The sequence below is a fragment of the Sturnira hondurensis genome, unplaced genomic scaffold (assembly GCF_014824575.4).
Source record: "Sturnira hondurensis isolate 20B ecotype Veracruz unplaced genomic scaffold, ASM1482457v3 Scaffold0008640, whole genome shotgun sequence".
In the NCBI taxonomy this organism is placed as follows: domain Eukaryota; kingdom Metazoa; phylum Chordata; class Mammalia; order Chiroptera; family Phyllostomidae; genus Sturnira; species Sturnira hondurensis.
In genome coordinates this window covers 16,238,890-16,310,698 of record NW_028081271.1, presented here as the reverse complement: position 1 = coordinate 16,310,698, position 71,809 = coordinate 16,238,890, and the positions used below count along the sequence as shown (strand labels likewise).

The 71,809-nt window shown below is 45.3% G+C and overlaps 1 protein-coding gene and 3 long non-coding RNA genes across 4 annotated transcripts; 1 reads left to right on the top strand and 3 right to left on the bottom strand.

Moving 5' to 3' along the window:
- Positions 1-45,593: 45,593 nt before the first annotated feature.
- On the bottom strand, positions 45,594-60,335 carry LOC118993157 (uncharacterized). The gene is made up of 3 exons (XR_005067784.1): positions 60,277-60,335; positions 46,484-46,487; positions 45,594-45,606 (listed from the first exon to the last, which is right to left on the bottom strand). It is a non-coding gene; the product is annotated as an uncharacterized LOC118993157 (long non-coding RNA).
- LOC118993159 (uncharacterized) lies at positions 49,427-50,322 on the bottom strand. The gene is made up of 3 exons (XR_005067786.1): positions 50,261-50,322; positions 49,561-49,710; positions 49,427-49,471 (listed from the first exon to the last, which is right to left on the bottom strand). It is a non-coding gene; the product is annotated as an uncharacterized LOC118993159 (long non-coding RNA).
- Positions 58,037-63,770, top strand: DUSP26 (dual specificity phosphatase 26). Its single transcript, XM_037055347.1, has 4 exons — positions 58,037-58,411; positions 60,273-60,567; positions 61,967-62,181; positions 62,903-63,770. The coding sequence occupies exons 1-4, from the start codon at positions 58,276-58,278 to the stop codon at positions 63,100-63,102; spliced, it is 846 nt and encodes a 281-aa protein (XP_036911242.1). The 5' UTR covers positions 58,037-58,275; the 3' UTR covers positions 63,103-63,770.
- LOC118993158 (uncharacterized) lies at positions 63,572-64,309 on the bottom strand. The gene is made up of 2 exons (XR_005067785.1): positions 64,055-64,309; positions 63,572-63,935 (listed from the first exon to the last, which is right to left on the bottom strand). It is a non-coding gene; the product is annotated as an uncharacterized LOC118993158 (long non-coding RNA).
- Positions 64,310-71,809: the final 7,500 nt, after the last annotated feature.

The window sequence follows — 71,809 nt, the reverse complement described above, 5'->3', positions numbered from 1 at the left end:
GATGTTATAACAATGGATAAATGTCATTAATATACTCTTCCAAACCCTACAATGCACAGCACCAGCAGTGACCCCTTATGTATCTATGGACTTTGTGGGACGATGATGTGCCACGTGGCCACTGTGGTCTGGGGTAGTTGTGTGTAGCAGGGGACAGGGAGTATACGGGAACACTCTGAACTTGTCACTCAATTTTGCTGTGAACCTTAAATTGCTCTAAAAGAATAAAGTTTATTAATTTTATTATTACACTTGGCCTGGAAAGATAGAGACTTGTTCTATCATACTGGCCATGCAAACTGGCCAGTTCTATCAAACTGGCCATACTGGGCAAGTTATTTGGCTTTCCTGGGCCTCATTGATACCTTCACCAAATGAGAATGACAATATCTGCCAGGCAGGAATGCTGCAATGGTTAAAACAACGTGCACGGGCACACAGCCAATGTTTGTTTAGCTAATGCTCATAGGAAAATAATATTCAGATTTGGGGACAGAGACTGGGGATGAGGATTCTAGACAGGGTTAGCTACCTGTATTACTGCCTGGATTTGAAATAGAAGTTTCTTTCTGGACCATTGAAAAACATCTGCCCCACTGGCTTGCTAGAAACCTGAAAGCCAAACAGTGCAACTCCTGGGAATAGTAGCACATTTGGTTTTTAGAACCAAATTATATTGTACTATAAACACCTCAAAGGGAAAAAGTGAGTAATAGCATCTTAGCATAGATTAATGGGTTGCATTATCTACTTAAAAGCCAAGTCCGAAGAGAACAGAACTTTGTGAGTTTTGATAAAGGAGGCTGGTAGAAAATCTGAAAACATCTAGAAGCTTGAGGCACTACCTAGGATGGTAGATTTAGTTTAGAAGGTCAGAATAAGCAGTCAGAGGAGAGTTTTTAAGGCAAGGGCACCAAACTAAAAGAGGAAATCAATCAAAGCACAAGCAACAAATACACTGAGGACCACGCTCTGCCAGGCATTGTTCTAGGGATTTGGAATACCTCAGCAACCAAAATGGAAATCGATGGAACTCACATTCTGGTGAATGGGACAAACAAAACATAGGTAAATAAATAAACATAATAATCAAGCATAGAGAGAGCAAAGAACCAGGGTGGGAGCATTCTGGGCTGTTCTAGGAATAATGAGACCAGTATGGCTGGAACTGAGTGGACAGGAGAAAAATAGAAGAGAGGAAGTGAGAAAAGCAAAGGGGTTCAAGCATTTAGGGCCTTCGTGCCACAAAGACAACTCTGGTGTTAGTCTTGAAATAGGGAGCTATTGACAGGTTGTGAGCCAAAGGAATGGCATGATCTGGCTTATGTCTTAGACAAATCACGCTGGTTGCTGTTCTAGGAACAGATTCAAGTTTATGGGACAAAGGTAGAAAACAGTGAGCATCTAGGTAGCCCTTATATAAAGTTGAACTTGTCAGGCAAGTGCTGACATAGTTGAACAAAGATAAGAGCAGTGGAGGTGCGAAGAGTCTACATCCTGTCCATGTGCTTAGGTAGCACCACCAGGACCGTCTCAAGGATTCAGCCCTACTTCTGGTCAAGATGGCAGTGTGGGCAAACAGGGGCCATTGCTTTCCAGGGGTGTCAAACTCATTTTTACTGGGGGCTACATCAGCCTTATGGTTGCCTTCAGAGGGCCAAATGTAATTTTAGAACTGTATAAATGTTAACTACTCCTTAACTAAGGGCAAGGAGCTTGGCGCTGCTACTGGGTAGAAACAAGATGCCGGGCTGGATAAAACAAGGTGGAGGGCCCGATTCAGCCCATGGGCCTTGTGTTTGCCAACTGTGATTATGCTGTGTGACATTGGACAAAACACAATCAGTGGCTGACCTTGGACATGCCAACAAGGCTCAATTAAAACAGAAGCGTGTACACAATCCACATGGTGGGTGTATCTTGAGTCCCCAGCTTGGGTCATAGGGGAGGCCATGCCACTTTACAGGATCCCTACTACATTAGACCACTCTACCAAGCCTGAAAGGCATAGCATCTCTGCCTAATACATAGAAACAAACACAGGGAGGCTGCCCCAATGAGAAGGCTAAGAAACAGGGCCCACATGGAAGAACAGAACAAAACTCTGGGAAAAGAGCTAAACAACATGGAGGCTGGCAATCTACTAGAGGCAGAGTTCAAAACACTGATTATAAAGATGATCAAGAAACTTAGTGAGGACTTCAACCGCATAAAAAAATCTAGTCAGAAAAGAAGGATACACTAATTGAAATAGAGAACAATTTACAGGGACTCAACAGTACAGTGGAGGAAGCCGAGAACCAAATCCGATTATAGGGAAGCAAAAAACAACAATCAGAACAACAAGAAGAAAAAAATCCACAAAAATGAAGATAGTGTAAGGAGCCTCTGGGACAGTTTCAAGCCTACCAAAATTCTCATCATGGGAGTGCCAGAAAGAGAATAGAGAGAGCAAGTAATTGGAAACCTATTTGAAAAAATAATATTAAAGTTCCCTAACTTGGGGAAGGGAATACACATAAAAGTCAAGGAAGTGCAGATAATCCCAAACAAGATAAATCTAAGGACGCCTACACCAAGAGACATCCTAATTGAAATGCCAAAGATTAAAGGCAAAGAGAAAATCTTAAAAGTAGCAAGAGAAAAGCAGTTAGTTGCCTGCAAGGGAGCTCCCTTAAGACTGTCAGCTGGTTTCTCCAAAGAAACTCTGCAGGCTAGAAGAGATTAGCAAAAAATATTCCAAGTCATGAAAAGCAAGGACCTACAATCAAGGTTATTCTACCCAGCAAAGCTTTCATTTAGAATCAAAGAGCAAATAAAGGGTTTCCCAGATAAGATGAAGCTAACCGTGTTCATCACCACCAAGGCAATATACGTGAAAAGTTAAAAGAGCTTTCTTTAAGAAGAAGACCAAAAATATGAACAGCCCTGGCTGGTGTAGCTCAGTGGATTGAGTGCAGGCCTGTGAACCAGAGGATCGCAGTTCAATTCCTAGTCAGGGCACATGCCTGGGTTGCAGGCCAGTGCCAGCAGGGGACTCATGAGAGGCAACCAACCATACACTGATATTTCTCTCCCTCTCTCCTTCCCTTCCCCTCTAAAGATAAATAAATAAAATCTTTAAAAAATGAACAAGAAAATGACAATAAATACATATCTATCAGCAACTGATTCTAGAAAACAAAATAAACAAACAACCAGAACAGAAACAGAATCACAGACATGGAGAACATTTTTATGGTTGCCAGATGGGAGGAGGTGTTGTGGGGACAATCAAAAGAAGTGAGGGCATTAAGAAGAACAGACAGGCAGTTACAGAATAGTCATGGGGCTGTAAAGTACAGCATAAGGAACAGAGTAGCCAAAGAACATATAGGCATGACCCATGGACATGGACGGTAGGTGTGGATTTCCAGAGGGAGTCGGGAGGACTGGGTAGAGGAGAGCAAAGTGGGGAAAGCTGAGACAACTGTAGTAGCATAAACAATAGTATTGAATTTAAGGAAGATATGGCCTTGAGCTGCAGGAAGGATGAAGTTGCTATCTGCTGAGGTCGGGACGGCTGCCACCCGAGCAGGTTTAGAGGGAGACCAGGAGTTTGGAGGAAAGTCGCCAGAGAAGAAATGGGCATAGCAAGGGCGCTGAAACCAGAAACCCACGTCTCCCTGAACCTTCCCCTCGATTGTGCTGTGAACCTAAAACTGCTCCAAAAAATAAACTTTGTTATTTTTTTTTAATTCTATCTCCCACTTTTTCCCGTAGCTTGGCCTGGGTGTAAGACGCAGCAAACCATTTACCAACGCCGTTGGCCTTTGGGCCATGTTCAGCACCAATCTTCCGAAGCATCTCCTAAGCCCTCACATTCCCCGATGCGATGAAAACAAACAAATGAAAAGAAACAAAGGGTGAAGGAAGCGTGAGGGCACTGGGTCCCCCTCTATATGAGTGTCCCCCCAGCCCACGCCCACTGCGACCACCTCTACCACAGCTCCAAGGTGTCAGAGTCCCCAGGGGTCATATTCCATTAGATTGTGAATTACCTCATCAGTCCCCCTATAGACCAATGTGAGTTACCTTCTAAAAATATTTGCTCCCACCCTCATCCCCTCAAAACATGTTCGCAGATCTAATCCACCAGCTCACAATTAGGTGTCAGTGAGTAAAAACAAACAAAAGACAACCTGAAACAACTCCCTCCCCTAAGAATATTTTAATTATAAAGTAGCCAACACCCCAGACCGAGAGACAAAATAATGAAATATCAGTCATCAAGTTGAGGGAATATAAGGGCTAGTGGCTTTGGCCTCATCTTCTTGTAGCCACATCTGCAGAAAGTATTAGGGCCACAGACACAGTTCAAAGTGGCTTCCTTGACTGCTCTGGTCCCACCCATCTCAAAAGGAAGAAACAAAGTAAACACACTTCTCACTTGCCCACCTGGTATTCCTCTCTTGTGGAACCCCCCCTCCCTCTCTGCCTGCCTGTCCCTACAGGCAACGACTTGTTCTGTGACTCTACTCAGATACACAAATAGACAGTTCACAATGGCCTCATTCCCCTTGCTCTCACACAGTGAGACCCCAGCAGATGTGGTCTGTGTGTTGCCTGCACATTCACCTCCAGAGTTCTCAATCTTTCTGGTGGCTGTGGGGTCTGCTAAGCCACAGCAGTGCCAGCGAATCGAGAAGGGAGACCTCTTGCCCTGAGCCAGCAGGGGCCCCCCCAGGAGTCTCTCGGGCACCAGTCACTCACTCAGCATGAAGCTGACAGATACCTCCAGCAACAATTACAGCTCCTTCACATTTTTCACAGGCTGTAATGTTGAATCGATCAATCAGGTGTGCCACTCACAGAAGCTCAGCTGCGGACTCAGGACGTGCGAGCAAAGCAATCACCCCAGAAGCGGCTGGCTTTGCCGTTTTATTTGAGTCCAGTTCACTTGGTGAAGCCATTATCTCTCGGTGCTTAGGGAAGTTTAGCCTCCCGGTGTGGCTTTGCACGGCACTTGGTAAATCAGTAACTCCGGACAAGCCACAAACACTCTGAAGTGCTCCGGGCAGAAGGAGAACGTCCTCCCCAGACCCACAGAACGATGCACACGCCCAGGCAACTGGACCGGCCAGGTCACCCAGCTCAGACCCCGCCAGGGAACCTGAGGAAATGCCGTGTCAGAAGTCAGGATGGATCGCCAATGTCCCTTCTTGTAAGCATGCTGGCCATGGTAGAGAAAAGGACTATGGTTTTGTTTGGTTTGGTTTTTATTTTGTTTAAAAAAAAACAACAGTCCAGTGCCCCCCTCTTGCATGGTTATCCACTGGGTGACTTGAATTCTTCATTTTAGCCTAATCATTTCTAATATCTTTATACCGGTAACTAATCTTTAATCTTAGGTTTCCCCCCAACAAGGCTACTTTAATTTCCTCTTCTCTCTGACCCAACCATCCACTCCACCCACCCAAAGCACATTGGAACAAAGGTCACCATCCTTCTAGCAGAAAACAGACACTACTAGATCTTGTAAACATTCTCTTGACTAATTCCATTGAGGCAATGGGGGTATATAATAAAAATTAGTGAGAAATACAAAGAAGGGGAAACACACACCCAGACAGAAGTCACACGCAAACACCTATCTATGGGAACTCCATGTTGTGCACCCCCGTGGACGCCTCCCTCCGCGCAATGCATGCCACTCCGCGCCTGAAAACAGGTAAGTGGCGTATGCGGGATTCCACCTTCCATATTTAATTTGTTACTGCACAAAATATCAGAGGCATCGCTTTGAACTGTAGGCATCAATATGATTTAAACGGCTGCCAGTTAATGTGGTGAGGAAGAATCAATTGTGCCCTGAAAACAGGAGACAAGGAGGAGCGTCATCCTGTCGGTTTCCGGGGAAATAATGAGCCCTATTAATAGTTGTTAACATGAATCCACGAATCACTCCTCTGGCAGCAGCTGTCGGGCTGGGCCGAGTCAATCAGTGAAGAGGCAGAAAGCTGATGATTCAGGAAAAGTCCCAGCAAGGGAGGGGCAGTGACCCCTCTCCTAACCTGGGCCAGGTAGAGCTTCTAAGGAAGGAGAGGCGAGGTCAGCATAACCAGGAGTCCCCAGAGAAGATGCTCACCGGTCAGACACATGAGTGTCAACCAGAAAGCCTCCACGTGTCCCGCAGCCAAAAGAAGGGCCTTCAAGTTCTAGGGCTCCTCTTTCCCTAAGAATTTAGAGCTGCTGATGCCACGTTCATGAAAGTGGGAGGGGGGTGAGCAGGACTAATAGGTGTCGTTTGGGGTACAGCTTAAGTGATGATGCCGTGGCCCCGCCACCAGGTATGTGACTGCACAGGTGTGTTTTTTCTCTCCATTTCTACCCACTTAAAATACACTCCCACAAAACATTTCACAACATGCGTGTCAAAGGACAAAGAGCCTTAATAATTAAAGAGCTTATAAGCTCTTGCAAATCCAAAAGAATAAAAAAATAGTATTAATAATAACTAATGTTTACCATGTGGAAGGCATGGTTGAAGAGCTTTCTTCAAATGATCAGCTTTAACTCGCCCGAAACTTTAGGAGGTAAGTAATGTTATACCAGTTTGGCAGGTGGCAAAACTGAGGCTTAGACGATTTGAGTCACTTTTTCAAGATCCCACAATTAGCAGACAATGAAACAGTGATTCGGGGCAGTGTCCTCAGTGGCCCCCGCGATCTTGTCTTTGCTTCGACAGTGTTTGGATGGAACAGACGCAGGGACGCCCCTTCTTCCAGCCTCTGACCACCCTGCAGCCTCTTTTCCAGTCACTGCCCTCAGAACCACCTCAGTCATCCTCCGCCCCCAAGGCCAGCCAACATCAGCTTTTGGCCTTAACTCCTGATTGCTGAGCAACCACGAGCTGCAAAATGTGTCAGGATTATTCCACCAAGACGGAAGCTGTAGTCAACCGCCTGGTGAACATGCACCTGAGGCCCCCTACACCTGCCTGTCCCTGGTCTTCTACATCAGCCACAATCACGTGGCTCTGGAAGGTGTGAGCCCCTTCTTCCGAAAGTTGGCGGAGGAGAAGCATGCAGGTATTGAGCGTTTCTTGAAGGTGCAAAACCAGCAGGGTGGCCACATTCTCTCCCAGGACACGCTGAGGCCTTCCCCCTATGAGTGGGGTAAAACTCGGGATGCCTGAAAGCCACCATGGTCATGGAGAAGAACCCGAACCAGGCCCTTGTGGATCTGCATGCCCTGGGGTCCACCTGCACAGACCCTAGCTCTGCGCCCTCCTGGAGAAGCACTTCTAGATAAGAAGCTGAGACCCAGCAGGAAGTTGAGGACACCTGACCAGCCTCTAACAGGCTGGCCATCCCCCAGGCTGGGCTAGCCCGGGCAAGCATCTCTTTGAAAGGCCCACCCTCAAGGGTAATTAGGAGCCCTTTGGAAAAGCCCTAAGGCCTGTGAGCGGCCCTCACCTCTCCCAGGTGTTTAGCTTCTGCCTGGGCCTTTTCCTACAACCATTAAGCATCCTTTTAACCACCGTGGAGGCCTCTCCCATGCCTTGGAGCAAATGGAAACAATAAAGCTTTCGTAGCAAAAAGAACTAGCAATTCAGAACCATTGAAAGTCTACACCTTTACACCATGCTGTATCCATCGCTTATAGGCAGCCCACAAAGGGGCAAATACAAGTAACCAGTAAACATTCAAACAAGTGTGATCGTACCGAACAGTTAAAACCAAAAGAACAATAACTTATTCACTTGGGGTTTATCAGGTAGACAAAGATTTAGAAAATTTACTAAGCCTAGTGTTCATGAGTGTATAAAACACTGACTTGCTTCTGCAGTATTGTTGAGAATCGAAGTTATAAAACAATTCTGGAGGGCAGTTTTTCAAAATAGACAAAAATGTAATTTATGCATACTCTTTGGAACTCTCCACTCCCAAGAATTACCTGTATGGGATATTTATTTAAATGAATAAGGTAAGACAAATGAGAGGTTTTCTTAGGCTCCTCTGAGAAAGAAATGCCAATCAGCCATAAAACAGGCAATAAAGAGCTTTACTGGGGTTTGTGCACCCAGGTGAGATTCCATGCTCTGCAGGATGAGGCCGTGGAAGTCACAGCCGAGCAGGGAATGTCGTGGGGTTTTATTTTCGTTGGATCCCCGTGGGAGCTGGGGATTGGTGCCCTCTGAACAAAGCAGCAGTACAGCATTGGTGGTCTCTTCCTGGGACTCAGGTTACTGTGAAGATGTCCGTCTTGGCAAAGTCCAGCCAGAGCTTCCTCCTATCCCCGCCCACCCTAACAATAAAGAGACATTAATTGCAGTATTGATTTTAAGAGCTAAATATTATAAAGAGTTAAAGTGTCCACTTACAGGAATTGCTTAAGTAAATTATGAAACATCACGCAATAGAATATTATTCAACCACCTGAAATAATGATGTTGATCTATATTTACTGACACAAAGATGTCTATGAAAATTATCCATTTGAAAAAGCAATATTAGAAACATATAAAAATATAAAAATTGATCATATATGCATGCAAAGCACATTGTATGGAACTCTGTTTGTGAAAATGATAATCGTGCTGATTTTCGAGATTATACTTTCTTTTGTGTATTTTTACGTATTCTTTGACTCTCATTGAATAAGACCTATTGTTCTTACAATACACTTACTTCCAAAGGAAAACAAGTACACCTTTTCTAGTTTCCAATTTAACTTTGTGGAGAATAGTGCTGGACTTGGGAACATTTGAAAACAGTATGACCTGAGGTACGATTCTGGCTTTTGCTAGCCTTGGACTGTACCAGCTTTCTCTTGCTGCCATAACAAATTACCACAGATCAGCAGTTTAAACACATGTTTATTATCGTACAGTTCTGCAGACCAGACCTACAGACTCCCTCAATTTAAGTCAAGGTGTCGTCGAGACCGAGTTCCTTTCCAGAAGAGTCAGGGGTGGATCCCTTTCTTTCTCCTTCCAGAGTTCAGCTCCTGTGGTTGTAGGACCAAGATCCCCATTTCCCTGTTGGCTGTAGCTAAGGGCTGTTCACAGCTTCCGGAGGCAGCTACGCTTCTTAACTCATGGTTGCCTTTCTCCAGCTTCAAAACCAGCAATACAGAGTTGAGAGCTCACTCCCGACCCACTCTTGCTCCCCTCACCCACTTTTAAGGATCCCTGTGATTCGGTGGGACCCACCCACATAATCTATTATTATCCTCCATGTAAGCATGTCTTCAAATTCCCTGGTGCCACGTGAATACACATTTACAACCTCCAGGGATTAAGACGTGGACAACTCTGGAGAGCCCATTATTACTACAGCTTTGGAGAAAGACTTCGGCAAATTACCTGACTAATCCTCAACTCTAAAAGAAGTGTGGCAGGATGTGTTACAGAATTACTACTTTTATGTTTTCTTCTTTTATTATTGCATTATAACCTTCTCATTCCCAGAAGGTAACCCAGCCTCCATCATTCCAAGGGGATTTATGATGACGAAAGATAGCTTTTCTTCTTAGCTCTTGTTTGCAAAAACCTAAGCTGAAAGGATTCCTAAGAGAATGTGGTACATAAGAAGGAATGAATGGTTGGATGCTTCATGGAAAGGCAGGACCCTACGCACCTTCATACTTATGATGCCTTTAAAAACCCATGTGGGCCTGAGCAGTGAGCAAATGGGCTGGGATCAACATGGACGGAAACCAAAGGGCTTTCTGCAAAGCTTCTGTTTGAGGCAAGACCCTTCAGACCTTCGTGTTGTCCTACGGGAGGGGATGGTAAAATAATCCCAATAATGGCAGGTTGAGATAGAGGTACATGAATTCAGACCGATGTGAGTAAGGGAAAATAAGATGACATCGGTGACACCCTTGTCTGTGACATAACAAACATACCTATCCACTACATGAGAATAATAATAACTACCATGTGGGAATTCCTTTCGGGCTGAAAAGAATATTCAGCTTTTCATATTCATGTGAAAAGCTCTGGGCACATAGTAAATAGGCTCATAAGAATTGACATTGACATGTGATGGTGTGACAGTGAAGATGGGTCAAAAACACACAAACATTATCCTCTAAAGCACTAACACTTGATAGATAAGTGCTACATGTACTTTGGCCTTTAGAGACACATCCAGATATCTGGTAAAATACTCGTCACATAGCGCTCAGTATACAATACTCTCAAAAAATTGAAGAAATGAGAGGAATTACTCCCTGTAGAAATATTGGAGTCATCTACGTCACTTTCTTCTTTCTCCTCCTCTAGATACAACTGGCCACTAGCTACACCTTGTCATTCCAACGCCAGAAGTACCAGGAGAGCCGCTCCCTGTGCCCCTCATCCCCACTGTCAGTGGTGTGACTCCCTCTCCTCCCTCCCAGACGATGTACAGGACAAGACCCTGCCAATGCGTCTCCTCACCTCCTACATCAGCCCCATCCAACCAGTCCTTCCCTTCCCTGCTTAGAATTATTAAATGAGTTCCTTCTGGCTCACATTCTTTCCCAATATCCCTTTACCCCAAGGTGCTTGTTCTCACCTCCCTCCATGACTTTGCACAGCCTAGGACTTCCTTCTAGGATCGCACTCCTTTCCTTCTGTCCCTATTCTTCCATCAAGAGATGAGTCAAACGTTAACTCCTCTATTGGACTCCCCAGCTCCCCTCCTCGATCAGTTCCACCTTCCTTGATCTTGTCGTAGTATAGTATACAACGCCCTTTCCACACTGTTTTGTTGCTCTATATTTCCCCCAATAAGTGAAGAACTTCTCAAATGCAGACACTGTGTCTTGTTCAGTTCCGGATCCTTAGAACCCACCCATTGTCTATCATACAAAAGGTGCTCTCAAGCATTTCATTAAAAAAAAAAAGGCAGGGAAGGTGCTGTTACGTTGTGAGGCTCTCGGTAGTCATGATAAAGGGGCCAGGCCAAACTATGTCCAGCAAGGGTCATCATTCCAGACGGACCCCTCAGGGGACAAACACGCTTTTTATCCTCGTCTCTCCCTCACCTGCCAAAGCAGCAAAAGGGCACTTTTGAAAAATTGATGGTAGTGAGTAAATCAAAGTGAGAAGGTAATGAGCAGTCAGAATCCAACGCAGCAAGCAGTTTTTGAGCACCTACGCTCTGCTGGGGACTGGGGATACATATGGTCCCTATTTTCAGACACCTCACAGTCTGGCACAGGCTTCAGGCGCTTACACTACACAAGACGGTACAAGAGGTGGAGCGGGCAATAGAGGCATGTTTACTAGACCTCTAACAGGCAACTAGGGTACCACTTCGCACCCATTAGAATGGCTGTTGCGGAAAACACCCATCGGCAAGGAAAAATCGAAACTCTTGTGCATTGTCGGTGAATACACACATATAAAATGACATAAAATGACAATGGAGCACAGTTTAGTGGTTCCTCAAAAACTTGGTCAGAGATTTTTCACATGATCCAGCAATTCCACTTCCAGGATCTAGCAATTTCACATCCAAAACGTTGAAAGTAGGGACTCAAATGTTTGTACACCATGGCAGCATCATTCGTAACAGCCAAAAGGTGGAAACGACCCCAAGCTCCACCAACAGGTGAGTGGGTAAAACAAACACACACACTAAACTACTGTTTAGCCTTAAAAAGAAAGGAAATTCTGATACAGGAATGAACCTTGAAGACATTCTGCTAAGTGAAATGAGCCAGACACAAAGAAGACAAATACAGGTTTGCAGTTGTGAGTAGGCAAAACACAGAGTTGATTCCTGTATTATTATTATTTATGAATTGTTGCCTCATTTTCCATACAAACAACCGTGAGCCTACTGTTGCCCAACCCTGTATGGTAGACTCCACTTACATGAGGCAACTGGGATGGGCAAATCCATACGGACAGAAAGAATACGGGAGGTTACCCGGGGCTGAGGGAATGGAGAAAGAGGGATGTGGGGTGTCCGTTTGGGGTGATGGGAAAGTTCTGGAGAGGGTTGGTGGCGATGGTTACACAGCAGGGTGAATGTACTTAGTGCCAAAAATGGTGGAGATGGCCCACTTTACGTTATGTGTATTTCACCACAATAAAGAAAAGCAAGAGAGCAGAATTTTCACTCCGTGAGAAGGGGAGAGAGGAGGGCACGGGTAACAGAAGTTGCCGAGATGTCATGATGTGAGAACTGGGTCCCGAGCGGGGAGTAGGAGCCCACTGGACGGTGAGTAGGGCGTCGGACTTGAAGTCCTGCAGCAGCCATTTAATTCTATGCTGTTCTTTTCCCTCATCTATAGAAGCGAGAAAAGATCTAACACACGCGTGGTAAGGATCTGCTGAGAGAACGTGTCTGGAATGGCTCTGCTCCCTCCAGGAAGCTGCTCTGATATAAATTCACCCACAACAAATAATATACAGTGTAATTATGGCGGGCAAGACCCTTCTGTTTACATGACACCGGGAGCAGCCACCCTTGGATGTCTTCTAAAGTCGAACGTGACAGGCAATCCTTTGGTCCCCTGCAGGATCAAGCTGAGAAAGATGCATGGGCAGAGGAGGAATGAAGGTCAAAGAGCGGAGTTTTGAAAGTAGGTTCTCATTTTAATATATGAATATTACCCAGCCATTAAAATTGAGAAAAGGAAGATAGGGAGAAGAAATATGAGGATGCATTAAGTATTCTGCTTCCCTCATCTAATATATTATAGATTTCAAGTCTGGTTTATGAGGGTAAACATACAGATACAAGAAAAAGAACTAAGTGGAAAGAGTTGCTGTGCAGAGATGGGTGGGTGGGCTGTGGGTGCCATTTTCACTTTTTATTTCACTTTTATGTTGTTTCATTCTTTTTCCAGGAACAAATGAAAACAAGATAAAAAGAATTTTAGACCCATTTTTACAGTTGGCATATAATATTATGTGAGTTTCAGGTGTGCAACATCATGATTCGACATTTATGTATCTTACAATGTGATTACCACACTGTCTGAAACATCTGTCCCTCTTTAAACATTTATCAGCTGGTTTCTTTACTACTTACCCACAATCCCTGTCTCCACCAGCTTCCAAGATGCTTGGAGGCCCTGTCCCTTTAAGCTCTGGGGACCTAGAGGGTAGCATTTGCTTCTAGCAATGACAGAAGCTTGCAGAGAACAACTGGAGGCTGCTCCGAGGCCCCTTTAGGGTAAAGAGCTGCCGCCTTCTAGACATTAGTTTCTCAGGGCTCCAGGGGACACTAAGGGCAGGGGAAGAGGCATCAAATTGTGTTTGCCCTTGAGCTCTGATTCAAAGACCGCAGCCTTGCTATTCCCAAAGAAATGGTACCAATTTGGGATGCTTGCAGCCTTCATTTTGATTTGCTCAGAGGCCCGCTGAATTCGTGCAAGGGCATTATTTTTCAGAGCAGGGACCCCTCCACAGCCTCTCCAGGCAGGCGCAGGCCGTAAACTATTTCAGCGGCTAAGCTCATAACTAGATCAAGCAGAGAAACTAGGAACAACAGGTTGATTTTCTGCCCTCGCGCTCTCTCTCCAGTCTATCACCCTGTACAGCCAACAAGTTTCAGCACCCCTGACATACATCAGAAGCCTCGCCTGTAACCAGGAGAAACAGTATCAGAGAGACATCTCAATTTTGCTCTGCAGATAGAAGGCCACTCTCCCAGAGAGAGAAAACTTAACGCTACAGCTACCGAGCCTGCTCCCTCAGTGCTGACGTTTGATTCTTCCAGCCTCAGGGTCTCTATTCTCAAGGAGGAAGCGCTGAGTTCGGGTTGTTTATCGACAAGGGGGCCTGGCTGAACAGGAGAGTGGGGCTGACCTCCAGTGCCCTTACACACTCCCCCAGGCAACTCAGGGCGCAGGGACAACCACCTAGAGCAGGGATTTCCAACCTTCTTCATCTCATGACACACATAAACTAATTACTAAAGTTCTGTGGCACACCAGAAAATATATTTTCTGCCTATGTGACAGAAAAAAATAGATATAATTTTGATTCGTTCGCACCAAATGGCTATTGTTGTGTTGGCTGTTGTCATTGTTTTAAATTTGACAAGCTAAGGGGAAAGAGGTCAGTGCCCTTGACTAAACAGCCAGGTACTGCATGCTTTAGAAATTCTTGCAGCATACAGGTTAAAAATCATCAGCCTGGAAGGAGGATCATCTTTCTCACAAACACACTGCTCCCAGTCACACTGTTAAGTGGTTGTGCCTGCCCCTCAGGTGCCTTTTGTTAATTCACACAAAGCACTGTATGCAACAGCGGTGGTCCTACCTGAGAAAGCCATCCCGCAACGTGTCTGTGTCCTGTATCTGAATGCCTCCGAAATCTGCCCCCAAACTGTACCTCACCGGTCCAGCATTTCGCTGTATTTAATTTTATTTTACTTTCCTTTATTATGAAAGTCCTTTCACTGCTGACAAACTACCCTGGACTTCATTTAACTTTCAGACCAGATTTCCCTGCTAGGACCCACAGTCAATGATTCTTTGTCTTGCAAGATATCCAGTAGTTTGCCCTGGAAATTACCACTGTTTGACCCCTGAGCAGATGCCAGGTCCGGCTGCTTTCTCCCTGACCTTCCCTTCTAGACCCTACTTCAAGGCCACCCTCTCTGACCCTCACCTTCCTTGTCTCGCACCTTCTTCCACCTGACTGACCCTTTGAGAATAATGTCGTCGTGGGTCCTAACCGGGCTGTCTGTTGGAATTCACGATTTTAGAACTATGTTACAGAGACCCGAAGCTCCATGATAATTCAGGAATGTGTCTAAAATGATTAATTCTGTAGAATTAAAAATTCAGTTTCTGGAAGGGGTCATAGCTATATTATGATGCAATTTTATCTTTTTTAAATTTTTATTTATTTATTTTTAGAAGGGAAGGGAAGGAAAGAGGGAGAGAAATATCAATGTATGGTTGCTTCTCGTGAGTCCCCTGCTGGGAACTGGCCTGCAACCCAGGCATGTGCCCTGACTGGGAATCAAACCACAATCTTCTGGTTGGTAGGCCCGTGCTCAAGCCACTGAGCTACACCAGCCAGGGTGCAATCTTATCTTTTACAAAGAAAATGAAGCAAAGGAGGCTAGAAATGTTAAGTGACTTACACAAAAATCACACAAGTGTTTGTTGCAAAAATAGGAATAGAAAAATTAGACCTAGAACCTGCTTTTATCCATGTACCAAAAAGAGATCAACCTTCTATATAGAGAAATCGTCTCTGATATTCTCAAGAAAGGCAAGGCTTCAACACACCAATAATGACGGTGTTGTGCTTTCATGCGTGACTGTTAGTGCAGAGCCCTCAGGGGGCCTTGATGTAGAACCGGTAAATAAAGAGGCATTAAAGGTAAACTTGTCCACTGGCAGGTTTCAGACCCTCCTCTGCCATTCCCTGGCTCTGTGGCCTTGGGCAAGTGCTTTATGTCTGTACAATGGGTGCAATAACAGTCTGATCTCAGAATGTTGAGGTGAGAATTAAATGAAACAATTTATGAAAAAAAATGTTTAACCCAGCACTGACTTTTAACTTAAAAGGAGTCCCTTTGCCTTCAACTAATAACCTCCCTAGACATATCTATTGCACACACAGACCATGCCCAGGTGGGTCATGCTAATATGAGAGTCTGGAATTTTGCCTGAGTCTCTCAGTTGCTGGCATCACACAGATCACGCACAAATGTTCTGGGAGGAGAACGTGCACTGGGCACAGCCAATAAATGCAAAAATTGCTAAGTTGAGTTCATTTAAAAACCACATGGTAATTTCCTAGTAATTCTAGGTTAATTGCATATTAATTACCATCTTGTTATAGCATCAATGAGCCGTACATTTGATATGGGAACCTCAGCAGAGATGGAATGCTAAAATGATTTTTTTTCAACTGCGGCAGGAAATGATCACTGATCACTTCATAGCAACAGAGCTTTTCATAAAAACCTATGTTACTGCTTCTTTAAAGAACTCAGTAATTACCTGAAGTATCCTCTAACTAGTTTCTTCTAGTGTAGGTGTGTGAGGAGTAGCCAGTAGCATCTACCGCCAGTGACCGACTGTTCTTCCAAATCCACTGGATCAAAGTCTTTCAAGATGACAAGCCCCAGCCTACTGACCTCTTCCGGAGCCGTGGCTTGATTGGCTGAAAGTATCTCAGGATGTTCCCAAGGTCTTTGCTGCCACCTATTTCCTGGGCTTCTAGAAGTTGACTTTTTTACATTTCCTGCATTGAAATATGATCTCCAAAAATAAGTCATAGGAGCCCAGCTGAATTTCTTGGTAGAGAAATTATGTATAACAAGACGATTGGCAAGGTTATATCACCCCATGAAAGCTGTAATTTCCTTGCAATTGATTTCCTAAAGATAACTCACTGTTTGCGTGCAGTGAAAGCTAATTTAACAAGAAGGATGAGCCTCTTCAGAACACCTTGATTGGCAATTGTGATAAATTCCTATAATTACTATTGACTCAGAGGAGGATTTTCATTTGTTAAGATGTTGCTGAAATGACAGCCCAGTGATGGTTTAAAAAGAGAAAATGGAAATACTACATGTTGCTCCCATCTCCAAAAAAGAAACTTGGGGGGGTGGGGGTCAACACAATTACAGATATTTCAGAAAGTCCATAAAGACCCTGTCCAATCTCAGAGAGACCCGCCCATTCTACTTGGCATTTCCATGTTGACTGAAAACTCTCACAGGAACCGTAGTTCTTAGACCCAGAAAGGCAGACTTGTTCTCCTAACAATAGGACAAACCAGGGTCTGGATCAGTAGCTCCATAGTGGAGGCAACAAGATCTTAAAAACTGAATAATATTAAAGAGTCAACATTAAGCAATTGGTAAAAGCAATTAGTATAATTTCAAATGATATATTCTACTGTCATTGATGAAATTTTATGGCGAGATAAAAACATAAGAAAATCCTGGCTGGTGTAGCTCAGTGGATTGAGCGCGGGCCTGCGAACCAGAGGCTCGCGGTTCGATTCCCAGTCAGGGCNGATGTTTCTGAAATGACAGCCCAGTGATGGTTTAAAAAGAGAAAATGGAAATACTACATGTTGCTCCCATCTCCAAAAAAGAAACTTGGGGGGGTGGGGGTCAACACAAATACAGATATTTCGGAAAGTCCATAAAGACCCTGTCCAATCTCAGAGAGACCCGCCCATTCTACTTGGCATTTCCATGTTGACTGAAAACTCTCACAGGAACCGTAGTTCCTAGACCCAGAAAGGCAGACTTGTTCTCCTAACAATAGGACAAACCAGGGTCTGGATCAGTAGCTCCATAGTGGAGACAATAAGATCTTAAAAACTGAATAATATTAAAGAGTCAACATTAAGCAATTGGTAAAAGCAATTAGTATAATTTCAAATGATATATTCTACTGTCATTGATGAAATTTTATGGAGAGATAAAAACATAAGAAAATGACTAGAATATGTTTTAAAGTATAAAAAGTAGGCTGCTGCTAGACCAGGAGGACAGCTGGGGGTGGGCTAGTGGTGGAGGGGTCAAGCAAAAAGGAAAAAGGACTCATGGGCATGGACAACAGTGTGGTGATTGCTGGAGGATGGGAGTATAAGGGGACTAAATGGTCATGGAAAAATACAATAGAGATTAATTCAAAATATTTTTTAAAATCATAAGTAATTTTTCAAAAGAAAAAATTGTTTATGAAGATGTGAAATTATATGCACAGCTTGAGCTCACCTACGTAAACATGTATGTGTGTATTTACATAAAAAGAACAGGAAGGAAATGTGTACCAGAATGTTAACTGGTAGGTGCTAGATTTCTAGGTGGTAGGATGAGAAAACAATAACAAAAAGGTAAAAAGAAAAAAAATTGCTTTTTTAAAATCCGCACACTAGGGCATTTCTTTCATTATTTTTAGAGAGAGAGGAAGGGAGAGAGAAAAACATTGATGTAAGAAAAAAACATAAATTGATTGCCTCCCATGCACTTCAAACCAGAGATCGACTGTGACTGCACCCGCAGTCTAGGTCTGGACCCTGAGCAAAATCAAACCCACAGACCTTTGGTTACAGGACAGTGTTCCAACTAACTGAGCCACGCTGGCCAGGATGGAATTTCTACTTCTTAAAAAGTCTACACTATAAGAAAGCTTTATCCTTGACATTCACTTGGGTTGGCTTACTTAAGAAAGTCTAACTACAGATACATCTATTTCCTTAGTAAAACCTGCCGTTCGCTGTTTGGGAACTTTATCTATGATAATCTCAGCTAGCTATCATTGTTAGCACCACCAAAACGCTTGTCCATAAATTTGTTGCTTATGTTTCTACATGACATAAACAAAAAAATAAATAAGAACTTTCCTTCCATGGTTTTACAAGATGAGATAGTCTACTTTGACATAAACATAGACTTTCTATAATTTGCCATGTAAGTGTAAGGCATTGCTAGTATTAATCATAATTTTATAGTTATAATCATTAATACTTCAAGGGCTCTCTTGCTGTTAACTCATTCAATCCATTCAATAATTCTAGGAGACTCAAAGGATTATTATCTTAATTAAAGATGAAAAGCTGTAACTCAGAGATGTAGAGTAATTTGCATAAGGTCATAGAGCAAAGTAATTATTTAACGCCAAGCCTTCAGTTTCGAAGTCTAGGACTCTTCCTACTGTACCATATTTATGGTAAAATTTTACAAACTAGAGGTGCTCAACAATTTAGCATCTTGTGCCTGTGTTGACACTTTTCTTCTCCATTTAAAAACTGTTAACCAAATATCCATACTATACAAAGCAATCTACAGATTCAATGCAATGCTTATCGAAATCCTAATGACTTTTTGTTCTTCAGAAATAGAGCCATTCCACAATTCACAAGAAATCTCAAGGGACTTCAAATAGCCAAAACAATCTTGAAAAAAAAAGAACAAAATTCTAGGCCTCACACTTTCTGATTTTAAAATATGCGAAAAGTATATATAAGTAATTAAAATCTTGTGGAGCTGGCATGAGGATGGACAAATAGACTTACAGAACAGAACAGAGAGCTCAGAAATAAACCCTTGCATACATGGCCAAACGACTTTCAGCAAAGGTGCCAAGACTACACAATGGCCGAGGACAGTGTCTTCAACAAGTGATGCTCAGAAAACTGGATATTCACATGCAAATGAATGAAGTTGGATCCTTACCTTACACCATATACAAACATGAACTCAAAACGGATTAAAGACCTAAGCGTAAGGCTTAAAAATATAAAATCATTAAAAGCAACATTGGACATTGTATTTGGTGATGATTTCTTAAGTCTGACACCAAAAGCACAGGCAACAAAAGGTAAAAGAGACAAATGAAAACACACTTGTCTTAAACTTGATCTAAACTTTAAACTTTTGCACATCAAAGAAAACAATCACTAGTAAAAGGGCCATTTTAATGGGCAAAGGACTTAACAGACAATTCTTCAAAGAAGATGCGTAAATGGCCAACAAGCACAGGAACAGATGTTCAACCTCACCACTCATGAGAGACATACAATTCAACCCCACAATGAAATGACCTCATATTCATTAGGATGATCACTATCAGAAGAACAAAAACCAACAAATGTTGACAAGGATGTGGAGAAACTGGAACTTCTGTGCACTGTTGGCGGAAATATACAAGATAGTGCAGCCATTATGGAAAACCGTATAAATGTCCCTCAAGAAATTAAAAATAGAACTACCATATGATCCGGCAATTCCACTTCTGGGTATATATTTTAAAAAATTCAAAGCAAGATCTTGAAGAGATATGTACACACCCATATTCATCTCAGTATTATCCACAATTTCCAAAATGTGGAAGCAACCCAAATGTCAACGAACAGATGAATGAATAAAGAAAATACGGTATACACATATACATACAGTGGACTATAATGCAGCCTTTAAAACAACGGAAATCTTGTCACATGCCACCCAATGAATGAACTTTAATGACATTTGCTAAGCAAAATAGGCCAGTCACAGCAGAACAAATACTGTGTGATTCCATCCATTGGAACTACCTAAGGTAGTCAAAATCACAGAAAGAGAAAGCAATATGGCGGCTGCCAAAGGCTTGTAGGGTAGGAGAAGTAGAATTACAGTTTGGGGTGGAGAATTTCAGTATTGCAAGATGAAAAGTTCTGGGAATTTGTTGTGCTGCAATGTAAATATACTCAACAGTACCTAAAAGCACACTTGAAAGTGATTAAAATGGTAAATTTAATGTCATTTGTTTTTACCAATGTTTTTAAAAGTATGCTTATCAGTAACTCCTTATCATGGGCTTTTGGCATCTCAAAAGCATGTATATATTTAGAATTCATTGTTAGGAATATCAAAAAATATAAGCAAATATGCTACTTTGCTTACTCATCTAACAAATACGCTTTTAATGTGCTAAAAGCCTCAAGTGAAATTTTAATTAACTACAAACTCAATTCGTTACATAATGAGAAATTATGATTTTTTTTGTTTTTCTTGGACAAGTTTCTTTTTAAATGTTTTAACTGTAGTTAAAAAAAAAAATGTGCCACCTTAACCTTCTTTTGATGTACAGTTTAGTAATGTTAAGTATATTCACGTTGATATACAACAGATCTCCAAAAATATTTTACCTTGGAAAACTAAAATTCCATTAAACAACTCCTCATTCCTTTCTGCCCCAGCCGCTGCCCGCCACCACTCTGCTTTCTATTTCTATGAATTTAACTACTCTAGATAATGTATATAAATGGGGTCGAAACATCTGTATAAATGACAAAAAAAGTTTATTAAAATAGGTGAAATGTTTCTGTGCCTCAGCTTTTAAGGAAGTTGCATATTTAGCTTTCTAAGAGATACCAAACTAAAAGCCCACTCAGAGGTCAGAAAGTAACCAAGCTTACTGTATCATGAAAATTTTCTGGGGGTTAGTTCATTTCTCTGTGTCTCAACTTCCTCATTTATAAAAAGGGGGTAATAATAATACATTCTCCAGTGCACTGTGGTGAGAATAACATGTGTACATACCTGTAAGGCATCTGAAACAGTGGCTGGCACCCGGTAAGCCCTCGGTGAGGATTCAATGTCATTATTTTTACATGTATTCATCTGGCTCCTGGCAGTCCAGGGAGGAGGAGTTACACGTATTCTATCAGCATTGTGAACACATCACAGTAAAGACAACGGCCACTTTCAAGGAGGTCATAATCTAAGAACTTATATGCTCTGCATAAAACTCAGAACCTGGTAGAAACTTGCCAATTATTATTGTTTAATAAGGCATCATTCGATAGATAAACAGTCAAGAAAACAAAATATATAAAAGAATCACTTCCACAACCTAACACAATAAGTATTCCCAGACTGTAATCTCACCAAGATGTAGCCACTAATATTATCTTGTAAACATTATTAAAAGCAGTGGTTCCATTGTCACTAAGTGCATGAATTTCACAAACCCTTACCTATGATTTTGAAACAGGTACCGAGGAACTTATAACACCGAGACCAGATGTTCCTGCTCTAGAGACATTTTGAAGATGTAACATGATTGTAATAGCAATAAGTGTGGTCTTTCTCTTCTTAATGAAATTCTAAAGAGCTACAGTCTCCTGTAATGCAAACAAGCGTTTCTGCCTTGGCAGATTCATCACGCAAACTCAGCCAACCGAAGCCAAACTGAGCAGGGATTGCGACCAGCAAGGCTGCCACCTGCTGTACGAAAGTAAAATTGCTCTTCGCGGAGGGAAAGAATTTTTTAAAAAACCGATGACATGACAAATGGGTGCTGCTAGATTTGGGTAAATAGCTCTATCATGCCAGTGGCGTGGCGCATTATTGAAGCAGATTACTGTTCTACTTATCTAACCTCACCTGGGTGTCGGCTAACTTACCCCTTTACTCACTTACTTGCCCCATCATACAACAAATCCGCCTTCTATTCTCTTTCATTTCGTTTACTCAAGATGGATTACTTAATGTCGAAACACTGTCCGGAGTGTCAGCATTTATAAGGATGAGCCCCATGGCTTCGGGTCGAAAGATCGCCTGTGTACAGGGCAGCGAGTTAACAAGAACGGAGCAAGTCTCCTTTCCTCCTGGGAATGTGAATATCTGCACACACCCGGGCAAACTGGTTGGAAGATTTATTTTTTAATGCAGACACGCAAAAAGACATTCAGTTAAATATAAACATGTCCAGGCTCTCTCTCGCACCCAAAGGGTGCACATAATGGCCTAGTGCAATTAACCAAAACAGAGATGAAGCCAGACTTCAGAAAATGTATGGCATAAGCAAAGCTGGTCTTTGGCATCCTGTTAACCTCCTAAAGATGTATTTTTCCCTTTTCTCTGGTTTTCCATGCCCATCCAAATGAGCCTTAGATGTCCCAGGTATCCTTTATGAGATGCCTAAGAAAGGGTATTGCAAAACCTGGGGCCTCCCAGACCCCAAAACATTCCTGAACCCTCTTTGCCACCACCCACCACCACCCCATCAAAACTTAGCCATTCCAGGTTTCCTCTATTGAGTAATGGGGTTAATTATTTCTGGTAAATCACATCAACTGAGCGCCAAGTTACTGTGACTAATTATTTAATATATTAACTACTTTCAAATGTTTGAGTGCCGACGTAGGCTTCTGCCAACCCATAACCTAATTAAAATCATGAATAACTGGCAGGATTTTAGGCACCGTGAATAATGACTGAGCCAGCAGAGGGAATATTAAATGGGTCAGAGGAGGAAAAACTTTCTGTGACAGCCTTTAAATAATAGCACATAGATAGCGGCCAGGTGTTCTACACATATTTAGGAGTTCCTAAGTATGCACACACATGCACCCCTCTTTCTGCTGTATGCCCATGTATAGTTACACACCTGCACCTCTATGCATGCAACTATCTCCCCCACCCAAGGAGAGAAAACACCATCTACCTGCAAACACAAACACCCTAAGTGTCTCTTGACACCATTCACCCCCAAAAAATGAAGAGTTCTGGGTCCAGAGTTCACATGCTCTTTCCAGGACACCACAGCCACCTTACACCTACACAGTGACTCAGGGAGTAAAATGGGCGGGCTTTAGGGGACACATAAATCATTCTTAGCATAATGCTTCATGTGAGTATCTTCATCATTTTGGGTTAATGTCCCATAACTTTTTTCTCTGAGGTTCCATGCTGAAAGCCGGGGGTCATCCCATTACATCAGCATGCCACTTTTAAAGAACTCACCCCATCCAGCTGGAACAACCCCTATGAGAAAGGAAACCCACACTTTAATAGGAAACCCATGCAGAAGGGCTCCTGGTCAAACGATTTTTTCTTTCAGCTATGAAGAAGTCAATTAAACAGTATCTCTTATCAACCTCATATTACAGTGCCTAATTTTAGAATTTGCCTTCCTAAACTAAGAGACTGACATTGTTGGCATATTAGTGTTTAATAGTTTCCTCTGGTCAGTAACTATTTGATTAGCAACTTGGGATAGATAAGGATTCCTATAGGATCGGCAATACAGTTATAATAAAGTCGTGCCCTCTGAGATTTAATCATGGAATACCTGGAAGAAAGCATCACTCTGCAGACAGATATACTTCAGACAACAGCAGCAGGAACAAGAACAATGTAAAATCCAAATGGTGGAGTGGGACACTAACCTGCTAACATTATTTACTTGCTGTTCACATCCTCTTTGGTTTTGTCACTGACTTCAATAGGAGTAGAGAATCTGCACCAACGGTGTAGGACAGTTATTACACATCAGCATTTCATGTAGGGAGCGCAGAAAGGAAGGAACAAAACCCTTGACTTCAAAACACTTAGATTTGGTGTGATAACCTGTTTCTCCATTCCCTGTCAGGCTAAAATGTAAAATTCCAGAATCAAGCCTCCTAGTCAGGGTAACTGTGTTACTCATGGCACCCACCAGAGAAATCACAACCCACTGATAACATCTCTCCTTCAGGGGTGCCCCATATTTCTAAATTCACTCTTGACTACAAAATATAAGTGAAGCCAAAGGCTATAAAACATAATTAGCAGTATAATGAGAAACCTTGGAAAGACCTGGAAGACTGTTGAATGGGAGATTTGAGAAGACGGAGCACTCAAGTAGACATCCCAGCTTGTTTGAGTTAAGGAAAAGCTCAGTGAACATTTATATACAACATATAAAATTTAAGTTAAATGTAGATTAGTCTGTATCTTGTCAGCACACAGTTGAATTTCTGTCTAAAAGTGTTTACTAAGAATGGCAAAGGACTTTCCTGTCATATGGAGAAATTTTACTGGCTTACAATTCTGATCCCATGAATATTTTGTTAAAGGAAACCACATTTGTTCGAATGCTTGCTGGGATAAACTGTTAGGCCACTAAGGTTGTAAACTATTTTTGTCGCAGAGGCTTGCTTTAAACCATCCACTATGTGACAACTCACTCAGTTTCTCTGATCTGACTGTTTTCCTACTTCATTAATGTAATAAAAGTTGGCATGACTTGTTTCTCAAAAAAATTTGTCTTATTTTTCAGGCTTTTCACCCTGCAGTCCTTGTTGAAAAGAAAAATATTTTGTATTCTAAAAGTTTTATCTCTAAAATAGAACTAAAAATATTTCTATTTTTAATTTTTATTTTTATTATTTTTTTATCATGGTCTGAATTAGTGCTGCGGTAATATTCCCTTTAGTCCCCAAATTAATGAAAAAAAATACCACTCAACCTAAAAGACTGGGTAAATCAAGAAGTACTCGTTGAGCACTGAGAATATAGGGTCTGAACATTTGTAATGCTAAAAATTAATAATTCTTAAAGTTGACACTCCATGTGTCAAGAATCGATTCAATCACACTCTTCAGTTCATGGCACTCTATCATAATTATCTATAAAAAGTCCCCTTTCTTTGTTATATTTATTTTTATTCCCATTCCCCATATAGCAAATATTCTAAAGGACTTGATATATATGGAATGCAACCTAGTAAAATGTGTGGATATTTATAGAGACAGCCCTGTGCTTCAGGTCTCGATGTGCTTCTTCCTTTCTTCACTCAATACCTGATTTTAAATTCTATCCACGTTGCTATATATCCCTCACAGATACCAGGTATTTAAAACAAAGAAAAGGTTAGAGTGAGTGTTTAGCCTTCTGCCCATCTGGCTGAAAAATCCCAGGGTGAAGCCAGATGTTGTTAATGTCATCAGAAATTAGTTTCTCTCCACCTCTTAGCTTTAGAGCCTGTTCCATCAGCAGGTTTCAGGTGGTAATTTCTGGTAACTGAAGAATAATATCTACCTAAGTTGATGTTCAACGGCATGTAGAGAGTAGATTATTTCTTTTCTATAGTTCCTGCATAAATCCTGGGATTAACTACAGACTAATTTGAGATCGTTGAACCAATCAGTGTGGCCAGGGAGTCAAGTTTGCCAATTGGCCAAACCTGGGTCATGTGTTTCACAGACCAATCACTGGATCAGGGACTGTTGGGACCATGCCTGACAGCCAAGCTTGGCTATGTATTCTACTCCCATGATGGGGTGACTCCAACTCAAACCATGTGGCCTGAGAATAAAGGTTTGTATTCCTGAGAATAGAAAAAAAATATTAAGATATCACTGTCATTTTTAAAGGCTGGGAGGGGGGAATAAAGGCACCCAAACCAAACCAAATCATCATCCACAAAAAGTAGGTACTGAGTAGAACGATGAGATTTCTCTGAAGTTGAATAATGCCACCCAGAGCCACGGTGAGACAGCCACCAGGAGGTCTCTGGGGCTAATGCTCTGTTTTAAAATTCCAACAATTATCATAATCAGCATTTTAGTGATTATCATAGGGATATAGAATGGATTATGTTATGACACATTGTATCATAATGAGTTTTCATAGTCTTGAAAATTCATTTTTCCTTTAAACTTTGTCATACCCTCATTTTTGATCCTTCCCAAAAGCTGACATTCCTATACTTCTCTCCTTTAAAATATTCATTTTGGGGCTGAGAGTTCAAAGACAAATATCTGAATCACTTCTAACATCATAGTCAAAGGCGTACTGGATGTATATAAAACCTAACTATGAAAGTAAAACTATACGTCAATTGAAAATATGTGGCAGAATATTTTGAGGTAAGAAAAACATCCCAATAAAACTTTTTTACTACACAAAAAAGAGGATTCGTTTTCAAAAAAGTACATCACGGGCAAAATGTTCAGGTAGAGAAAAGATTGAGAAAGGCCCTTGCAATGTCTAAAATGAATAAGAGAGCATTTTGTAGGATACGAAAAGAACTACAGCTGAACAAGAACATATCATAAATCCTGATAAATACCTGGGCAAAGAGGAAAAGGCAGTTCACAAAAGAAGAAACCCTGAAAGGCCGACGAGTCTGGGAAGAGACATTAATAATCAGAGACACGGAATTCAGAAAGGTAAGGTCCCCCTTTGCCATCGTGACACCAGCAGAAACCTGACAGCTGGGGTGTCCCATGGTGGCGGTCACCAGCAGGCCCTCCTAGAGGAGGTGGAGACAGGAGGAGCTGTTGGAAAGAGTGGTCAGCAGGTACTTACTTAAATATTCATCCTATGATGAAGCAAGTCTCTTTGGGGGAATATAGACCCAGGTAAAATTTCAAGTCCATACAGGGACAGGCCTAGGGACGTTTTTGCACTGTTGCTGGGAAGGGGGCGTATCCATCAGGACCCAATAAGGAGAGAGACACCCCACGATCATTTGAGCAGGCGAATGGAATATGAAGAAGGATCGGTTATGACAGGGCATTGGAGCAAGGTGGTGTTGGTTAGGGACAAGGCCAGGGAGCTCTGAAGTCTTCAGGAAGAGCAGGTATAAAGAGTGGCAAAGGCCCTGGCCCTGGGACAGATTGCCCAGAGGGCCATAGTCTTGCCCTCCTCCAGAGTTAGGATCCAGACCTTGTTGGAGGGGGCAGGGCTGTGGCTCACTGGATGGCAGAGAAGTCAATCTGGGACCGTGCCTGTGTGACTTGCTGGAAACCCACCCGGGAGAGTTTGCCAGAAATTCTCCCTCTCAGTGTGCTGGGAAGAGCTGTTCATGGGAGGTGTCTCATTGGACACCCTTCGCTACCAAACTGCATGAGGGAGGGTGCTGCTGGGTGCTGGGTACCACAGGAGCAAACGTGTGATGTGTAAAACTACCTGGTTGTAGCAGGGGTGGTCCTGGGGAAGCTGGAACCCCACACCTGAGAAGCCTCCTGTGCTCAGAGGCTGATGAAAAATCACACCCGAGCCAGGAAAGAAACCCCTCCACACGGAAAAGTTTCTCCACCTTCCTCTACTAACAAAGCTTGACATTGTGTCAGCTGGAAAAGAAACTCCTTAAGAGGGCTCATGCTCATTATTTTGGAGCAGGCAACGAACTGATAACAGCCACAGATTGTGAGTGACAGGTAATCTGATTGTCACTGTGGAAGTTGGTACAAACTCCCACAGGAAGCCTGCTGATGGGATGAATATAATGCTAAGAGATGGAGAAGAACTGTATTCTTTGGCACCCAAAGATAAGCTTTTTACTGGTTTTAGAAAGAGAAAGGGGGAGAGAGAGAAAGACAGAGAGATCTATGTGACAGAGAAGCTCGGATCAGTTGCCTCCTGCAGACCCCCCCTACTGGGGGTCAAACCCACATAGTAGGCATGTGCCCTGACTAGGAATCAAACCTGCAACCTTCTGGTGTACAGAACGACATTCCAACCCACTCTGCCACCCAGCCAGGGCAAGAAGAACTGATTTCTGATGACATTACCCAACAATGGCTTTACCCTGGGAGTTTTTCAGCCAGATGAGCTCATAACGTTTTTCTTTAATTCAGTTTGAGTTGGATTTTGAGTTACCTACAACCTGATTTACCACTTAGAAGCGAATTAGAGGCGTGATTTAGCAATCTTCCCAAATGAGATATTTTCCACAAGAAGGAGGGTCTGAGCCCTCTCCTACTGTGTGTTCTGACCTGTCCCATAACCCTACCCCACCGCCACCTCACCAAGCTCCAGGCTAGGGCAGAGTTTTCCCAGACTTGGATTCAGGACCATGTAAGCCCATCACCTTGTAGAAAAGCTAAACATTCCTTTTAAAGTTTTCTTCTTGGTCTTTAAACTCCTCTTCCTGTTCTCCCCTCCCTTTTTGGAAAATAAAGAGTGAAAGCCTCTGCCAAGAAGGACATTAAATAAAAGGAAACCGAGAAAGGCAAAAGAAAAAAGGAAATCAAAGGGAGAAATTTCGTGCAACCAGCGAAGGCCTCATTAGGCTCTCAACAAAGACAAGCTCAATTTCTTTCTTACTGACATTAGCGAGTTTGATGTCGGTCCAACCTAAAAGCCAGGCAAATCTGCTCGCTCTAACTGGGGTCCCAGGATCTCTGCAGCTGCTTGCAAATTGCTTAATTCCACGAAAGGTCATCTTTCTTGATTGGTTTTTATTCCCTTCTATGTCCAACCAATCAAGAGCTGGCCAAGCAGATGGCTACAAGTCATTCCTGAGAGGCCAGGTCAGCAGCTGCAGCCTCACCCAGGAACTCGTCCTCACTTCCCATCACAAAATATCCTCCCAACAGCCACTCTCTCTCACTGGAAACCATAGTGGCCCAATTGATGTTGCTTGAATAAATACATGTTACTGAATAAATTCTGTGCATAGCACTATGGCAGAAGCTGGGAGGGAAACAAAAAATGTAACTCACAAAGTAGAGTGAAAACAGCTTACACAGTATTAAAGAAATAATAATAATCAGCAGTCAGTAGCAGAACTGAGATTCAGCTTCCCATCTTTACAGGCAGAGTTCTATGTTCCATTAACATGATATCTGTCAGGGGTGGGAAAGAGACAAAAAAAGAGGAACCAAGCAAAAGATAGAAAGAAAGGTGGGGTGGGAAGGAAGAATTAAGGATGAGATACTTTGTCCATTTTCTTCCACACGGCAAACATTAAACCAGACCTCTCATGTTGTATTGTATCTTACTCCTTACAACAATCTAAAAGGTAGCTATTATTGAGTCTATTTTTACTGATACAGATTCCAAAATTCAAAGACGTTAAATTTTCCAAAGAAATAAGACTTGGAAGTGGCAACACTAGAATTAAAACATTTCCACCTAATTTCAAAATCCATACCCCATCAGGACCAGGTAAGAGCATCTCTCTGCCCACCCAAGCTCTATAATAAAGAAATGACATTGTGCCCATTCTCTACTGCATCTTTTTAAATCTTAGAAAAGTTGACGCAAGTACGATTGAATCATTAAGAAATAGATATTTATTTAGGATCTACTTTATTTTGGATGCGCCTTCAGCAATTCAACAAACACTTCCTAAGGGCCAGGAACTCTGTGAGGTCCTACAGCTGCAAAGACAATTAAAACATGGTTCATTCCCTCAGGGAGCTTGGAGGCTGGCTACTGCAGAAAACAGACAGAGAAATAGACAGCTACAAAATAGTGTGCTTACTGCCCTTTGGTTTAGGAGTCCATAAGGCAGGGGTGACAAATTCATTTTCACCAGGGGCCACGTCAGCCTCGTGGTTGCCCTCAAAGGGCCGAATGTCATTTTAGGACTGTACAAATGTAACTACCCCTGACCAAGGAACAAGGAGCTGGTGCTGCTGCTGGGTAGAAATAAGGTACCAGGCTAGATAAAACGAGGTGGAGGGCCGGGTTCTTGTGTGGGCCTTGTATTTGCCACCTGTGCCGTATAGGCTGCCAAGGGCGCTCAGAGAGGGAAATTAGCCTAAACTGGGTGAAGCAGAAAATCAGAAAGTATTTCATGGAAGAAATACTACATACACTGAGTCTGGATGGCGGGGCAGGGGGACTGAGAATGTGTTCCGTGCAGGAGGGACAGTGAGTGCTGAAGCTCAGAGACCGCACCGAGCGTGCCAACAAAACGCCTGCGTGCAGTCTAGTGTAGGCACAGCGACGTTTAGAGAACTGCCAAGGGATGAAGCTTTGGAGCACGTGAGAGCTCAGAGCATTCGCTGTTACTGTGAGCGAGCGACACAAGACCCCACTGAAGGCGTTAATCAGGAACGGAGCAGAGTCACGTTTGCGTCTGAGAGACCATCACTCACTGTGCAGAAGGGCCGGAAGGGAGCTGTACCCGAACATGAACATGGCTCAGGGATTGGATTCATTTCCCAGCTCCACCACTACCAGCCCTGGGAGTTTAAGAAATTTCCTTAATCTCTCTGGGTCTATTTCCTCTACGTGGGGGATAGAAATACAGGAGTTGTGGGGGCCCTACCCGTATGAAATACAGCACCCAGAAATTCCTAGTGCAGGGTCGGCCACAAAAACGAAACCTGCTATTGTTCACTTGGGCATTGGTCAGATTTTGTCATTTGTTTCTAGATCATTTGTTTCTCAGTCTTGTTGCTTTGCTCAGTTCTCCTGGGCTAGGCTGGGCTCCAGTGTGCGTTCATTTTGGAACCCAAGTCAATGGAGAAGCTTGGGAGACGCCCTATACTCTCAGGGCAGAGAGGAGAGAACAAGACACAAAGTGATCACATTTTTAAAATTTTTGTTGTATTTTTTTCCATTACCATATAGTCCCCTTATACTCCCTCCCCCCTGCAATTGCCACACTATTGTCTATGTCCACGAGCCCTTTTTATTTTTGCTTGATCTCTCTACCTTCTAACCTCCCTCGCCTTAGCTGCCACCCTGCTCTCTATCTATGAGTCTATCTGTTTTGCTCGTTCAGTTTGTTCATCAGATTCCACACATGAGTGAAAGCTTCTGTTCAGTGTGTGTTTCACCCACCCACACTCCCCTGGCCAACTCAAGTCAGAAAGTCAAAACCAAAAGCCAGTCAAGTGGGCATGTGAGTTCTTCTCAGGGAAACATGAACAGGGTGGGAAAGGATAACTAATCTGAACAAACAATACATTCTATTATCTCTCATAAAGACTCTGCACTGTTCGGCATAAAGCTCAAATTGAAGGCAGAAGTCGGGGAACACTCAAAAGGCAATATGGCCCTCACCAAGATGGTAAAGATTTTTTCAGATCTGGAGACGTTTTGCAGCGTCTGCAGGTTTGTTATCTCTGATTGGCTCCTCCAATAATCAATGCATTGGTTTGCTATGGCTGCGCTACGCAAGTCCTGCACGAGGGGTGGCTTAGACACAGATGCATCGTCTCACAGTTCCAGAGGCCAGAAGTCCAAAAGCAGGGTGGCAGCGGGCGTTGGTTGCTTCTGAAGCCTGAGGGGAGGACCTCCTCTAGGCCTGTCTCTTTGGCTTATAGATGGCCAGCCACCTCAATTTCACATGGCATTCTCCCTGTGTGCATGTCTGTGTCCAAATTTCCTTTTTATTAAGGGCTAAATAAACAGTCACCACTCTACTCCAGTATGACAGCATCTTAACTAATTACATCTGCAATGACCCCATTTTCAAGTAAGGTCACATTCTGAGGTACTGGAGGTGGGGCTTCAATATACAAATTTAGGGGAACATAGTTCAACTCATAAGAGGAAACAATAAAACCCTTTAAAGACTTGGCTTGTGCCGTGGCTGATGTGGCTCAGTGGACTGAGTGCCGGCCTGTGAACAAAAAGGCCGCTGGTTCAATTCCCAGTCGGGGCACATGCCTAGGTTGTAGGTCAGGTCCCCGCCTGGGGACGCATGAGAAGCAACTGATCAATGTATCTCTTTGATCTTGCTCTCCCTCTCTTCCTCCCTTCATCCCCCTCTCTCTAAAAATAAACAAGTAAAATCTTTTTTTTAAAGTATTGGCTTGTTTTCAAGAAATAGCAAGGAATTAGAGAGCCACTATCTTAGTCTAGAGCCTTTATTGTTTAGATAGGAACTCAAAGCAATGAATTTTAGCAGCTTACAATGGAGAGCACCTGAGTACCCTTAGCACACGGAACTGGGAACAATGTCCCCAGCAACTGATAAGACCACTGCACAGAATCCCATTTAAACGGACCAGTTCTACAGAGACACAGATGTCCAGGGCACAGGTGGCAAACACAAGGCTCGCAGACTGAATCCGGCCCCACACTCCATTTCTACCCAGCAGCAGAGCCTAGCTCCTTGCCCCAAGTTAAGGAGCAGTTACATTTATACAGTCCTGAAATTACATTCAGCCCTTTAAAGGCAACCACGAGGCTGATGTGGCCCCTGGTGAAAATGAGTTTGACACCCCTGATCTGTGGGGATCCTAGGTGAATTCATTGTCTAAGCTAAATACTTGTAATTTACCTAAACTCCTTCACAGAGACCAAGCGGAATTTGTGCTGCCTATTTCCGACTAAACAGGCACTCGGGCTGGCTATCCGTCCTGAAGAGGCTGGGTGGGGAAGGGCAGCTGGGTCGCAGTGCTGACAGCCTGTTCCCCCTCTTGGCGGCTGCAGGAGGGGTCGGCCGTCAGAAGGTAAGGCCTCTGCTTCAAGGTGCCGTGAGTGATCTCACTGGAACTCTGCCTGTGTTCAACACCTGTCTTCCTCCCACCTCTTTTATTGTAATAAAAGCCACATTCCATCTGACACTCTAAAGAACAATGCCTCTTCTTCCTCTTCCCTCTCTGAATCTCTTGCTCTCCGGAAAGGTTACTTCTTTCATAGACAGACCATGTTAGCGATCAGCTGGCACCCGCTGCCCTTTCCGAAAGTAAATTATCATTGTTCCCTCTGATGGGATTTACTGTTTGCCCAGCTCTTTCTCTCTCTCCCCCTCCCGTCCTTTCAATTCCTCTCATTTTCTTTGCAAACTTTGGCCCCTCTCTACCCTCCGCACCACCACCCTGCCTCCTTCCTACACACACGCACACGCAGGTTCACACATCTCTCACCAATACAGGCTCAACTCCGATGCTCAGGAAAGGAGAGGATGCTGCTGTGTACAGATTTTGTCTCCCCAGTAAGAGTTATAAGCTGGTTGTAGCAGACACCACTGGGGCATTCCGAGGGCTGCCTCAGAGCAGAGCTGGCGTACCTTCTCCAGCCAAACCTCTTCTCACATCTCGAGATGTGAGAAACAGCTCGACCCAGCCCCAAGCACGGGAACAGGCAGAATCTCAGGCTGGGTCTGCACAAAGCAGGTTGCCTAGGGAATGGCCACAGGTTCTATTCAAGTGCCTTGTAGCAGAGCTAAGCCCCTGGCCCGGTGATGTTCACTGCTATGCATTTCCTAGTGCAGTATTAGAGAGCTTTGGTCAAATACTATCCTGGGTTGTATAGACAGCAAAGCCGGGGAACTGCCTCCCATACCCAGAGCGGAGTGACTGGCCTAAAACCCACATTACTATAATACAGGGGGCTGGGGAGGAAGGTAAGGCTGTGATGGGCCCCACTGTTCTCCTGGGGGCCTCATCCGAATCCACGTCCAGGACAACCCTGAGTCAAGCCATCAAGGTGGCTTTCCAGTGCTATGCCCTGATAAACGGACTCTGGAAGGAGGTAAACATTGTCTTTGGTACTTCCCCCACACCTTTTCTCAAAACCATCTTAGGCACCTACAACACTTCTAAGCTCCAGGTGGATGCGAGCAACTGCCAGCTGGGCCTGCCCATTTCCGTGGCCTATGAAACCATAAGCAGCAGGTGCCCAGAACTGTAAGTCCCGTCCCCCACCGCCATCACACCCCTCCTACCCCTCACGTCTCACGCCCAGCGCACCCCCTGCTAAATGCTTTGGACTGTGTCCCTTCTCCTCCTTCTTCAGGCCTTCCTCGTTGCCCGTGTAATAAGATCGTGAGGCAGTGGGGCAGGCATCTAAAGCAGGGAGACCCGAGATCAGCTCTGAATCCTCCCACTAACCTGCAAAGCGGATTGGAACAGGCGATCGGCTTGTGAGCCCTAGTTCCCCCACACCCGAAACAGGACCTGACACTACCTTTGCAAGATGGTGGGAAAATTCAACAAGGCAATCTTTGTAAAGAAGTGTTTGTCCATCTTTTACGTCTGAATTGCACTCCAGTGCCCTTCACGTTATAGTCCATATGAATAGCGCCCCCTGGGGACAGCAACCCTGTGGCCTGGCCCCTTAAACGGTAATATGGAACCTCAAACATTCTTAAGATTTATTAAAATTATGTCAGCATCTGACTTAATCTACAACACTTAAGTAATTTTATGTACAAAGAATATTATTTTAGGTTTGTATATCTTGAAAGATTATATTAGAAAGTTTATTTTGATATAATTTTCACATAGGTATTCATTTATTCAATAAATATGAATTGAGGCCATGATGTTTGCTAGGAACTGTGTGAATTCGAAAAGACACATCATAACTTATTGTCAGTTAGCAAGTGATATGTTGTTTGATTTATCTTAAATTATTTATGAAAAAAATATTTTTGTTGTCAAAAATTCTAAACTGGCATCATATCACATTGAAGACTGAATTTATATCAAAGCATATCCAAATCAACTGTACATTAAGCCATCAAATCTAGACAAAAAAATGCCTTTAGTACCTAAACCTGAATTCATTTATTTTGCATTAAAATATGAAGGACTTTAACCTTTGTATGTTTTATTTTTAATTGACAAGCTAGGAGTAGATGATATTTGAGAGTATTTCTCTACAAATAACGCATTTTGGGCATGGATAGCATTTATTCCCATTCAATGAAGAGAAATATTAGCATGGAACTGCCTCTCTGTTTCCTCTTTTTAACCTATATTTTAGGCCAGATACACTCAATGTATCACTGAAACATTTGATCAGCAAAAGATACTTAAACTCATGGCAAACATCTACTTGAAGGGAATTTGCAGAAATATTTTCAATTTCTACTCTTAATTTGTTATGTTTAAAATCTGTGTTCCCTATACTTTCTTTCTCCAACCAATGACACATTATAGGAATATTTCAAATAATAGTCAATAGAGTAAAAATTGAAAGCATATAAAGATCGCCATGGTAGCTCCTGGGATTTGGCTGAGTGGTAACCGTCTGCCAAGTGGGCGGAGCATCAGAGCCACTCATTTAAAACAGACTCGGAAGACCTCACGTTGTTCCCACTTTAAGGGGCAAAAATATAGTTAAATACTATTATGTCTGTTTGTTTATAGTCATTGAAATCTATTACTGATACCTTTAATGATGAGGTCACCCTGGACACCTTTGCAAACCAAGCACCTAGGAGTACTTAGTAGGTGGTGGATCACACCGGTCCCTTTCAGCCATTCAGTAAATGTTCTGACTATATCCCATCACCTAAGAGATCAACCATTTCATTCCTTCTAAAATCTAAATGGGATGCTATTGCTCCTGCTTAAAACCTTCCATCGGCTCTCCAGAGATTTGGAGATGAAATCCAAATTCCTTTGCAAGAAACACACAGCACCCCACACAACCTCAGTGCAAGCATCAATCCATGTGTTTAGTAGATACCATCCTCTGTGTACTTTGTTACCTGTGCTGGGAAGCATCCCCCACTCCCTGCTGGGATGCCTCCCCTACTTTTCTGCTTAGGTAACAAGATCGCATGCTTCTAAAAACTCAGACAAAGTTCATTCTTCCCAGGAATCTTCCTCGTCAAAATGGTTGCCTTTCCTCCACCCCAATGCATGCTTCGTTTCCTGAAAACTCATTCAAGACACCACTCTAATTCTTGCCTTAACGCTCAGGGTAGCTGACGCGAGATGAAGGATGCCTCTCTCTCACCTTCCACTCACCCCTGCTTATGCAGAGCTATGTAGGAACAACCCGTCCCAGAATCCCAGTGGCTGAGAACCACAGAGATTGTTCTTCCTGCTTGTCAGTGGAGGGTCAGCCTCAGCTTTGATCTTTGCCTCCTCGGGTCTAGGCCGAAGGAACAGTCCCCAACCAGGACTGACTTACCCCTCGGCGGAAGGAAAGAAGCAGGAGAGCTGGAGAAACAAACATTCTGATGGTTCCTAATGCTCCTAGAGAAACTGGCACATGGCCCTTTCCAAGCGGATTGGCCAAATCAAATCGTAGGGCTAAGCCTGATGAGGAAGAGGCGGGGAAGCACACTCCTCCCAAGGCTGCCACAGCGAATCTCAGGACAACAGGCAGAGACGTCTCCTCTCACAGGGAAGGAGACAGGACATAATCGGGAGCAATCGTGGAATCTGCTGCAAGTGAAGAGCTTTCCTCTTCCATCGTCACTAATAGAAACACACCCACGTTTGGCTGTGACATGTGATGAGGCCAAGCCCCACGACACCCGTGTCTGGGTAAGCGGTACCTCCAGTTTTCCCACTTTTTGTGCGTTGAACCCCAAGAGTTTACATCTTCTTTTTATTTTATTTTTTAATTATAGTTGGCATTCCATATTATTTTGTATTAACTTCGGATGTACATCGTAGTGGTTACACCATCACATATTTTACAAAGTGATCCCCTGATATTTCAAGTATCCACCTGGCACCATACACAGATGAGTGGGTAAAAAACCTCTGGTATACACATGCAGACAGTAGAATATTACTCGGCCATAAAAAAGAATGAAATCTTACCATTCATGACAGCATGGATAGACCTAGAGGGTACTGCGCTAAGTTAAAGAAGGCAGAAAGAGAAAGACAAGTGCCGTGTGATATCATTTGCATGTGTAATATAAAGAACAAAATAAACTAACAAAACAGAAACAGACTCAGACACAGAGAGGGACTCACATCTTTTTCTGTTTCCAATCCCTCTTCAAAACTGTCAGTTCAATTTTATTTCAGAGGATTCTATTCCCTGCTCCTTTCAACTTACTGTGTGAAAGATTCATTGTTCCCTTCCAGCTCCTTCTTCACAGTTACCAAAAACACACACCAGCCCTTCTCCTATTCTTGCTAAGCAAGGATGTAAATAGAGCAGCGACAAAAATGGCCAAACAGCTAAGTCTCAATGAGCCCCTGAAGTCCCCACAGCCGTAACCTGCCTTTCTCAGGAGATGCGTGGAAGCTCCAAACACCTTTGTGAAGATGGGTTCACCTGCCCTCTTCCATCTTTCACGTCACCTATCTTCTGTGCTAAGACCTAAAACATAAACATAGTTGGATTTAGTGTGAAGCTCGTGAAAGAAAACAAAAACATAAGCTTCGGGGTTATATGATTTTCCTTCACTGCTATAACATGCTACCACAAACTTGGTGACTTAAAACAACACATATTTATTCTCACACAGTTCTGAAGACAAGTCTGAAATCAGTATCCCTGGGCCCAAATCAGGAGGCCTGCTGGGCCTCACTCCCTCCGGAGGTTCTAGGGGACAAGCGTTCTGTGCCTCTCCCGGTTTCTGGTGACCCCCAGCATTCCTGACCTGTAGCCATGTCACTTCAGTCCCTGCCTGCATGGTCGTGTTACTTGTCCTCTTCTGCCTGTGTCTAATCTCCCTTGGCCTCCTTCTTAAGAAGACACTTGCAACTGCATTTGGGGCCCACCCAGGTAATCCAGGGTAATCTCCCCCATCTCAAGATTCCATGTGAATATCACAGGATATCACAGTTCCGTATATTCCTGACTCCTTCCCCCCCCAACCCAAATGCCATTACCATAAAAATGAAGGAAATAAACACATAAACAGAAAACAAAACACATACTCCTGACACCTTAGGGTACTTCACAGGCAAGAAGACAGCAATCAAGGGGCTTAGAGCAAATGCTGTCAAATTAAAGGCAGGAAAAATGCATCCTTGTGTTTTAAGATTCTCTCCACCAGGTGGCGCATGGCAAGCCTTTGGAAAATTTTTTCAAAAAAGATTTTGCGGCAGAGACTTGCATTTCCTTCCAAGTTATGTAGAAGCTTTGCTTTCCAGGAATGTGAAGCTAAGCCCAGGAAAAAGAAAATCAGATTCAAGTCCAAGATTGTGGAAGTATTACTTCGACCAGACTTCTGCCTTCTATTTTCTCTCTGGAACTCTCTGTTGAATGGGAGCAGAGATGCTCCCAGACCCCTCTTGATAAAGAAATGGTTGTTAATGGTGATTACTGGTGAGACTGCGGGTGGGGGAAGGTAGGAGAGGGCAAAGCGGGGGAAGGGTAAATGGTGATGGAGGGAGATCTGACTTGGATGGTGAACACATAATACAATATACGAATGATGTATTATAGAATTGTATACCTGAAATCTATATAATTGTATTAACCAAGGTCACCCTAATAAAGTAAAATAAAATAAAATAAAAGAGTGACTGGCTGTTAAGTTTTTCAGTGATAAGTCACCTGTTTTCCTCACATGTGTATGGGAGAAACTATTGTCAACCCCTTTTTTTTTCAAGATTTTATGTATTCATTTTTAGAGAGGGGAAAGGAGAGAGAGAGGGGGGAAAACATCAATGTGTGGTTGCCTCTTGCATGCCCCCTACTGGGGACCTGTTGTGCACCCCAGACATGTGCCCTGGCTGGTAAACAAGCGGTGACCCTTTGGTTCACAGGCCAGGGGTCAATCCACTGAGCCACACCAGCCAGGGCTATTGTCAACTCTTAAGAGGTAAAAGTCTACTGTTCTTCCGAATCTGAAACAATCATGCTCGAAACAGAAGGGCTTGCCCAAAACCTTGACTTACACCTAGAACCTGTACCTCGCCATGTAAAAGTAGCAGTAAGGTGACTGACAACTCACAAACCAAGAAGGGACATTGGAGTCTGAATTCCCTACCTGACTCCAACACCTAAAACCGTGAAACTTCGGTCAAGTCACGCCCGGGAAGAGTGTAAGGGCCTGTTTCAATAGCCATGAGATGATTCGATTGTTGACACTTGTCTGGGTAACCAAGTGAAGAAACGTATGTGAAATCGTCGGGCCTGAGATACTCAACGTCACTACTCACTAGGGACACACACATTGAAATCACAGTGCGACACCACCTGACACCCATTACAACAGCTGTTATAAAATAAGTGACAATGTTGGTGAGGCTGTGAGACATTGGAGCCTTTGCACGTGGGTGGTGAGAGTGTAGTCTTGCAGCTGCTGTGGGAAGCACTCTGAGGGTCCCTCAAAAAGCTACAGTGGAACTGTCATCTGATCCAGCAGTTTCACCCCTAAGTTTATGCCCTAGGTACTGAAAGTGGGGACCCACACAAGGACTCGTTACACCAACGTCCCCTGCAGCGTTAGTCACAACAGGGAATTAGTTAGAAAGCTTTAAATTAAAATACTCTTATTATTAGAATAGTTCATTTTAACTACTCACAAAATTAAAAGCTTAAAACAAAAAAAAACCTTATGTTCTCACAGTTTCCATGGGTCATGAACGCAAACGTGACTTCACTTAGCACCTCTGGAACAAGGTCCCTTATGGTGTCCCGACAGGACGTTGCCGGGGTTGCCGTCCTCTGAAGGCTCGACTGGGGCGGGAAGACCCACTTCTCAGATTGCCCCCTCACCTCGCCTGGCTGCTAGCAGGAGGCCCCCGTGCCATGTGGGTGTCTCCTCGGGGTTGCCGGAACATCTTCACGGTGATTCTGACACCAGTTCTGATGTTTGGATTCACCTTCCACACCAAGCAGTTCTCTGACACCAGCTGGGTGTCCTGCAATCCAACTCAATTCCAATGCTATCTACCTGCAGATGGCAGATCCCACAGGCTAAGGGCTCAGTCCCACAAGACTACCCCCACCTCAGATGTCATCCACAGTTCCGGGTTGTCGCCTGTGCTTCTGACCATCTGGCAATAAACCAGAGGTTCCGACTCCCGGTTTATTATTACAAAGGGCATTAAAAGATACGAAGCAACAGCCCGAAGGGATCGCACAGGATGAGGCATAGGGGGAGGAGAGCAGAGCTCCCAGGCTCTCTCTGGGTACTTCACTCTCCCTACACCTCCACGTGTTCACCAACCCAGACGCCCTCTAAACCCTGAACATCCGGGTTTTGTTGAGGCCACACTATATAGGCATGATTGATTAACTCATTGGTGGCTGGGGGTGATCAAATTCAATTTGGTGACCTGTTGAATCAGGTCCAGGAGGGAAAAAGAAACAAGGGAGCATCAGGATGAAGCAACTTGAAGAAAGAGATCACCATCTCTACTGAGGCAGAAATGAGAACAGGAGTGGGGATAAGAAAGAAGTCCGTTTGATTTGGATGACATCAGATTCGAGTGCTTGTAGGATAACTACTAATACAAAAGCCCTTCATTAGTGCAACGGGAGAGAAAGAGGGAGAGGGGGTGTGTGTGTGTGTGTTCCTGGGGTTCTAGTAGCTTGGGTGTGGATGGACCCAAAAGAACTACTCAACTTCCCAAGCTTTCGTGGGCTTCTTACCCTCTAGCCAATCCGTTGTTCTGCAGGCTAGCCCAACAGGCTTCCATGGTCAGCACCTCCCCTTATGCCTGTTTGGCTTCTATTGCTCGGGCACCTGCCTCCTCACCCTTCTTCCCTTCAGCCCCTCAGCCCCCCACCTCCCACAATCTGGTACTGAAAGGGAACAGGGAGGGGTGTCAATTCCTTTGGAACACAGTGCTATGACCCCCTGGAGTGTAAAAAGCTGTCCCTCGCTGGTGAAGCAAACAGGCTAATGCTCCCCAGTTTATTAAACTCGATGTCTAACTCCCTTTGCTCCTACTTTTCTCAGTAACTAGTTAACTACCTGCAGTAACAACTGGACGGAGACTAATTTGAGTTCATAGAACACTAAACATATAACCTTTATGTAGAAATTATTGTATTGTTTTTGTTTCTTTTGCTTGATTATTTTTTTATTTTTCTTTATTTTGTTTTTATTTTTAGTGACTCTTATTTGAACTGCCTTACTGACTCTTCTTTGGTAAACATATTTTATAAGTGTTTGGATTGAAATGGCTGTTTCCAAATGTCTAGAGGTATCAGAAAACCTCTTTAACTGTATATTTTTCAAATGTCTCTTTTCTAATTTGTTCCGTCCCGCGGAACAGTCAACGAGGGTCCCGAGTCTACCTGAAACGGATGTATAGGGATGGGAACAAGAGGCGCGGAGAAAGGCAGCAAGACAAAGGATTCTGATCAAGCTGCAAATTTTATTTTGGGCGGGGCTGTTATTTATATAGAGAGGAAGGGAAAAGGGGAGGTGGTCCTGATAGGTTGTCCTGTGCATGCTCACTGCATGCTCTTGGCGACGGTTGGTGGGTGGGCGCGTGATCAGCATCTTAATTGGTAGGTAGTACTCGTGATTAAGAGATGCCTACAAGGGTGGGGGCTACCTGGCTGGGCTGCAGCATCCTGTTTGGGGCTGCTTCAGCCAAGCCCTCCTGGTGCGATTTTCTTAATGGATTGTATTCACCGTCTTTAGGCCCCGACACTAATTGGCTACCAAATGATGCATTCACACAGTAAAATATTTGCAACTATTTAAAATAGTTTGTTTTTAAAAATATTTAATGAATGAGAAAATAGTCATGAAATACTCCTAAGTAACAAAGAGCAGGTTACAAAATAGCATGTATTGTACAGTATGATTCTAATTTTCATAAAACGTGTATCTTTACACAGCAAAGACAAATGGAAAATAAAACAGCAAGATATCTTTCTGTNTTGGTAAACATATTTTATAAGTGTTTGGATTGAAATGGCTGTTTCCAAATGTCTAGAGGTATCAGAAAACCTCTTTAACTGTATATTTTTCAAATGTCTCTTTTCTAATTGGCTACCAAATGATGCATTCACACAGTAAAATATTTGCAACTATTTAAAATGGTTTGTTTTTAAAAATATTTAATGAATGAGAAAATAGTCATGAAATACTCCTAAGTAACAAAGAGCAGGTTACAAAATAGCATGTATTGTACAGTATGATTCTAATTTTCATAAAACGTGTATCTTTACACAGCAAAGACAAATGGAAAATAAAACAGCAAGATATCTTTCTGTCTCTGAGTGTTGGGATTTTGGAATGATCTTTTTATTTCCTTACCGTGCTTTTATGCATTTGCCAAATTGAAAACAATGAATATTTAATCTACTAGACTTTAAAAATTAATATTGTTTCCAAATGTTTTGTCTTATAAATGTATTCGATACCTACAGTGGCGAATCTTAAAGCTCTAAAAATAAATTCACCAAATCAGCAGAAGTTATCTTTGGATTGTGGGAATAAGAGTAATCTGAGTTTTTTCCTTCAAGTAGATTTTTTTTGCCTTTTTTCCCATAGTGGAAATGTTTATAATTAGAAACAGGATTTTAGAGGGAAATAGATTTATTTCCTTTCTCTGTCTCCTGAAAGTTAGCTGTTAGGAAGAGACTGCCTGTTAGTCATTTGCACCTCAGTGTGAACTTGATACCTCTCCCTCAGAGGTATTTATGTTCCCATTATGCTCTCTAATTAGGAGGAAATCTGAGTTCTGTAAAGTTCACATGTCCTGTGGCTTAGCCCACCTTCTGCCCCACTCGACTTTCGGAAATAGCATCCTTTTCTTCTCAGAGGAGACCCCCTCTCCGCGACTCGTGGTTTCCTGCCAGGGACAAATAGCTCCGTGGCCACAGTCTCCCCCCTTGATCACGGTTTCCACGTGCAGTTGGCTCTGCAGCGTTCGGTGTGAGATTCCTCGGCTCGTAAAGCAGGTCGGCTGCGGGCGCCACTGATCAGAAAAGCCAGAGCAGCCTCCAGTGGCCGGAGAGGTGAATTCCTCCTCTGTTTCCGTTTCTCTCTCCCAACCCCAAGCCCCTGTTTTTTGCTTTTTGCTCCCAGTTCATCTACCCCTACAAGTCCCAGCTTGTCGGCAGTTTCAAATATCCTGTCCCCTGGCCCCCTTACATACACTCACGCTTTTGTCACACTATGCATTGTGGTCAGAAAATGTGGTCGCAATAGACGACCTCCTAAAATTATCTCTAATATTTCTCTTGCTTCTTTTGTCCCTACTTAAATGTCAAGGAATACATTATACATACACACATGTACACAAATATGAAAAATAAAGGAATAAGTGAAGAGGTACAGTTTGTTATGAAGGAGGGGTTAGTGTGTACTTCACACTCCATGGGGTAACAATAATGGTTATTTGCTGAGTGTTTACCAGGAACTGGTGCTGTGTAAATGACTTAGACAGTGTAGGTGAGCAAATTAAGATTTGGGGACTTTCTGTAACTTGCCCAGATCACTCAGGGAGAAAGCCGGGAGTCTGGGAAAGGCTTCCTGAGCGTTACCATTCAACTTGAAAATAACCCCCTCAACTGTATTGCACTTTATGGTGTGTGTGTGTGTGTGTGTGTGTGTGTGTGTGGTCTAGGAGCCTCACACAACCGCGCTGTGCTGTCAACAGGGCCTGGTAGAGATAGATATTCATTCCTGGTCTACAGGTGAGGAACTAAGTAAGGCCATGGACATTAACTCATTTGCCCCAGGCAGTGAAACAAGGCCTACCAGTGGCCCATTAACTCAGTTGGAGCTTTGACCCGCACACCAAAACATTACAGGTTCCACCAGCAGTCAGTGTGAGCCCATTACGGGTTTGGTCCCAGGTGGGGGTGTGAACAGGAGGCAACTGATGTTTTCCTTTCTCTCTCTCTCTCTCTCATTCTCAGCAATAAAAACATACCCTCAGGTGAGGATTAAAAAAGGAAAAAGGGCCTATAGCCTTATGAGTATAGAATACTCAAACACTGTATTCTGGGGGTTTTTTTTTATTTACTCCTGCTTTTCTATGCTCTGAAGCTCCCCTACTACATAGACAACCTCTCATTCCATCATTAGAAATAAGTCCTAGACGCTCGCTGAACTTGAAGGAAATGACTCATTGTGAGTAGCTGAGTTTCCTAGATAACTAAGGACTTGCCTGCCTATCACCCATTGCCACTCCTTCCTCTTTCCTTTATCTTCCTTCCTCTCCTCTGCCTCCCTCAGATGCTTTTAAACCAGCTGGGATAGTCTATACATGGCTGTTTTTGAATATGACCTACAGTGTCCACTCTACACACATGGTTACTGTAGACACCAGGGCAAGTTCTCTAGCAAAACACACTACATAAGTGACAGCAAACCGGTTGAGGGGAGGGGAAAAAATGGGTCCCTGTTCTCACGAGCACATGGGAGGCCCTGAAGTTTTGATACAGGGTGCAGCCAATGGGGGGGGGGGGGCAAAAAAGATTTGGAATGGTGTCCAGAACTCAAAGTGTATAGGAATATTGGAGAGACATATAAGATGTCCTCACCCCCCCCCCAAGTGTCAGTTGGGGGAAGGGACAAAGGGAGCAGGGCCATTGAGAGTTGTTTTGCATAGCAACAGTTTTGCAGCTAACCTCTGGAATGGTCATTTAACATATCTATAACATTTAACTGGTTTCATAGATAAGTGAAATAGCTGAGGCCAAGTTGTGAGCCAGGGAGAAGTGAGTGGCTGCTACCCAGGATGTAACTGGGGGCTGGTCCCCTGAGACAGGGCCTGCGTGAGAGCTTGGAATGGATTGGCCCTAGGACGTGGGGCCACACCTGCCCAGGTGAAAGAGGGAGAGCCACACTGTTTTGGAAGAGGGCAGACACAGCAGCCATTGGAGGGAGAGCCACGTGGCTTTAGCAGAGTGAGGACCCCCTCTGGGCCAGGTGAAAGGGAAGACTACTCAGCTTTGCCAGAACGGAGATCCCTGCGGCCAGGTGAAGAAGAAAGACACGCGCTTTTGGTGGAGTGCGGACCCCTGCAGCTTTGGTAGAAGAGGCCCACGCGGCTTTGGGGCGCTCTCTTTGGCCAAGTGGCCTGGGAAGCAGGAGAGACTTTGACTGGAACTTGGTACAAAGAACTCTTGCCAGTGGAAGGTGCCGCATGACTTTGGATTAATTGGAGATCCTGCCTGGACAGGTGACACAGCTCACAGTGCCAGCGACCTGAAAAAACGGACGTGTGCTCTTTTCCTGATTTTTACGGTACCCAGAGTTGGGACAGTGGGAGAAGGGAGCGCTGTGTGTGTGTGTGTAGGTGTGTAACCTAAAGGACTTTGATATTTTAAGGAAGGCATTAGGCCTGAATAGCATTAAATAAACATTTCGTTTCCTTTTCACAAATCTCTGGCATTGAGAGATGTCTTTCCAATTGGTGGCCACGGACAGAGGAGCCCAGTAGGTATTAGTATACCGTCCTTGGGAGGGGCCCCTGTTGTTCTGTAGCAGTTTTTTGGCATCCCTCGGGGGGCCAAGTATTGCCCCCACCTTGGACCTCTGTTCGGTAACAGTTTCACTAACCTCCTTCGACAGTTCATCTGGTACAACATACTGCAAGGATTCTTATCTCCCTAGAAATAAAAGAGCCAAATTTACCCTGGGTGACAACACAAGACTATCATGATAAACCTAAAAGCTAATATGTATTTAGTGTTCACCATGGGCCAGACACTGTTCTAATTGCTTTACATGTATAAATTCCTTCATCAATATCACCTCATTTATTCAGGAATTATGCAATGCTGTAAAACAGCCATGCCCAAGGGGCTATTAAAGTATTCGGGGACTCCTTGCCTCTGCGTTCTTTAGTTCATGGATTTTTTTCTTTTCCTTTACCTCCCACCGCTGTTAAGTTGCTAAATATCACCACTCTTTGTTCTAGATTTGCTTCCTTTAATTTCCTGCAGGTTTAGAAGGATAAACCAATCATATGGGAATAATATCCAGAGAAAGGTGAATATGCTTTGATAAGGGCATATAAGTAAAATATATTTATAATGTGTAAGTGGTTCCCAGGTAGAAATATAGTCAATATATTGAATATCTATTTCATTCATTTGGGGCACAAGAGAGCTTTTATTTTTAACTTTTTGTGTTGAAATAATTTCAAATTTATAGAAAGCTGCGAGAATAGAACAAGAAAGTTCCATGTACCTTCCACCAACCTTTCACTAGCTCCAGCTGTAAGTACCCCAGTGAGATCATACGGTATAATTTCTCAGGACGACCCGTAAAGAAGTATCATTTAGTCTATCACACGTTCAATTGCCTAACCGTTCTTCCCGCCCACCTCTGTCCCAAAGATAGTTAAGTTTTGACCAAATTAATATTCGTTATCCATTTTGAACCTGGAATCGGGAATATGGACAGGCCCCCAAAACATCACTGAGGTTGTCAACCAAATGTACTATATAGAAGTTAACTTAAAACCATCTCAGATCCAAGAAAATTCATCCTGGTTAGATGTATAGTATTTTTTCATTCATTACAAATCTTTATTGCAAGGAACATTTTGTAACTGATATAACATTATTAGAAGTCTTTTCGTCTTACCCTCTAATTTGAAAGCACATCTGACCTCATTCGGCACGAACAATATTTTGATAAACTAAAAAAAAAAAGAGCTAATTTTCATTTCACAGTCAAGTTACAGACCATTTTTAAGCTTTTTTTTTTTTCAGGAACCATATTTTCTAATCTCTAGAGTGTGTAATGACAAAGAGATAGGTAAGGACTGACTGTGTCTTGCACACAACAGACTTTCAGTGCTGAAGCTAATGTTGAATTAAATACCAGGCTGACTTGAATTATATGCTAAATTAAACACCAGGAGGGTTTGACTTGGTGAGAAAAAATTGAAATGTCCTTCCTCACGTTCTCTGTAGACCAGGCTTCCTCTCATGCATCCCAGCCCTGGGCTAAACTGAACCAAAGGCCCCGAACTGAAAACCCACCTTGAACCAGAGTTCAAAATCACCGTTAATCTGACTTTCCCCTTTCCCTCGGAGACCGCATCAGACTCTGGCCAGGTGGCATTCTCCCTTATCATGGACAAGCAATAAATACAACCTCATCTGACCTACAGAGCAACCTACAGGTTGGTGATATTTATAACCTTATATCTGAGGTTTGAAGGCTCCACTTATATCTAGTCAAGACCAAGATGTCTCTCCCAGTAACATCCAAGATCTTGGACTTGGAAACAGCACGTCCCTGAGCCTTCCAGCCTCAAAGGTGGGGGTAAATAGGTCTCATTTTAGCTACAATTCTGATTTCTTTGTGTTGAGCATCCAGAATACTCAGTTTATTTTGTCCCCTGAGAGTAAGAGACCATTTTAAGGAATCCTTTGGTCATATAACTAAATTTGAACTTTCACTCTGATGAAAATCTTCTTTGTTACTTGCAACACGAGTATCTGTCTCTGTCATCATTTTGTTGTGCATCTATCAGAGGAAAGTTCGGAGCCAAAGAACAGGCATAGGTCCCCAAATAAATTCATTCATCAAACTAGCCCTGGAGTCTTAGCTGTTCAGAAGGTTTCTTCCCAGACCCGTAATCTGTGGACCAACTTTGTCCTGAGTGGCTCATCGAAGCCTTCTGAGCACTTGCCTCCATCTCCTTTTGTCCATGAAAGTCTAGTTCTGGAAGAGAGTCTAGAAAGTATAGAAAATCTCTGGAAGAGATTCCCTCGCAAAACTTCTCTCCTCTATTGCCACTACAAACCTTGTCAGGGTTTATAGCTGGATGGCCATGCTGTGAGGTTGGCACCCCAAAATATAAAGTGCAAAAGCCACACCCTGGACCGACCAAAGGACCCTGGACTCTGTTAGGCTTGTCTTAGTCTAAAACTAAGTCCGTACTCCCTCTGGGCCTGATATCTGCTGCTTTCTTGTATATGTGCTGTAACTCAAATGTGAATACTTTTCTTTTTGAATGGCATAATTTCAATAAAGATAAAAGAGAATTATAATGGCCACTCTCTGGAACTTTTAATATGAACAAAAGTGATTATTTAAGAGGCACCTTAGAGCTCTGGTGGGGCGGCTCAGTTGGTTGGAGCACCATCCCGTACACCCGAGCGTTGCAGGTTTGATCCCTGATCAAAGCGCATGCCTGGTTTGTAGGTTGGATCCCCTGTGGGGGCAACTTTCCTCGAAAGTCCCCCTGTGTGCCATGGATGAGAGTAAACATGACAGACGTGATGTGATCTGCTTGGGGAGGAGAGGTGGCCATTCTCCCAGGGGAAAAAGGCATTAAGCCCCTTCCTCCAGGGGCTTTTATTGGGTTGTAATACACAGGAATACAGGGCAGCAAGGATCAAACAGTAGATAACATTTCAAAGAAATCAGAGGGCTTAGTCTGAGTCAGAGTCTGTCAGGAACAGAGTTTTAGGGTTTCCTGCTCAAACCCTTAACATATGAATGAAAGCACTCTTAGCAGAGCAGATTTCACAGGTTTATCAGGAAATCTTTGTGATGCCAGATTTTTCCCCAGGACTTGCTTTAGCAAGGCAAGGATCTGCACCCCTCCCCATCAGGTATTCAGGCTTAAGAGGATTAGAGCCAGGAATGGCTTCTCCCAGAGTACGTGGGGACTCCGGCTTTGTCAAAGCCGGGAAGGGGGGTGGGGGGCAAGAATCCATTGCTCCCTCTTTGTCACAGCCCTCCCCTCCCCTCAGTCCTTCCATGATGGCCTCCCAAGTGGTCATGTCTGGCCTAGGTTGCCCCTCGCTGTGAGGGGTGTTACTCTTCAAGGACTTCCGACCATGCTTTGGGGGTAGGGAGGAAACTGAGGCAGCATTTGCTTTCAGAGACAATCTTTGTCTCCTGCGGATGGAATTCCAGAGGTCACGCCTTCATCCTTAGCCACAGGGGGTAGAGTTACAATTCCTAAAACCAGGCAGAGCAGTCCACAGCAACCCCCCGTAGGGGCGCATACCAGAGACAACCAATCCATGTTTCTCTCTCACATCAATGTTTCTCTTTCTCTCTCACTCTCCCTTCCTTTCTCCATAAAATCAATAAGCATATCCTCAGATGAGGATTTTTTTAAGTAGACACATTAAAATTTAAAGATTCCAGCATCCAGTGGTCCACCTTTTCATTGGTATATAGAAGGGCCTAAAGGAAATGCAGATCCTAAAACTGCTTTCTTAAGAGATTCCAAGGCAAAGCAAAAAGAAAATGTGAAAAGTATAAAATAATCTTTTTTTTTTAGATCCCAAGAAAGTATAACTTCAAACCTTATGGCCTTTTTCCTACTATTTCTCTTCCCAAATCTCTGTTGAACTTCCCTCTATCTCTTCCTCTCATCTGTTCTCCTTTCCTCCTAGCTAGCCAGGAACCCTCAAAGCTCAATCACCCCTTGAAATTAAACTTCTTTTTGAACAAGTAAACGTTCTTATGGTTGATTTTAAGCTCTTATCTTGGTCTCACTAAGAGCCATTGTCAAAAACCTGAGAAAGCCTAGACAGGATAGAGACAAATTTTCAGGATGAAAAAAATTACCCCTGATTTTATTGAATATCAGGTGTTTACAACGTGGAGAATTTCAACCTATCTCTCTAGTGACAGGCGCATTCATTTTACTGGGACCGTTGCGAGACTGTTATTAAAGAGCTTTGCAAAGCCCTGCCACACTGGGATACTTCATTTATGCATATCACCCAATATCCAGGAGAGATGGAAACAAAAAAAAAAATGAATACCTGAGACCCAAATGAGTAAAATTCTTGGAGACTCAAATTTCCATGACTTTGGGTGTTGCCATTAGCAACAGTGATGATGAGATCAACTACTTCCGGTACGTGACATTGGTAATGGTACAGCATGGAGACAATATGGATCTCTCATGGACAATAGGTACTCTTTTAGGGGAAGAACGTTGTACTTACATCTCTGCAGGCTTCTCTGGAATCTTTAATAGTGTTAAAGAGATCTAAGAAGCAAATGAAGAAATCAGAGAATTTGTCTAATCACACCAAATCTGATCCCCAGGGGAATCGTCACATTAGCGATCTCACCTACGGTCTTGATTTGTGTGGGCACTTTCGGCTGTGACCGAGAAGGCGGACTACCAACTCTGACCAAGATCCTTCCCTTAGTCCACCTGTCTGTCTTGGAGTGTTCAGATGGGTGGTCTCCAGAGTCTTAAATGCCAAAGCACGACAGCAGTTCCTTCGAATAATTCAACAAATAGTTATCACACCCAAAAAGCGTGAAAACTTGATGTTTCTGAAGACTGAAACAAACACCCTTAGTACCTTGGAGGCGGAACTAGCCATTCCCAGATACCTGGCACAAGACGATGATATCTCAAACAGTTGTGAAGATGGAGACTGATCCCACATCCAGATACTATGGGCCCATCCTCAGTCCAGGATGAAAAATGGCCACAGGGGAGGACAATGAAAACAGTTTGCTGTCTTCATGAACATGACTTTTCTAATCCATTGTCTTCATTTGAATAATTTTGCTATCCCAGGAGAATCTCTTCCAGAAGGTAAAATTTGCAAGGGACGTTATAGTTCACCATAGGACCTTGTCAAAAGATCCAACTCAAGAAAGCACCAACATAAAGCTTATATTTAAAGGTGCTTTAGACACCTCATCTCAAAATCTGCACTTCGCTATTTGCACAAATCCTAAACTGTTATATCATGATAATTACCTAATTCCAATCAAGTTCTTGCATTGAAAGAATCTGCTTCAATATGTCAGGCCTTACCGTTTGTTGCCAAGATGCTCACTGTCAAGTGAAGATTCTCCCTTAACTCTAATAAGCAATAAACTCAGTTTTGTGTTGCCAAGAGATTGCTTGGGTACTATTTGGGAAGCCAGCAATCTACAAGGACAAAGAGAAAATTCTAAGGACGACAAAGAAAAAAAAGGCAGATTACAATCAAATAATGGCAAGAACACTGAAAAAACACATCTCATCAGCAGAAATAAATGCTGGAAGACAATAAACTATTATCTCTGCTGTGCTGAGGAAACATAATTGGGAACCTAAATTTCTAAAGTCAGACAAAAATATAATGTACAAGTCAAGGCAAATTGGAAATTTTTAGACATGCAAGCACTTAGAAATTTACTACTAATAGTCCCTTACAAAAAACCCAACTAAATGGGGGTAGTGGGGGGTGGGGAATGAACCCAGAAGGAAAGAACAAAATAAAGAATCAAGAGTATGCAAAAGAATTGTTAAAATGTACTAATAATTCTAACTAAGTACTGAGTGTTAAAAAATCAATTATTTTTGTATTTCCAAAAACCACCTGGCAACCCAGTTAAAGATAACCTATTAAAAATAAGTGTTTAATTCTGCTTCTTCCTCAAACCTCACCAAAATGACAGTCAAAAGATTTTTTAAAAAACGTAAAGCCCACCAGAATGAAAAAACAGGAAATATATTTCAATAGCAACAAAACGTTGGCTGTTGAAAGCAGAAGGCCAGTCAGTTGAGAAATACTGATGATCAGTGTGATTTACAGTAGGTGTCTCTGGAAGTTAGTGCAGGTGGACTGAAAACATAAACTGGATTGGAAGTCTGTTTAGATTAAACTCCACAGACTTCCTGTCACTGCCCGATCCAGTCCAGTTGTGAATAAGACAGGAGACTTCAGAAGAGACTCGCGGGGAAAAAAAGAAACTCAGAAAATAACTAGGTTTATCAAAAGGTGATTAGACCAGCCCTGGCTGGTGTGGCTAAGTGGATTGAGTGCCGGCCTACGAACTGGAAGGCTGCTGGTTCGATTCCCAGTCGGGACACACACTTGGGTTGCAGGCCAGGCTCCGACTTGGGGGCACGTGTGTGAGGCAACCAATACGTGTATCTCTTGCACATCGATGTTTCTCTCCTTCTGTCTCCCTCCCCCCTCCTCTCTCTCTAAAAATAAATAAAATCTCTTTTTAAAAAGGGAGTTTAGCCCTGGCTGGTGTAGCTCAATGGACTGAATGTGTGCCTGTGATCCAAAGCGTCTCTGGTTTGCTTCCCAGTCAGGGCACATGCCTGGGTTTCAGGCCATGTCTCAGTAGGGGGTGCTGCTTGAGGCAACCACACATTCATTTCTTCCCCTCTCTTTCTCTCTCCTTTCCCTTCTCTCTAAAAATAATTAAATAAAATCTTAAAATAAAAGAATTTAGGCAATTGGGAAAAAGTGTGGGGTTGAATTAGTGAGACACTTGTTGAAAATTAAGCCACCAAACAAGTGAAAAATAATTATTAACTGAAGGCAAAACAGAAAGTCATCTATGAAAGGAGAAAAATAATCATAGAAAAAAACATGGTTCAATGGTTCAACTGTGAATAACAATTATAGTATTGTAATATCTAAAACACTGAATTTATATAAAATGATGATGTAGCTGTAAAATAAAAAGCAGAAGTGACGTTGACATACATCTTGTACAGATGGAATCAAAGAGAAGTAGACCCTCACTGTTCATTGTGAGAATTTAATAAGTAATACTTAAAACTAAAAAATCAACAAATAGCAATATAAACATTATTGAGGGATTAAAAATGTTTTAAATGCTTGAAATTGTTCAATATGTTTGCTTAGGTCATGTATGGAGGACAGTAGGCAGAGGGTTGCTGTTTTTTAATAAGCATTGCAGCATGCATTAATTCTTTTTAAAAAATATTTTTTATTTATTTTTAGAGACAGGACAAGAGGGAGAAAGGGAGAGAAACATCAATGTGTGGTTGCTTCTCACCCGCCCCCTACTGGGGACCTGGTCCAGAACCAAGGCATGTGCCCTGACTGGGAATTGAACCAGCTATTCTTTGGTTGGCAAGCCGGTACTCAAGCGACTGGGCCACACTAGCCAGGGTGCATGCATTAATTCTTTAACCTATTTGTGTCATATGGCTGATAACTACTAAAACAAAAAAAAAATTAAGCTGAATTCAAAGTACTGGATGATAACAATAATGAAGAATGTGGTAGCTAAAGTATTTCTGAGAGAACTTAAAATAAAACTTATTGCCTTATTCAAGGAGAATGTCAAAGTAGCAGTTAAGTTCAGACTTTATCTTTCAAATAAATAGAGCTCAATAAAGTGAATAAAGAACCCTAGATAAATGCAACCAAAGAAAAAAAAAGAGAAAAGATCAAGAAAGGACGACAAATAGAAACCACAAACTAAGATGGCAGAAATTATTTTTAAAATGCCAGTAACCAGCCCTGGCGGGTGTAGCTCAGTGGATTGAGCATGGACCTGCGAACCAGAGGATCGTGGTTCGATTCCCAGTCACGGCACATGCCTGGGTTGCAGGCCAGTTCCCAGCAGAGGACACACGAGAGGCAACCATACATTGATATTTCTCTCCTTATCTCCTTCCCTTCCCATCTAAATATAAATAAATAAAAATTAAAAACAAAATAAAATCCCAGTAACTAGAATAAATGTAAAAGGAGATTCACTCATTAGCATAATAACATTTAAAAATCTAGCTATAGACAGTCTATAGTTACACTTAATATAGAAATATATATATATATGCCAAAGATATTTTTTAAAGATTTTGTTTATTTATCTTTAGAGGGGAAGGGAAGGAGAGAGGGAGAGATATATCAACGTGTGGTTACCTCTCATGCATCCCCTGCTGGGAATTGGCTTGCAACCCAGGCATGTGCCCCGACTGGGACTCGAACCGTGATCCTTTGGTTCACAGGCCCACACTCAATCCACTGAGCTATGCCACCCAGGGCCAAAGATTATTTTTTAAAGATTTTATTATTATTTTTTTTTAGAGAAGCACATCATTTTTATTTTACAGATGAGAACTTTGGGGACTGTGGAAGAATGAAGTCTGACTTAATTTATTTTTATTTTTTTTAAATTTTAATTGTTTAAATAAAAGTACAGTTTTCTGCCTTTTTCCCCCACCCTCCCCCTATTTATTTATTTTTAGAGAGAGGGGAAGGGACGGAGAGAGAATGAAACATCAATGTGTGGCTGGCTGTAGCACACCCCCTACTGGAGACCTGACCCACAACCCAGGCATGTGCCCTGACTGGGAATTGAACCACTGACACTTTGGTTCGCAGGCCTGGTCTCAATCCACTGAGCTACACCAGCCGGGGCCAAAAATAGATTTTTTATTAAAGAGTTCTTAGAAAGGCTGCTTATTGACTAAAAAGTTAACTTAATAATTTAAAAAAAAACCAGAAACCTGTGCATTTTTTGTATCTAATAATATAGTCTGGTATCCCACACAAAAATTTACTGAATTACATAGGAGAAATTAAAAAGCCTACAAACATGTGAAAGTTTTTCATTCCCCTCTCAAAAGGTGATAAAAAACAAGACCAAAAAGTAATAATTTAGAATATTTTAAAGCCTTATATAGAAATTTGCATCCCAAAATGAGACTGAATATTCACTTTTAGCATGTGTGGGACATTTACCGAAACTGGACATAAAGCAAATCTCAAAGGAAACCTCAAGCAGTTTTATAGAACTGACATTTATAATTAATTTGTATTGATTATAGAAAATTTGAGTAATGTAGACAGTTCAAAGCTCAAGATAACAAATTATCTGTAAAAAAAAATTATCTGTAGTCCGACTACAGCTGGAGTTTACCTCCTTAATACCTGGCATATTTCCTCAAGTCCTTTTCAAAATGTGTATTTATACATCCTTTTCTTTCTTTTTTTTTAAATGCTGAAATTTACAGTATATTCCCTTTGTAGCCTGTTTTATTTGCAAACAATAATCTTGGCTTATTTCGCCTATAGATGCTCTGGCCTCTCTACTATTTATTTTCACCACAAAGTCAGGCTAATGGAAAGAATACCTGCTGCCTGCAATAATGGGTGGTTCTTGGAAGAAAATTAATGTTCACCTCTAGGTAAATCTGGGACAAAGTGGCTACTGAATGCATTGGTGGAGAGGTGAAGTCGAGCAAAAACCAGATTCCCACTCTAAGCAAAGGATCTACTTGCCTTCCTCACCAATTCAGAGCAAGCAGGAGCTGGGGGGGGGGGGGGGGGAAGGAGGGCATCCCCATTAACAGGAGCTTCAGAGGACAGGACACAAATCACCCTCCGGGACCAGAGGGAGAGGAAGTGCTAAATAGCGGCTGGAGAGAGAAGCCAAGGAAAGACAGGGGATGGCTGGATAAAGATACAGAAGAATGAGTCAGTATCAGCACCGGGCACCTCAAAGGAGGCCGTGTCTTTCTCTGCCTCTCCTTCCCTCACCACTCCCATCGCTAAACAAAGTCAGGGCTGTTGGCGTTCTGCCGGTTGAACCTTCAGGTCGGAGGGCCGTTTAAACCTGCAGCAGAGCGCCAGCCCCGGGGAAGATGGGCGAGGCGGTACATCGGGCGTGGTCCCTCCTCCGGCTGTACTCCACCCGGAGATGAGCGGAGCGGGTGGGGCAGGGGGGTGTCAATCCTAAGGCAGGGACAGCCCCGGGGCACTGTGTCTGCAGGCCTCCGGCAGCACTCACCCCTGCGGAGCCGTGCCCTCTAAGGGAACGGGACCGGGGTGGGGACCTTGAGGATGCCTTCCTCCTGACTCCCGTAATTTCTGCTAAAGGTCTGACACACGGTAGGGCTTGATATATTTTAACTAGTACTTGTAGTTTTCTTTAAGTGTACTACAGTGATGTGAGGCCCAACCTTTGGTTTAAAACAGTTCTAAGTTTAAAACCAATTCTCAAGCCCCTTGTATTAGCTATTTGGCAGCTACAGAGTGGATTTACCACTTCTGAACCTGGTTTCTCAACTGTAAAATAGAATGAAGAGTGCCTACTTTATGGGATTAAATTAGCTAAAATATGCCAAACACTTAACACAGTGCTGAGCGCATAGTTAAATGAAAGCACTTAGAACGGCCATTTAACATGTATTTGTCTGTCTTCCTTGGTGTTTTTACCCCTTACTCTACTTTTATTGAACTACTTCTGCCTTTCTCTCGTTATTTATTTGGGTGGGGCAGGGGGAGCATTTCTTGGGAGACCATTTGGAAATCTCCTGCTATCTTCCAGGAGCCTTATTTTTCCATCTCTGCTCTGCTAATCCCCCTGTAGTGTATCCATACATGACTTCCAGTACTGGGAACAGACTTGAACGCAGAAGTGAGTGATGTGAAACAGAGCGCACAGGCGCTTCGACAGAAGTGCGTAGGAGCACAAAGAAGGGAATGAACAAAGGGAATGAATCCCGAAAGGCTTCAGAGGGGAAGTGACTCTTCAGCCTTGGCTTGAAATGTAATACTTTGAAATCAGGTAGCCCTGGGTTTGTACACATGTTCTGCCACTTCCTGGCTATGGGTCAGTTAACTAATTTGACCACGTGTCAGTCTCCTCAAGAAATCAGTGAAGATAATAATACCCACTTAAAGGTGCGTGGGATCAATGAGCTGATCAACGTGAAAGCCCAAGGCACTGACAGGTAATCAATTAGCAACATACCCCATTTCTCTCACCTTCCTCACCTTCCTTGTCCTACCTTCTCCATTACCTTCTCCCAGCTCTTTCCGCCACTAGCCATCCTCTTCTTCATCCTCAGTTCACTTTGGTGTCACTTGGGAACACAACCCTCCCAGCCACAAAGAGAAACAGAAAGCCCGTTGAGTTGCAGGTTGACCCCCCAGAAATGGTCCCCACAAAGATGTGGATGCGTAGACAATTTCTGTGGTGACTCAAACATCTGTCCCTATGAGTCACAGCATGAGGTCCAGCAGAATGCCCCAGCTTTTTGAGAAAAAGTGCAACTCGAGGTTGAAACACACGTGTTGTTGAAGATCATCAAATTCATATCTATATCTCCCCAACCTACTAAGAGACTCTGTCCCTTAAAAGGAGGGGAGTATAATATGTGTGCTTTCACAATTTGATTGGTGACATTTTTCCCTGGTTTATCCTGGACCTACAAAGTAAAATTTCAAATCTCTTCAGGTCACTTCTCCGTTTTAAATTATGAGGATTTTATTTCTCCATTTAAACCCCTCTACCAAGAAAGCACAAGGTGATTGGAAAGATACTGAGTTTGCTTCTGTGGGGGCTAAAAAAAAATAATTATACTTTCCCTCCCACCTTCTAAATTCTTCCAGCTGGGCTAATTAATCACATTAACAGGGAGACTCAACAACAGGAAGAAAGTCAGGCTTCAATGTGTGTGCACTGGGAATGCGCATAAGCGTGAATGTTCCAAATTTGCTGTGGCAACGTTGGATATTTATGTCCTTTTGGACAAAGGAGGAGACTAGATCTCAGATTTTAAAAGTGAGAACGGGCACTTTGCAGGTAATGAGGAAGAGAGGAACATGCCAGGCAGGTACATTTTTGCTAGGCGACCCAGAAAACAATGGGGCACGAGGTTGGGGGATTTAGTCATTTACGCTCCTGCCTGGAGCCTTCCTGCTTAATGCTAAAGTGATTATGTTGTTTCCCTGTGTGGAGCAGGTTTTTTCCCTCGGACTCTCTTAGGCAGGAAAGGAGGGAAGGTCAAAAGTTCTTTCTGAGTCTTTTGTTTCTTAATAAGCAGCGTACAAATTCATATCCCAAAGGGCAAAACTTTTGGTCTCCTGCACTTCTCTAGGAGGTGGAGGAGGGTTACCTCTTCGTCAGCACAGACCTTCCCTGGGATTTGTGTCTCTTTGGCCTGTACTTTCTCTAACGCAGAGACCAAAACCTGATTGATTGACCGCCCCTGCTGGGAATGCAGTCAGTCCTGAGTTCAGCTACAGTGGATGCCATTTTCTCATCCTGAGCCGGGTCCAGCCTGCCCTTGTCCACTTCCTGCCTTCCTCCTGCAGTAGGCAGTTCTCCTGGAGCCCAGGCTGGCGTGGCTCTCAGCAGTATCCCTAACAACACTCGTTACTGAACGACTCCGTCATCATTATCAAGGTCTCCGTGGCCTTCACCAGGGCCACCTTCACCACCACACAAGCTGGGCCCACGTGAAGGCAGCGGTGTCCTCGCCTTAAAGTGTTGACACTCTGGGAGCTGACAAGGTGCTTACAGCAGAAAAGGAGGTGAAGGTAACACAGGAATTTCCTCGGAAACCCCAGGAAAGCAGAGCTCACATGGAGTGGAGCTGTTGGGAATGGTTTCCTGATTGACATCCCTCACGCTTTCTCCATTTGTGCCGAGTCTCTGCTTTAGAAAGCCTTCGAAAGCCACTGAGGACATGAGCTTGGGAGCCAGACTGCCAGGATGGGAGGGTCGGCTCTGGCAATGAGCTGGGTGTGACCTGGGCAAGGGCTTAGCCTCCCTGTGTCCTCTTTCCTAAAATGGGGGCCACAATACGACTCACCTTGTAGACTTGAAGTGAGGAAAAAATGAGTCAAGATATGCGAGACACAGACACATAGCATATAGTAAACAGTGGTAAGAGTTCCCAACTATAAACCAGTGGCGTTCTCCGGGAGGAAAGTGCAAGTGAGCGTCTGTGTAATTAATTAATACTGCCCGGGCTGGAGCATGTGTGTTTAAGACACTCTCTGGGACGGTTTGCCTAATCTCATCTTTAAGCAAAATGCCTTGTAATTGGCGCAGCCCCGAAAATCCACAGGCACACGCGCCTGTATGCGGGAGGCGCCGCTCTAGCTGCGTGTTCTGTCTCTGGTCTGTAAACACGCGCGGGCGGAGGGGGCTGCGGGCGAGCCCACGCTGCGTGTCTGACCCCGACCACTGGGTGTGAGGCTGCGCCCCTGTGTATCACAAACACACACGGATCTGAACCCTGCTTCGTTCGACGTGCGTGTCATGGCTTAAAAATAGATGCTAATCCGTCAAGCGGTCTGTCAGCGGCAACGAAGGGGGCGGCGACAGCGAGAGAGTCATGGCCACGGCCGAGGGGCTGCGGGCGCCTGCGATCTGCCTCCGGGACTGAGACCCCCGCCGCCGGCGCAGGGAGGTAGGAGGGTCTTCGGAGGGTGGTCGCCTTCCCAGCCGGGGCTGAGGGGGAGGCAGGGGACAGGAGAGGGGGCCTGGGAGCCGAGCAAGCTGTGCGCTCCCTGGCTCCCTCCCTCCATCCCCAGCGCCAGGCTGTCTGGGCTGGCAAGGGCTGGGAGACAGCCATGAACCTGTTACAACCGCGACAGCAGGCGGAGGGCGGGGAGCGGCAGACAAGGGCCCCTGGAAACCGGCAGATGGGGTTGCAGAATGCGGAGGGGTGGATCCTGGAGCAAAATGGGACTTCGGCAACCCCCCAGGGGAAAGACTCCCCCTGGAGGGGCTTCCTACACCCGCCCTCCCTCCCGCTCCCTTTTCACCGTTCAGCCTCCCGCAGGCAGCGGGTTCTGCTTCCAGAAAAGGTTGTTTTGGAATAAAGAATGGGGTCTTGAGGCCTGCAGAGACAAGGCAGATGTAGATTATGGTGATGATGGTGATGATGATGGCACTGGGGTTGTATTTTTGCGCTCTGACTCACAGAAAAAAAATTCTTCCTAAACACCCCTAAATCCAGTCCCTCCTCATCAGTCTTTTTCTAAGAGCCCTGCTTGTTATTCCCTGTAAGTGTGTGGTCTCTCCTGGGGGGGGGGGGGGGGGCCGCACATGAGAGCGTGGATGAGGGTGCACTGCATGGGCAGGACAAAAATGGCCTTCGCTGCTGGACTTTGTTGAGGGCTCTGGGGCTGAAGGCAGGGAAGGGAGTGGGCGAGGGATTCTTCCCGCCAGCTCTTCTGCCTTGTCAGACGTGCAGGGCCACAGTGTGACGGGAGCGGGTGGGGAGGACTCTTGCCACAGTCTCCCCTCTGCCTGGAGGTCCCAAGCCCTTCCCAGCTCTGCAGCTCAGCACACTGTCCCATTTGCAGAAGGGCCAGCGGTCCAGAGGGAGTCAGAGGCAGGCACACCGGCAACATGCACAGGCCAATTCCAGCCCAGGAGCCCCTGGGCCTGGCAGGACCCCTCATTCTTCCGTTTCCTCCCCTTCTGAGCCCCCCATCCTCCTCCCCCCTCACCACGCACACACAGACACAGTACTCCCGCTCAGAAATGCTCACATGAGAGATGAGGTTTAGTCTTTCCTTTATGCTGGTCAGAGGAGAGTGGCTTGCTTGTTGTGCACATAGATTGGTGCCTTCTTCCATCCGCTCATGCATTCAGCAAGTGACCCTTCAAAAACTTACCCTTTCTCTTTACTGCTCTTCCCACTCACCCCATACCCCCAACATATGCTTCCCGTAGAGGCTTATTACTGAGTCAGAAGTAGGGTGGGAATGGGTTAAAGCAGCCCACCCCTCTGGCACCAAGGAAGGGGCAGGCTTGGCAGATGTCATGGCCCCAGCTGCCACTGTCTTCCCGCTGATTCTCCCTGGATGGAGGCAGTCGCCCTCCACCTCCCATCCCAACTCCCTCGCCTCTCCGGCTCCAGCCCCAGGCGGATGAGACCCAGATTCAGGCTGGCAAGAGTTCCGGCTCAGGCACTGCCACCCAAACACCAACTGTTTGTGTGTGTGTGTTTATGTATGTGTGTTGGGCGTGGGGGTTGCGTGCTGGAGCAGAACCCGGCAGCTGGGCAGTTCCCTCTCCCTGTAAACAAGGGCATGTGACTCTCCCACCTCTTTGTGTGGAAGAAACACGAGAGCAGAGAGAAGAGAGCAGAGAGAAACGGCGTTGCCGCAGCCGAAGAAGGCAATCGTGGAGGCCCCGCCAGGGCCAGACTCACCTTCCCTCCGCGGAGGGCCTTCTCACCAGGGCCGGGCTAGTTGGCAGAAAGGGGTCCAGCTGCTCTGGCCTCACTCAGGTGCGTCTCACATCCCTTCCTCTTCCAGCAACAGCTACCTGGAGACTGAGCCATCATTACCGCAGCCACCGGGCAGCTGTCACGGTTTCTGCCACCTCTAAGATGTGCCCTGGTAACTGGCTCTGGGCCTCCATGACTTTTATGGCCCGCTTCTCCCGGAGTAGCTCAAGGTCCCCTGTTCGCACCAGAGGGCCCTTGGAGGAGATGCCGACCGTTCAACATCCCTTCCTCAACGTCTTTGAGTTGGAGAGGCTTCTCTACACGGGCAAGACAGCCTGTAACCACGCCGATGAGGTCTGGCCAGGCCTCTACCTCGGAGACCAGTATGTACCCAGCAAACCGGGGCCAGGGCCAAGTGTGTGCGTGTGTGTGTGTGTGTGTGTGTGCAAGCGTGAGTGTGGAAGAAGAAAGCAGAGGGTGGCAGAGAGGCAGAGTGGTATTGTCAGTTCCGGATTGAGGATCAAGGGGTTGGGGGTGCATGGGCGGAGTGGAGGCGGCAGGGTTCCGGGGCCTGGGCAGGATGATTGAGCTACCCAACTCAGGACAGAATGACTCTGTTCAATAATGTCACTTATTTGGCAAGACTTCTTACGGAAAGCTGTGGACCAGACATAACAGATGATTTATGTGACCTTCGGTCTATCGTACTATGGCTCTGGGGGGGAAAAAAGGCAGTCCTGGGAGCCAGCAACAGAGGTAGGAAGGTGAAGGGTTGACCAAGCAAAGCTGCCGTGTACGCAGAGGTTCTGCAATGTGGGGCTATGCAGAGAAAAGCATCGGAGGAGACGTCGTCCCCACTTCTGTCTCTCAGGGGCTCTGTAGTATACAAGCAGTTTTTCACATGCATTTTCTCTCTTAATCTTCACAACAGCCTTGTGAGGTAGGTACCACTATCCCCAGGTTACAGATGAGGAAACTGAAGCTCAGAGAAGTTGTGACTGGCCCAAGGTCACACGGGTCGTAAGTAGCAGAGCCAGGACTTGGAGGTTCAAGTTCAGTGCTCTTTCTACTTGAGGAGTTTGCACTGGACAGGGCATCTGACCTGAGATATGACCGTGTTGCCCGAGGGGTGTCTACCACTAAGGGGTATGAGCCACGTGAACACCTAAAGGCGATGTCATAAAACAGGGTAAATGCGAGCATGTAGTAACTGGCAAAAGAACACTCTGGGTGACAAAGAGAATACCAAGTAACAAGGGAGGCAGGTGTGGGAGCAAGGGTCAGAATCACACAATCTCAAGGTTAGTGCAAGCTGGTCCAACCTGATGTCCCATCCGATGTCCCATGCCCCTCCATTGCTCCACACCCATACTTTGACCTTCTCTCTCTGCTAGAATACCCCTGGTGATGGGAAAATCACTCTCTACCATGGTGCTCCCATCTTTTCCTCAGCCACACTCTGCTGTTAATACAGACTTCTTGCATGAAGTACACATCCAACAAATCCTTCCTTTGGATCAAGTAAAATCCCACTGCCTTGGAGCACTCACCAAGATTTTATTACTGCTATTGTTCATTTGCCTCCAGGCAACCCTCCCCACCCTCTCCAGGCCAGACTTCCTGCACGTGGCCCATCTTCCTTCCTCCATTCCGGGTCATCAGTAAGCAGAGTGGAGGCCTCGGGAGATGACATGACCTTGGCAGTGGGCAGGGCACAGACCAGGGACTCTTGCCCCCCGGCGTTTGCTTCCCCACCCTCCCTCTAACCTCTACTCAATGCAGGGACATAGCTAACAACCACCGCGAGCTGCGGCGCCTGGGCATCACCCACGTCCTCAACGCCTCACACAGCAGGTGGCGAGGCACGCCCGAGGCCTACGAGGGGCTGGGCATCCGCTACCTGGGTGTCGAGGCCCATGACTCGCCAGCCTTTGACATGAGCATCCACTTCCAGACGGCTGCCGACTTCATTCACCGGGCGCTGGGCCAGCCTGGAGGTAGGCGGGGAAAGCAAGGAGGGAAGGGACGGGCTGCCCGGTTGGGGAAGAGCCCCGGTGTGGGAACAGACAGATTCTAGCGACGGGACAAAATGCTCGGGTATTACGTTAAGGATAGAAAAACATTCTCTCGACCATTTTTAAAATACATGAAATAACATAAAGACACAAAAAGAAAGTGAGAAGGAACTAATCCGAAGTGTTGAGAGTGGTGAGCTGTCCCTGGGTGGTAAGACTATGGGTGATATATTTGAATCTTTTGCTCCCTGACACATTTCCATGCTTTCCAAGTGTCTCTACTTTGAGCAGTTTTTGCTATATTGATCAGGAAAAAGTATATATAAATTAAAAATATATATATTAAACGCCCCCCTCCCCAAATAGGTGACAAAAACAGCAAGGTGGAAGGCTGGGGGAGAGGGAAGAAGGGCGGGGTTAGACGGGTGTTTTCACTGGATGCTCTCAGCAGAGATCCCCCGAGGCCCTCTGCGCAGAGCTGGGTTCCGGTCACTGATGAGTCTCTACCTTCGGGCCCCCTCTGGGTCTGTGGACGCTGACCTGCTGCGTGTCCTCCACCTCACTCGGCCTGGAGAACTGGCTGGGGATCTGCATTCTTACCACCACTCCTCTGAGCCGGCCGGTCTCCATGAGCCTCCGCGTCCTCCTCACTGATGGCGCGGCCCTCTCCCTCCAACCGCTGCCTGTGTGTCCCCCTTCACAGGGAAGATCCTGGTGCACTGCGCCGTGGGAGTGAGCCGGTCCGCCACGCTGGTGCTGGCCTACCTCATGCTGTACCACCGCCTCACCCTCGTGGAGGCCATCAAGAAAGTCAAGGACCACCGAGGCATCATCCCCAATCGAGGCTTCTTGAGGCAGCTCCTGGCCCTGGACCGCAGGCTGCGGCAGGGTCTGGAGGCCTGAGGGGCAGGGAAGGGAGGCGGGGCCAGGCGCAGGGTAGGTCCCTGGCTCCCTGCTGGAGAGAGAAGGCCCAGGCGGCAGGTAGCAAGAGGCCCAGATAACCCATCCTTCCCGAGTGAGAGGGCCGAGGCGTGGCGCCCCATTGCTCTTTGTCTGGGCGGGATTCGGAGTGAGGGTGGGGAGTGTGATGGACACCCAGCAGGGAGCCGAGCAGGGAAGGAAGCAGCTAGGCTGTAGGCAGAAGTCCATCCTGGGATCCGGACACCGTTGGATTCCCGCCAGAGCGCCCCGCACCGCCCCGCACCGTGATTCAGAGCCCCTTCTCTGCGTTGTGCCCACGTGCTCCCCTTTCTCACTCAGCAAAACAAAAGGGTCATCTCTGTCCTGTGCTTGTGCAGCAAGCGTGAACGTGATGGTGTAGAGCTGTGTGGAGATGGTAGTGTAGAGACAGACGGTGAAGAGGTGGTATGAGAAGCTGTGAAACCCGAGGGAGAAACCCACAGACTTGTTACTCCAAGCACAGGAAGAGCAGGTGTGGGAGGGTTGGCACTGCGCCCGTGGGAGCTGGTTGTGGCCCAAAGAGACAGAGATGCATGACTGGGAGTCTTTACAGATTCGCTCGCTTACTGGGTGCAGTTGTCTTGGGGGGAAATAAAGATGGTGGACAAGAAGAGAGCCTCTTGAAGTCATTGGCAGCTTGTCTGAGTTCAGTACCTCTCCCAGTGAACCCGAAGTCCGATTTCACACTCTGGCTTGGTGAAATTTTGAACTGTTGTTTTCAGATATGTCCACACGGGGGCGGCAGAGGACCAAATAAATAAGCCTCCGATCACGAGCTGGAGAGTGCAAGACATATAAATTTATTTTCAAAAAGTCAACCTGGTTTCCACAGCAAGTCCCCACAACGATGGGATAGTAGAATATTGTCTTAAATCAATACCAATCTAAATCCTACCTTCAGAGGTTTGGGTTTTCCCGTTGCCAAGGAACAGGAGAGGAGGGAAGGAAACGTGATACAATGCTTCCTCTTCTAATCTTTCCAGGCTCGCCTCGGAGGAGTGCAACGCAATCTCGGTACTAAACTTATGCAAACATTAGACCTGACAACCGGAGAGAATAGTATGCTCTTGGTGTTATCCCAAGCGCCAAGTTGCCAGCTACCACACCATTTAAAAAAAGGCACCTTCCCGGGACGGAAGGGAAGGAGGGGATGCGGTGGGAGAGGAAGAGAAAGCTACAGAGAAAACAATCTCAGTATATCTGAAGTGTCTGTTCTACCGGAAAGTATAGAAACAGAACCTCGAAGCTGGGCGTTGCTTTAGCGGAGGTCCCAAGTTCAGTCTCCAACAAGACGTAAACAAATCATCTTTCCACTGTCTTTGGTGAAAGGCACCGAGGATTGGTTTGGAGCTCTCTGATGGTAAGGCACGTCGACGTCATTCCCACGTCGTTTTGCCAGCTCTCGATGTGAGGAGCTCTGATGTAACACACGCACCGTGCAGTCACCCCGTGGTTAGTGAGTTGCAGCTGCAAGATCTCAGAGCTCCTGGCTGTGGCGCATGACCCTGGGGGCATTTGCTGTCCCTTTACCTCTTCCCCCCCTAGTTACCTGCAGTGCTTCCATCTGCTTCCTCGGGTGGCTATGGGCATTTAATCAGGTGTGAGACGCGGAGCTCGGAGCAGCGCAGTCCGTATTTCATGTTCTTTCGCTCACTCTCTGACAGCCTTTACCACGCTTTGAAGCGAGCTCTCATTGCTCTCCTGTGCCCTCCCACCTCCAGCTGAATGGCTCTGATTGTTTCCAAGAGTCTTCATTTGTCAAGTTTCAAGTTTCCTCCCCAGCTTGCCAGTAATTGCCACCTCTTTCTAATTGTGGCAACCGGAAGTGGTGGCAGTGCTTCGAGCTAAACCTGTAGGAGGGAGGCCAGCAAGACCTACCCCCTGGGGCCTCAAACTTTGGTTACTGTTGAAGGATAAACTTATGAAGGGTGTGACCATTTTATGCTGCAGAGCCTCCCGGCTCCAGCCCCACCATTTCAGGTTGTGAGAGAGAGAGTGTGTGTGTGTGTGTGTGTGTTATTGTATGTGTGTGACCTACAAGGTTCAAGGGGAGAAGGGTCCATAGTCCCACAGAATCAGTCTTATCCTCCAAGGGGGCTGAGGGTGACCCCTGTCACAGGTGGGTCTCACTCCACCTGCTGAAAGCGAGGTTAAATGTCCAGTCTTCCTCAGCCTGTTCTTGGGGGCTGTTGCCTCTTTGAACCCAAGCAAAGGACTTAGAAATGAACAGAGATAAATGTACTCTTGTTGGATTCAGCCTGTGCTTCCAGCCGGCTGAGCCTCACCTTTGGGAGCAGTGGCCCAACTCAGTGTTGCCTTGCTTCTGCCCTGCGGGCCTCCAGCCTCCACCTCCGGCTCCGTGGTGTCGATGCACGCCCTTACAGCCCGCTCCCAGGAGCCTTTGCAGCCTCTGGGGAGAAGGGGGAAGGTTGGCCATCCGTCATTCATCCCTGTAACGAATCCCAACTGAGAAGTTCCACAGGGAGAGGCAGCGAAGGGGAAACTGCTGCTTCTGAGCCCCAAGGTAGCAAGCAGATGGAGCTGGAACCAGACAGGCAGCCAAGAATTACACGGGCAAGACAGTGCTTGGCAAGGCTGCACCAGGGGACCCCCTCAAAACAATCCCTTAAAGAAAGGGAGCAGAGGAGCCTGGACAGAGGAGCAGTGGGCCCCATTATAAGGAAGGATGAACCCTGTTCTCACAGGTTTCTGCCCTATGATAGAAGGAGTGGAAGAGCCAAAATTCGGGGAAGAGCCCTGTTCACACCTAATCCGTGGAACCTGTACATGTGTCACCTCATGTGGCAAAAGGAGTTTGCAGACGTGATTAAACCTTTATGTGGAAAACTTACACTGGGTTGTTAAGTGGGTCGGTCATGGGAATCCTTAGAGGAAGGGAAACTTCAAACTGCAGCGAGAGATTTGAGGGAGGATGGAGCCTGTTACTGCCTTTGAAGAAAGGGGACCACGAACTGAAGCCGGAAAAGACGGAAAAGTGGATTCTCCCCTGGACCCTCCAGGAAGAAACACCCTGCTGTATGGGCTTGCCCGAGCCCGGCTACCCACACCAGACCTCTGGGCTACAAAGCTATAACATAAACAATTTGCACTGCATGCACCATGAAGTGTGTGATGATTTTTTACAACGGCAGTAGCAGACAAATACAAGCTTTTTGACCTGCCCAAAGACCTTTCCCTGTGAACAACTAGCCGCTGGTTAAAAATGTCAGAACTAATCTCTAATGCACGTACGGGGTGGAAGGGTATTTCAACAGGGGTTTTACATCAGGGAGCAAGCTAGCAGCCTGAGAGCCAAACCCACTAGCCAACAGTACCGGGAAATGTCACACAAAATTTGAGTTTCCAGATACCCGTACAAAGTTGAAAGGGACAGTGGGCCCACAGTTGCACATGACAATCTCAGCAGGGACTTTCCAACGCAGATGAGGCGATGGCTGCTCTGCAGTGCATCACTACTCATCCCTGCGTGTTGTCTTACGCTGAACCTGCCTCGCTTCTTAAGATCATTTGCTGCACCCGCTGGGCAAACCACCCTCTACCACTGTGTCCTGATGTCTTACCCAGAAATTTGAGATGTTCCTCATCCTAAGAAGCCTGGAAAAATCCACCTTCCCTCATTTTCTCCTGATACCCAACCTGCTCCCAGATACTCTCGCTGCTTGGGGGGTGGGGGGGTCACTGACCTTCAAAATGGCCTGCAATTGTTCCTCCGTTTAAGCAGACGCCTAAGGCATCTGCCAAATTCCCCTTCATTTGGAGCCAACCTGGGAGGAGAAGGTGGCTGGCCCAGCTGGCCTCAGGAAGGGACCTTAAAGGCCCCGTCTCATCCTCCGGAAGCAGTGGGGAAATGAGTGCCCGTGCAGGAGCTGGCCTCTGGTGGTCTGCAGACTGAAAGAGAGGACTCCCCTCCCCTCTAGACAACGCGGCCTGAGGCAGTCTGCATTCTTGAGAACTGAGATTAAGCGGGGTAAGGAAAACTCAGAGGGGAGAAGCCTCTCTCTTCTGGTCCCTGGAGTTCACTCTCAATCTGGGCCAGGTTCTCCAGGTTTGAGCTTGACAAAGCCTGAGCTCCTAGTCCCAGTTAAGGCCAGTGACAGCCCTGAAGAGGACAAGGCAAGAAGAGTGGGGGGGCAGACAGCGTGTGATCCAAGAACCCCCATGGCCCCACCAGAGGGCCAGGGCACCAGGCTAAGCTTACTCACAACTCAAAAGACTGCTTCTTGGCTCCACGGTGGTAGCTTGGTCCCAGCCCAGGAATGGGCCTCACTTACATCAGGAGAAATGAGAGCTACGTCACCAGATCAGGAAAGAGGTGAAAGGAAGTGAGCTGAGGCTGGACACCCTGCTCACTCCATGCCAGTGAATGCCAGGTACCCAAAGCTCCCAGCTGCCAAGCAAGACCGAGGCTGTGACCCGTCCCAGGCGGGGGCACGCAGGTGAATGATCGCAAATGCCAGAATTCTCAAAAATGCCAGAACTGGAAAGAGTCCAAGAGGACTTCTCATTCTGTGTTTTTTCTGATCGTGCTTCATGGGGCTCTGCTATTTCGAAATAGGTTTCCATGGGGCCGCCAATGTGGAGGGGATCAAAGGAGCAAAACCCTCCAGGGATTCAAACAGAACAGCGCTATTTTTATGTCTTTTATACACGCAGTTTCTGTTTTTAAATATTGTTGAATAAAGCAGATTCTACCAAAAAAAAAAAAGTTTGAAAACCACTCACCTTATCTCATCTTTCACTGAATAAATAAGAAAACTGAGCCCCAGAGAGGTGAATGACTGGAAGTCGCAGAGGAGGTGGGGAGCTGGCTCGGCGGCCGCCAGATTCCATTCTCCACTTTTTCCTGTTATTAATAAAAACTGCCCCACGCTTCAGCTGCACTCACGACTCTCCAGCCAGAGACCCCATCCCCCAGGCCCCTCTGCAGATGGATGTGACCACGTGACTGAGCCCTCTCCAAAGGAGCAGGAGCAAAAGTAATGCTGGAATTCTCACANTGAAAACCACTCACCTTATCTCATCTTTCACTGAATAAATAAGAAAACTGAGCCCCAGAGAGGTGAATGACTGGAAGTCACAAAGGAGGTGGGGAGCTGGCTCGGCGGCCGCCAGATTCCATTCTCCACTTTTTCCTGTTATTAATAAAAACTGCCCCACGCTTCAGCTGCACTCACGACTCTCCAGCCAGAGACCCCATCCCCCAGGCCCCTCTGCAGATGGATGTGACCACGTGACTGAGCCCTCTCCAAAGGAGCAGGAGCAAAAGTAATGCTGGAATTCTCACAAGGAAAATGCTGTCCTTCCACTTCATCATACCCTCCCTGGGTGTTGGAACACAAGGCATGTGACTGGTAACCCGGCATCTGCTGTGTGGACTAGAACACAGCACTTGGCCCATCTGAGCCCTGGGCCAACCAGCAAGAGGAAAGAAGCCGGGTCTCTGACAACTTCGTCCAGCCAAACCCCCTCCTTTCTTTGCAACACTCAGGACATAGACCTAAACTGATCGCCTGAGTTTCAGAGCTTTCCGGTCTCTTTGTGACAGTCGCTGTGTCCTTCATCTATTGCTAAACAGCAAATGCCCCCAAGACGCAGTGGCTTCAAACAACAAACGTGGGTTGTCTCTGGGGCTCCGGGATTCAGGAGCAGCTCAGCTGTGCGGTTCAGGTCAGGATCTTTCAGGAGGTTGCAGCCCGGGTGTTGGCAGGGCCTGTGGTCATTGGAGGCTCAAGTTAAGCTAGAACATCCACGTCCAAGTTCATTCACGTGGCTGCTGTCAGAGAGGTCCCTTCCTCAGCGTGGGGCTTTTCCCCATAGGTGTCTCGGGGACAAGGCTGCTGGCTTCCCCAGAACAAGCGACTGGGGGGAGAGACAGTGGCCGAGAAGGCAGGTAAGTGCCGGACATTTTTATGACCTAGTCTCCGAAGTCGAGCACTGTCGCGTCTCCCTAGTTCTGCAAGTGGAAGAGTTCACCCGTCCAGCCCAATCTCAAGGGAGTGCAAACTAGGCTCCAGTTCGCAAAGGGGGGATCGGAGCATTTCTGCTCATGTTTTCAAACCCACCGCAGCACCGCAGCAGGTAGCCTGGTTGCACTGGGTGGACTGGCTCCCAGTTCAGTGCTGCCTCTGAGCCACGAAGCGTCGCGCTGCAGTCTGATGATAAGAAGAATAGTGAACGTCTGTGGGGCGCTCTTCATGCGCTGGGCACCCGCCGAACATTTTCAAACCTTTTGACCGCTGCATGACCCTGTGCGGTAGAAGCTACGGTTCTGATTCCCAGGAGAAGGGACTGAGGTTTTGCACAGTCAATCTGGTGCTGGATCCAGAGGCTTTATTCCCTCAGTCACTGCACTGGCAGCGGGGAAAGAGTGTACGTCCCTCCTCTGCTTTATCCTTTTTTTTAAAGATCTTATTTATTTATCCTTAGAGGGAAGGGAGGGAGAAAGAGGGAGAGAAGCATTGATGTGTGAGAGACACATCGATCGGTTGCCTCTCGCACACCCCAACCGGGGACCTACCTGCAACCTAGGTGTGTGCCCTGAGGGAATCGAACTGGTGACCTCTCACTTTGTGGGACTCTGCCCAACCAACTGAGCCACACTGGTCAGGGCCCTTCTGCTGTATTCTTGAATCTCCACTCTTACACGTGAGACGGTTTAGCTCCAGGCTAGCGTGCTGACTTCATTCCAGAAATCCAAAGACATTGCCGGTCTGTGCAGAATTCCTGGGAAGTCAGGCTAGCCCCACCCCTGTGGTTCCAGGTTCCCCTGCTGGTATAGGTTGGAATAGCACCAGGGATGCTTTGGAGACTCGGAGAAAACCCCGGGCATCAGTCCAGAACCGACTCAGGCTCTGCAGAGACAGAGAGGAAAGGGGCCTCCTCCATCACACCAAGGCGTTTTTCTTCTGTGGGACTTCCCACCTGGGTCGGGAGCTGGGGAAGGGGGTGGGGAAATTGCTACGTCACTTTCTTGGAGAACCACCAGCCAGGATCTGTGGGCACTGCTGGGTAGATTGTGAATCTCACCCTTGGCCCAGAGTTGCATCANAGACTCGGGGAAAACCCCGGGCATCAGTCCAGAACGGACTCAGGCTCTGCAGAGACAGAGAGGAAAGGGGCCTCCTCCATCACACCAAGGCGTTTTTCTTCTGTGGGACTTCCCACCTGGGTCGGGAGCTGGGGAAGGGGGTGGGGAAATTGCTACGTCACTTTCTTGGAGAACCACCGGCCAGGATCTGTGGGCACTGCTGGGTAGATTGTGAATCTCACCCTTGGCCCAGAGTTGCATCAGCCCCCTCAAAGCGTCCTGGTACTGAGACCTCCAAGGTGTCTGGACAGAGGAAGACCACGTCTTTTAAGAATGAAATGAGTGAGGGGCCTCCTTTTCTCAAATACACAGTAAACAACCCTAAGCCCCTTCAAAGAATTGGGTGCTCCTCTCATGAAAACTGTTTTTTTTAAGAAATATGAAGGTGTGGGGAAATGTTGTGAGCATTTGTCTCATTCTGGAGTGTAACATGTTTATTTGCATTTACTTATCACAATTGTACAAATGACAGTGGTCAGCGTGTTCTTCTGTGTTTGGGGGCTGGATTTGGAGGCCATGGGAGAGAGAACCCCTCGTCAAGGGTTTCTAAAGTGGTGGCATTATGCTGTCTCGTCCCGAGCTCCTCCACAGAATCAGCTCTCTCCCCAGAGCGTCTCTCTAGTACTCACAAGGCCCTCAAATGAGGCAGCTTAGGGTAAAGAGGATGCTTAGTGCAAGAGGATGTTCCGCTGGGCGTGGAGAGGACAGTGGAAAAGAGAACCCCCAACCTAGAAGTTTTTCTTAAAAGTATCACCTTTGCCTCGTTCCATGGAAGATTCAGCAACATAGTGCTCCTTCGGGTGATTTGCGTGTCTTTGAATCTATACATCATCGTCTTCTTTACTGTTTCTGTTTCTTCCCCGTAAAATAACCAGATCTGTCTTCCTGGTTCACAAGAAACTAGGCTTAGGAAGCAATCCCTGGTTGTAGGGGTGGGGCGAGTGGTCAAAATTGTGTTGACATGAACGGAGAAATCAACTTTTTAAGACGTTTTATTTATTTATTTTTAGAGAGAGAGGCAGGGAGGGAGAAAGAGAGCGGGAGACACATCGATGTGAGAGAGAAACACGGATCCAGCAGGACCGAACCTGCCACCCAGGCATGTGCCCTGAGCAGGAAGGGAACAGGCAGCCTGCTGTGTCGCTGGGATGACGCCCTCCCGAGCCACACTGGTCAGGGCTCTTCCGTCAGGGCTCTTCCGTCTAGGAAAACGCTGGGACTAAACCAACCTTTTCCAAAATACTGAGATCAAAGTCCGGCCCTCGACCTACCTCTCCCAGGCTAGGCTTCAGCTGAGCACCGCCTCTTGACCACAACGGCCAGGAGTGATGAGAATGCGAGATTGGGAAGGTATGCATCAGGCGTTCAAAATGAGAGTCCTTAAATGCCTCCGAAGACCTCGCTGGAAGCTGAAAATGTCAGGTGCCATGACATTTTCAGGAATTGTAGAACATTCTCATGGCCGGACTCATGCGGGTGCCACTGGAGATATTCACTGTCCCGCCTGTCCGCCTCGGTCTCCATGAGGACTTCCCCTGTTCC

Coding starts and splice junctions, on each gene's coding strand:
- DUSP26 (XM_037055347.1), top strand. CDS start 58,276: ATGCTAATCCGTCAAGCGGTCTGTCAGCGGCAACGAAGGGGGCGGCGA. Junction 60,568..61,966: donor GGCCTCTACCTCGGAGACCA/GTATGTACCCAG, acceptor TACTCAATGCAG/GGACATAGCTAACAACCACC. Junction 62,182..62,902: donor GGCGCTGGGCCAGCCTGGAG/GTAGGCGGGGAA, acceptor CCCCCTTCACAG/GGAAGATCCTGGTGCACTGC.